Source organism: Cucumis melo, chromosome 11 (assembly GCF_025177605.1).
Source record: "Cucumis melo cultivar AY chromosome 11, USDA_Cmelo_AY_1.0, whole genome shotgun sequence".
Classification (NCBI taxonomy): Eukaryota; Viridiplantae; Streptophyta; class Magnoliopsida; order Cucurbitales; family Cucurbitaceae; genus Cucumis; species Cucumis melo.
Genome location: NC_066867.1, coordinates 9,904,093 through 9,976,181, shown reverse-complemented (window position 1 = coordinate 9,976,181; position 72,089 = coordinate 9,904,093). Strand labels below are relative to the sequence as shown.

Sequence of the window (72,089 nt, the reverse complement as noted above, 5' to 3'; positions counted from 1 at the left end):
ACAAACTTTCCACTCTACAATTTAATTAAATAACATCCATAATTATTTAATTAAATCAACTTCAACAACACTAAAAAATCTACAACTTTACTTAATCCTCTTAACCTACCATTTAATTAAAATCTCAACAAACACCACATGTCAAAACTAATTAATTAAATATTTATCCAACAAATATTTAATTAATTTCAATTCCCACAAAAATCAAATAATTCTCATTAAATGAATTCAAGATAACGTCAAGTAAATTAAATCTAATTAAACAAAACTAAGATAATTGACTCCAAAATTATCTTAATTTTGGGATGTTACATAGGTATTCATAATAAACTTTACAAGTTCAAATCAAAGTATCACAATGCGTTATGCGATTCACACCTTTCAGATCTCATTGATAAATAATTATAAATTGCATGGAATGATGGAAGTTATTTTCTTGTAAACATTCATAATAAACCATATCGCATACGAAAGTTCTTTGCAAAACACACCTTTTAGATCATAATGCAGAGTCATCTTGCGTGATTAATTACATCTTTGTAGCATCAACTCAAGCATTTACCACACTCTTTTGCTAAGTTGCACTATGTGGAGAAGTCTTAACGCAAGAGCAAATTCTCCATTAATTCCAGTACACATAATGCGTCTTCCAATACCAGAACATACACTAAGTAAAGGACATCTTATACCAGATCACATAACAAATATAAGACATCTTATTCCAAATCACACTACAAGAATATGACATCCTATCTGTCACACCTGCATAAAAGTCACTTCATGCAACTAGATAGAGGTGTAACGCCTTAGCACTCCACGGGTATCATAATCATATGCATGTGTTGTGTGATGTGTAAAATTATTTCCAAAAGATTTTCTTTACCTTTTCGCTTGAACGGACCATAAATAGTTGAAAGTCACGAGGTTGATCAATATAAGCAAAATATGCTATTTCTTATGTGAATTTCACATGATATTTAATTATTCTGTACTATCAAGCGAATTGAGCAAATGAAAAAAGTTATAATTAGATTTATGATGAAACACAAGTATTTAATCAAGATTTTTCAGAATCTATATAGCAAAAGAGAAGAAATCAAACAGATCAAATTCAAGAGTGTAACGTCTCAATGTTCAAAATAACGCCAAGTTGCTTGTAGAAGAAAAATAGCTTAACTATTGAAAATTGAATTGAATTATTTTTTAATATATATTTTGGAACTTGATTTTAAAGTAACATGTTTGATTAAGGAAATTAATGACAATAAGACATAATTTGGGGGCCTAGTTCCACATGGTATGATTAGGAATTTGGCAAACATTTTTTCAAAGGATGAACAATGGGGGTCCACCATTCTCCATTTGTGGCAAATAATGTTGAGCTTTGGTATATAATTATATGTTTTTGTATCTGAATTAGTCCAAGTAATGTGTTTGGATAGATACTTAGTGGGACACTGTTTCATTTACTATTATAGTTTTGGGATTAGCGATTTGTGGGTGCCTATCATTAATTAAGGTTGTCCCTTAATTGTTATTTGTTGCAGTTATTTGTGTTACATTATTCATAGTCACACTTTAATTATTAATTGAATATTTATTTCTATAATCTCTTTTTAGTTGTTTTGGAGAAACTTTACCATGGTTGAGGTCTCCTTTTCTAACCTATTTGGCTTTTGGTGTTCGATTTTTTTAAATTGAATTTATTTTTTCTCGATATTTCACTATTATTTACATATTTTTTATTCATTGAATCATTTTGGACAAATTTTCATAATGAAAACAAATTTTTAATTAAAAGTTTCTTTTAGTTTTAAAATTTTAAATTGAATTTTTCAATATAGTAAAATGTAGGTAACAACTACAGAAATTTGAGGTGGAAGTAATCCATACATAGGCCTAACTTAAAAAAAAAGGACAAAAACAAAAAATAAAATAATTATAGAAACATGTATCATTTAATTATCAATATCTCCATGTCTTTGGCTTACCCACATTTTTTAGACATTAACGATATAACTCAGCGCAGAGGAAATATTACTTAAAAAAATGGAAATTAATGATAATTGTGGGCATAAATGATGAGTTAACATAATTTCTAATAGAAAGTGCGAATATATAATGAAAAATATTATTGAAGAAATAAGCAGTACATAACAAATAAAATCTAAACTCTTTTCCAAAAAAATTATACTATAAACTATATAACATTACAAAAATAATTATCATGCAACTCTTTCTCACGTATAAAACACATGTTAAAAAAATTAGTAACACTTTCCTCTCCAATAAAATTTAGTGGATAACTACGAGGTTAATTTACATAAATATAACAAAATATCAAAATATTTACGATCCACGTAACAAAATCAAAAAGTTGATGAAATTTTCATAAATTTTCACTTATTTTTCTTTTTCTTCCTTGCTATTTATTAATCTCATCTTCTTCTTACTAATTTTTTTATATTATTACTTCTTCTTCGGCCTATGATATTATGATTATTTATGTAAATATTTACCAATTTCTTCCTTTTTCTTCATTGCTCATCTTTTTTTATCTTCTTGGTACAATATTTAAATAATATTGGTACACAATCTAAACAATCATGTACCAATATCTAAACGAACAGTTGTCTATTCTAGATAAACAGAGATAGATCACTACTACCAAATAGATCGTTTAGATTTGGTACAATGGTACAAGATCATTTAGACTTGGTACAAGATTGTTTAGACTTGCTATGAGATTAATTAGACTTGCTACGAGATCGTTTAGACTAGGTACAAGATCGCTTAAACTTGGTACAAGGGTACAAGATCGTTTAGACTTGCTATGAAAACGTTTAAACCTTTTAAGAGACCGTTTAAACTGGGTACGAGATCGTTTAAATCGGGTACAAAATCATTTTTTCACGCATGTGTAACCGATTAATTGCAAGGATATTTTTATTATTTCACATTGTAGGCCTGTCGGCCTGTGAGCTTTTTCCGTTTATAAAATTATTGTATGCGATGTAAATATTTTCGCACTTTGTTTAATTTTTTAAAATATCCCTGACTACAACTAGCTTGTAATTTATAAAGATAATATCAAGCATATTTTAAATAATAAAATTTAAATTAGAACCTTCAATCAAAACACATATCTAAAAACACATGAAATCAAAACACATATCTAAAAACACATGAAATATAACTGTCTCATTCACTTATTTATTTTCAAACTTTTTCAACATTTTTATTAGTCTTTTACATTTTTGTAAGGTGATTTTCATTAATCTTTTAAAATTCTTAATTCATTTTATGTTATGTTAACAATTGGGTAATTTTCATAAATGCAACAAAGCACCAAACTATTTACGGCCCGTGTAACAAAGTTCGTAAAGTTAGCCATTTTTTAAACATTTCAGATTTGCCCTTTCGTCATCCTCCTCGCTGTGATTTCTTTCATCGTCTTCCTCCTTTTGTTTTCGCTACGAGTTCTTTCCATGTCTTTCTTTTTTTCCTCTTCTTTTTATACATTGTTTAAATTTGGGTAACCAAATCTAAATGACCGTGTACAAAAAATAGCAAAATCTAAAAGATCGTGCATAAAGAATCTTCTTTTTTTACGTCGTTTAAATTTGAGTAACCAAATTCAAACGATCGTGTACAAAAAATAGCAAAATTGAAAAGATCGTGTATAAAGAATTTTGAAAACAATCATTTAGATTAGAGTAGCCAAATGTAAACGATCGTGTAAAAAAAAATCATCGTGTACACAAATTTAAACGATCACGTACCAAAAGAATTAGAAAAAAATCATTTAACCAAATTTAAACGACCGTTTACCAAATTTTGAGTCAAATCTAAATAATAGTGTACCAAATTTTGAAAAAAAAACTCGTTTAGATTTGGGTTCAAATCTAAACAATTGTGTAACCAAATTTAAACGTAACCAAATCATACGATCGTGTAACAAAATTAAGCGATAGAATTGAAAAAATAAATTGTAGTCAAATCTAAATAACCAAATTTAAACGATCGGGTATTAAACAATAGTCAAATCTAAACGATCGTGTACGAAATATATTACGCACGCATTGTTGACGGCGTGATTAACGGGACATTTTTGGTATTTTTCACAGTGAACTTGTGGGCTTTTTCTATTTTCAAAATTATTTTATATAGTGTAAATATTTTGTGGCTTTGTTATATTTTGAAAAGACTACTTACAAATTCTCAATCTAGGTTACGAAACAGAATATGTTAATATCGTGCATTAAATTATTGTGCTATTTATATATTTAGATATGAAAATATCACTTCTTATTTTTTAGATTAAAAATTTGAAACAAACTGATTTTGTTTATAAAAGATAAAATTTTATTGATGAATGGATCGAGTTTCATAAATCAAAAGCAACAATTATGTAATATTTGTAAGAGTCCAAATATGTTAATAATTTGACGATGTTAGAATTGTCGTAAAAACAATCTTGAATGGAAATACAGGTATAGAGAAAATATTATAATAAAAAAAATAAAACAAAATATATAAATAAAATAAAATAAATAAAATTCAAGAAATCAAGAATCCTCAGTAGCTCAGTGGTCGTTAATCAGTTGGTCGTAGGTTCGAATCCTACTTGGGGAGATGATTCATTTTGAATTCTTTAATTTAGAATGAAAGGGTTTGCTTGGATAATCCTTTGTTCCATAGTTTGAATCTATTTACAACTAGACAATTAAGAATTCTCAAATATATTAGTACTAGCAAGTGCATCTTTGATGCTCTCATTGATTTACCCTAGAGGTCACAATTACCGGGAGATGACGAAGAACACATTTTTGTATTTCTACTAATACTTGTACTTGCTATGCTATTCTGCCCGAGCCTGAAGAAGAATTACGGGGCGTAAAACAAAAAAATATGTTGATTCCGGTTGGGTATACTATATTTAATTTATAACGGAACCCTAACCCACTATCGAAAAAGAACAAATCAAAAGATAAGGTCATTACATTTCGATAACAGACCCACACCCAAGTTCCATAGCTTTGGGTCCACTATCCCGATCATATGATTTTCCTAACCCCAGAGGGAAAAGCCCTTCCTTTTTTGGCCGGTTGTGGGAAAGGAGGGATTCAAACCCCCGACACCGTGGTTCGTAGCCACATGCTCCAATCCTTTGAGCTACAGGCCCTACCTCGTCTCCATTGGATCTGTTCCCAGGGGTACCCTAAAAAAAGGAACATTTCCTCTCCCCAACCATTTGCCATTTGCCATTTCAGGATAAGAAGATGCGAAAGCGCCTCTCTCTCTATAAGAACGGTGCGTTATAAGGTGTGAAGTGAGATAGAAAAGTGGGAGAGAAGGGGTTTTGAATAAGACAACCTTTTCATTTTTTTTCCATATTGATATTGAAAAGTAATAAGAATTAGAGGTGTTAAACTTTTTATCATTCTAGCGTCGAGCTATTTTTCCGCAGAACCTCCCCTACAGTATCGTCACTGTAGTAGAGTTTAACCACCAAGTTCAGGATGGATTGGTGTGGTTCCTCTACACCTAGGACACCAGAATATCGAACCATGAATGAAGAAAGGCATGAGAGAAAAGCATATTGGCTAGTGATTGTGAGGACCCAATTCTTGACTGGAGGGGACACCAAAGGCCTCTGCCCTTCCATCCCTTGGATAGATAGAGAGGGAGGGCAGAGCTTTTTTTGGTTTTTCATGTTGACAAAGAGTTGAACAATGAAAAAGTTGGAAATTTCTATCTTATACAACCCATCAAAGACTACTATTTATAGACAATTTGACAAGCATGAGGTGGATTACATGACCACTAAGGGTTGGTATCTTCAAGATATATAACAATGTAGATGGTGGAGAAATGGAGTACACATGGCAATATTGGACACTAAATATAATGAGGCATCTATTTTAATAATATTTATAATACTTCCCTTAGATATTGATTATGTATATGAAATATGCCTCATTAGATTCTTTCTAGAAAAAAACTAATGAGAAAAAAAATCTTAGTGAAGTAAAAAAGAGTACATATTTCACATAATTTATACACTTAATACAATTTACTCCCCTCATAAAATCTTCACATGAGATCACTGAATTATCACATTCCAATTTTGTGCACCAATTTTTCAAAGGTTGCAGTAGACAGTGATTTTGTAAATAAGTCTGCAAAGTTATTGTTTTAACAAATTTGTTGTATTTGATGTCGTCGTTTTCTTCAAGATCATAAGTGTAGAAAAGCTTTAGTGAAATATGCTTTGGTCTATTTCCTTTAATACAACCACTTTTGATTTGAGCTATACATGTCGTGTTTCCTTTGCTTAGTATCGTTTGAAGAATTTTACTAGAAGACAAGTCACGTGTTCCACAAATGTGCTAAATCATTGATCTTAGTCATACACATTCTTGACTTGCCTCATGCATTGAAAGAGTTTCATCATGATTTGAGGAGGTGGCTGTTATGGTCTATTTCACTGATCGCCATGATATAGGAGTTCCTCACAAGTGAATAGATAATCTGTTTGTGATCTAGCTTTCAGTGGATGAAATAAATATCCATAATCTACAAAACCAACTAAGTCAAACTTTGATTTATTTAAATAGAACAAATCGATATCAATTGTTCCTAGAAGATAATGGAGCATATGTTTAATTTCATCCAAATGTGTTTTTATTGGAGAAGAACTATATATATCTAAATAAATTTACTGAAAATACAATATCAAGTCATGTATTATTAGCAAGATGGATAAGTGCACCAATTGCACTAAGTTCTTCATTATCATCTCGATGTTGAAATATATCTTTCTTCAGATCTAGTAAACGAACTTGCATTGAAATGTTCAGTAGATGTGTTTTATCCATATAAAATATTTTCAAATTTTTTCTTGAATAAGTTATCTAATTAAAAAACATGATATCTACTAAATGGTCGATTTGCAAGTCAAAGATATTTTTTTTTTTTGAAATCTTTCATCTCGAATTATTTCTAAGATATTCTATTGCATTTGAAAGTTCTTTAAGACTTCCACTTATATTTAAATCATTAACATATGTAATTATAATAATAAATCAGATTGTGATTTCTTTATAAAGAGCATTGATATTTTGGATTTTTTTTGGTATCTTTCTGTCAACAAATATCCACTTATGTGATTCTACCACATTCGGACTAATTGTTTTAATCCATATAGTGATCGTTATAACTTTATTGAATATAGTTCCTCGTGAAAGTGCTATTTTGGTAGGTCATTAAAAAGAATGAATTAATGATGCAAAGATTTGAGTAATTGCACAAAAGAATTATGATTGTACACGAAGGGAAGAAATTATGATATGCAAAATAATTGGGTAAGAAATACTAGCTTAAGAGTTCAAAAGAATTTATAAAACTCAACTTACCGGTCAAGGAGAATGAAGCACTACATGAAACTAGAGATATCCCAATGCACAAAAAGTTGTCGGAAAAATCGAAGTTGGGAAACAACACTTACCCCGATGCTGTGAAGTAGGTGTCAGGATTGGTCCTCTATCCTGATGTGTTTTTGAAGATGTCGGCACAACTTAACATTTTCTGATGCCATGCACGTGAACGTCGAGAAAACCTTTAATTAAAATAATAATTTCAATTTTTTTCGACGTCGTGAAAGTGCACGTCGTCAATTGTTGGGGCATCCTCGACGTGTACTTTCATGGCATCGGGAAAATTGAAATTATTATTTTAATTAAAAGTTTCCCCGAGTTCACGTGCATGGTGTCAGAATAGTGTCTGCCTATGTGAACGTCAGGGTAGAGCACATGGGGAAAACTGGAAATTTTGATAATTATTTCAACTTTTTCCCGATGCTGTCAGAGAGATGTCGGGATTGGTTCATCTTTGACTAACGTAAAATTGACCACATGTGGAGAACTATAACCTTTGAATTTTTTTGAAATTTTCTTCAACGCCATAAGTGAAACGTTGAGATTGATCCTAAGTAATCTCGATGTTTTCACTTATGGTGTCAAGATGAGGGAGTTCTTGCAATGTTTTTGAGCTACATTGCAAAACCCCATTATTAAGAGTTTTGTGTTCAACGTATAAATTGAAGAGAAAAAGAAAAGAGAAAGAGAGAACGATAGAGAGTCCTTATCATGCCCGCTGTCATCCACCGTCAACGTCGTCGTCCACCTCCTTACCCACCGTTGTCGTGCTCCATCGTCTACCATCCTCCTTTTGTTGTCATCCTATACCGTCGTCTCTGCATTTTGGTAAACATACGTCTTTGTTTTTATTTTTTATTTCTAAATAAATGTATGATTATTGTATGTATAGATTATTGTATATTGTATATCAATTATTGAATGTAGATTGTATATTGATTATTGTATGTATAGATTGATATTGAATTTGTATGATTGATATTAAATTATATGTATAGATTGTTGGATGTTTATGAATTAAAATGTATATGAACCGTTAATGAATTAAATTGTATGTGTAAATGAAATATTGAAATTTGTAATAGGTAAGAGTTTGAATTATTGAAATTGTGATTGTTATAGAGGGGACCTAGTTAAAATTATATTTAAAAATGTATTGAAATTGTTGAATTGATGAAATTGAAGATTTTTAATTTGTTGCAATAGGTTAAATACTTGAAAATTTTTATTGATTTGTCGTTGCTATCTTGCAATTATGGTAGTCTATAGTTTTGTATTTGTGACTATGCTTTGTTTGTTGGAACTAAGTGTTAGTTAGAATTATGGTAGCCTTTAGTGGTTTATATTTTGTTTTCAAGTGTTATGTAGTTTCTAAAGCTCGCTAGTTGGAAGCGTTAGGTAGCTTTGAAAGATTGAAGGTAATTATATGTGATTAGATTGTTCTAACTATCCTGCAATTACAGTAGCTTTTTTAATTTAAACTTAGATGAACTAAAAGTTGGGATATTGGATACTTGTGAGGTGTAGTTTATTCATGGATTAAGTTTGAGTATTTGAGAGAAGGAATATAAGACTAATGAAAACTATTCATATTCTAGATCTTTAACGATAGACAAAAGTTAGATGAAACTTAGGAATAAGTTCTCAATTGAGTATAGAGAGGGAGTGTCCCAATTTTTAGAGGTTGTAAAGTATCACGTCGATCAGTACAGAGGATTAGGTGTCCATGCAAGAGAAGTATGAACTAAAATTGGGACTCATTAGAGGGTGTGGAGTGACACCTATTAACGATTGAAATATCCTCCTCTTACACGAATTGGGTATATCATAGATAGCCAGTGAACTTATATAAAGGTATAGAAAGATTTGATGAAGGAATGAGCAGTGACCCTTTCCATAAAGGAACTTATAGTGACCCCTTCCATGAAAGAACTAGCAGTAACCCATTTTCTGAAGACAATGAAATGTTGGATATCCTTCATGATTTACAAGCTCCGATTGATCACGAAGAAGAAACGGAAGAAGGTTTAGAGAATGATATACCATTTAATAGTGGTGTAGAACAAGAGATAGCGAACATATTTTAGGAGTTATTAAACTAAGCACGTAGTAAGCTATACCTCAATTGTTCAGAATTTTCATCCCTGAATTTTTTGGTTACGTTGATGCATGTGAAGGTTCTCAATGTTTGGAGTAACAAGTCCTTCGACATGTTATTAGAACTGTTAAAACATGTGTTTTCAATGTCTAGTATCACTATCCCTAGTTCATTCTACAAAGCGAAACGAAAATTGCGCAACTTGTGTTTCGAAAATTGCACATAAAATGTCTAGCAAGCAAAATAAACACAATCAACAAGCTTAATGCGAAATGAGAACTCAATTGAAAACACAAATACTTCATTGATAATAGATAAAATAGTACATTTAACACAAGTACAAAGTTCCTTCAACTGAAAACATATATAATTTCAAAACACTAGTAAAACTCTCCTCGCCTAGATTCTACATGTTATGCAAGTTAATAGTGACCACTACTAAGATGATGTGATTTGAGTATGGCACAATAGGCGATCAAGACGACAAGTCAAATGTTGGTTGTCCTTCACTCTGGAAAGGGGAAGGAATAAATCAAAACATTTGAAGGGTTAAAGAAAAAAAAAGTCTAGTGAGTGGAGTCTTCTACCAACATATTTAATAAGTCAAATTCTGCCATAATGCATTGTAACTCGTTTCGTCAAATTATGTGATATAAATAGTTATGTATTTCAATAATAAAATATTCAGTCCAAATCAAATCATCTCAATGCATTAGGTAATCAACACAATCCAAATTTCATTAACAAATATTTATAAATCATATGGAAAGCATTTTTTTCAAATCATTCATAGTAACTAATATCCCATAAGCATGCATCTTGCATGATGCATCATTTAAATGATATCACAAAATTTCTCTGCATGTTCAATTACATCTTTGTACCATTTCCTCAGCTCAAGCGTTTACCACACTCTTTTGCTTGGTTGCTGTTATGCGAAGTAAACTCAACACATCAGAAATTCACCATCAATTCCATCACCCATAATGCTTCTTCCAATGTTAGATCATACAACATGCAAAGGGCATCTCATACCAGATCACATGCAAGTATGAGACATCCTATTCCAGATAACACAACAAGAAAATGACATCTTATCCCAGATCACACGGCAAGGATAAGACATCCGACATTAGAACACACATCAATTGTGAGGTATCTCATCGCATAGGGTACCAAAGATCATCTCATGACATCATTCCAGTTCATTTCAAGTTCTATTAATTTATAAATCAATTTTAAGAATTAGAGAATATAAGAGAAATCATATAACTCAGAGTTTCAATAGAAATACATTTAAGGATTTAAATACACTACAAATCCTTTTAATTTTTGAAAACATTTTTAGGAAGAAACCACTCACAATCAATTAGCTTCTTCGCCTAACTCCTTAGCCAAGAATTTTCTTGAATGTCCTTGCAATTCTTTGTTAGATTCAAGCTCATGATGGACCTCTAAAAATCTTGAAATTCTCTAAACCCTAAGAATTGGAGAACATAAGAGAAATCATATAACTCTGAGTTTCAATAGAAATAAATTTAAAAATTTAAATACACTAGAAACCCTTCTTTTTAATAACATTTTTAGGAAGAAACAACTCAAAATCAATTAGCTTCTTCGCCTAACTCCTTAGCCAAGAATTTCTTCAAACTTCCTTGCAATTCCTTCTTGGATTCAAGCTCATGATGGAGCTCCAAAAATGGTCGGTATTCATCTATTTATAAGCCTCTCCGATGAGACTTTCCATGCTGGAATGATTACCTCTATTCGACAATGAGACTCAGTCAATGTCAAAACGCTATGTGTTACTTTCATCTCCTTATCCTGAGTTAAATTGGGCAACAAGGTCAAATCAGCTCACCAACCTTCTTACACAAGAATGACGTCAACTACTTTCAAGTGAAGGAAGCTCATCTCGCCTAACATTTCATCGCATAGCTTAGAACGTAAAATGGAAGTTACCTTCTAATCTCTTCAATCATCAACTTCTATTGCATAGCAGTCTCATCGCATAGTCAATTCTTGTCACGTATAATCTCATCGCGTAGTGCAGAACACGATCAGGACCTCGTATAGGTACCTTCAAGACACATGACAATATAGATGGTAAAGAAATGGATTGACAAACCACAATATAAGATAATAAGAAAGCATTTATTTTAATAATAATTGAAAATCACTTAAAAGATTAGAAATTGGTTGGTAGATATAGCCAATAAATTTGATGAATTACACGTGTTAGTTATATTAAGACTGCGTACATATTAATAATAATTAATCAGTCTAAAGATTCTTAATAATTGAATTATAACGACCTCAATTTCCTTTTTGTTGCTCAAGTTAAATATATTGTAATTTAAAATCTTTTTAGGATGATAAAATTTTAAACTTCTAACTTAAAAAGTTGTTAAATTAATTTTCCACCTACCAAATTAAACCTTTTGATTTGGTTCAAATTCTTGTTTGTCTCGGTACTCACTATTAATGATAATGTCATCAACATCATTTTCAACATATCTTAATTGACATAAAGTTTGTATTGTAAATTTCAAAATCAGTAGTTAGATTCTTTCACCTCACCTGTGGTCAAAAAACAAAAAAAAAAAGAAAAAAAGAGAGAGAGAAAAACAGTAATGTTGTTGGTGCAGCAAACTGGTATAAGATATGCAACATTCTTCAAGCCGCCCCTGAACTAGACATGTCGGTGGAGTAAAGCTGCAAAAGTATGAGCAATGATAATGTGGTTTGGAGCCAAATGCAATTCCATACAGAATTTAATACGTAAAGTGTTTTTCTCGATTAAGTATAGGAAGAATTGCTTACTCTTTGATGCAGTTGGGTACGTGTAATATTTATTAAGTGAGAATAAGCGTGATCTTATAAGGCCAATGGTGAACTTGGCTCGGTCATTTACTCTTTGGCTATACTCTACAATCGGGACTAGCTTACTCAGAACACGTTTTATAATACCTTTGAACATGGACCTGCTTATGAGCTTCGACATTGCTTTGGTCGATCCTCGATAAATGTTTTCTATTTTTACAATATATAGAATAGAAAATCCAACCTTTGTTTTGAAAATTCAACGCATAATTATTAGTTTAATTTGATAACCCTCAACAAATACTGTATCTCAAACTAGTGTGAAAAACTAATGATGTAATCAAGTTTGTATCAATAAAATAGATGTCGGTTGGTTCCAAATTAAAACTTGGGCGATTGATCTTGAGGACTGCATTGGCCAAGACATTTGCACACCTGCCCATTTGGATATTTATTTATTTGTGGCATTTTGGTCGGTATGTTTAAATTGACTTTGAAAAATAGAAATTAAAATAAAAAAGTACCTACTATACTTTGTTTAAAAGAAACCCGTGACCAAAGGGGAAAAATTAATTAAGAGGCTGATCATCATGTAACTGCATGGATTATATTAAGCATATAATTTAATTAATGAATAAGCTTCTTAACCAAAAACAACACTCTTCCAAGTCCTTCCACATGTTATCAATTTAAAACCAAACATTATCCCATCAATTGTGCCTTCTTTTCGTCCTACATTTTTTTTTTAAATATAATGTTTAGTAATTTTAGTAAACCACGTGCTCCTAATTTGCATTATGATGTTGGTACATGTAGATACTATTTGAAGTTTTTTTATTTATAAAATAGTCCTTCTATTCTTTTCTTTTGTTAAACCTTCGTCTTTCAAGAATGTAAAAGTCAAATGTTTAATCTACCATCCCATGTTGTGGTATACTTTATATATGACATAAAGGAATACATAAATTAACCAAATTAAAATTTAGGGTATATTTTGAACTCTACTTTTAATACATGGGTTTTTAAAAAATACTCTCGTTCATAATAAGTTATTTCTGTTTTGTTTTGTTAATTTGAAAGATCTAAATGTTATTATCATTCTAATTTATTTTTATTTTGAATTTAGCATGTTAGAGAAGCAACATATCACTAAGATTTTTCCTTAAATTCAAATTTTTTAATATTCAAACACATTATCCTTGATAGCACGAGCCACATGTCGAGTAATTAATAATATAATTAAAATGGTTAAGGAACGAAGGGTTGTCTTCAAAAAATTGGATTGATTAGTCTTTTAGCTACTCACGAATTATTTTAATTTTATAAACTAATCTAAGAAAGCATTAAAAGTGATTAAATATATGGATTTTATCAACACTGAGTGTAAACCTCAGACTTGTGTCTTTAAAGAGCTTGGAAAGTTAGATCTTGAATGGAGTTAAGCTTGAAAAAGTAAACTTAAGAGGTGTTATTTTAAGTGTGTCATGGTAGGTGGGAAGAAGGATAACTAAGTTAGGATGGTTAAGAAGTTGTGCATGTTAAATTGAAAAAGAGGAAATTTGGTTGAGTCCATATATAGCCGTTTTGGGCAAGCTAGGCGAATGAGGCTTGGTGGATGGCCAAAAGAGGAGTAAATAACCTCTAAAGAGGTTATTAGGTGAGATGGCAAGGGATAGGCGGCCAAAGTCAACTGAAAATGTGTGGCCAAAAAGGATTGGGAGACCAAATAATCCCCAAGTGTGTTAGGCGAGATGATCATGACTAGGCGTTGAAGGCATGTCATAAGAGCTTATGTGGGCAGGGAAGAAGCAGTAGCCATTTTGCCTAGGCAACCATGAGGCTAGTGTTAAGGCTTGCAAGCGAGATGAGGCTTGTGGCCAAGTCTAAAGAGGTTAGCAAGGCGATTGATGTCTCTAGGCATTTTGGTTGAAGTTGGGTGAGATGGTGAAGAGGTGGTTGGCCAAGGTAAGTCAGTTAAGTGGATTCCACGAGTCTTGCATGCAAGAGTTAACTTTCAGGTAGCTGAAGGTGTCAAGAGATTCTCATGCAAGATTCACTATAAATAGGTCACTTCAGAGGAGAATTTCTCTCATTTTACTCATGCATTTTGGCCCAAATTACTTTCAAAAGTTTTTAAATTGAGTTTAGTTTATAACTTAAAGCTGTCAGTCGATTTTGAGGCGAAGAAGATAAGGTTTGAGCTAAAGAAAGGAGGAAAGGTCATTCTAAAAAAGAATATGAGCAGTCCTGACTACCAGAAAGCTATAGAACGTATCCTTTGGAATTTTAAGCTACACATTTTAGTAAGAAAGTTAAGACAATTAAAAACAACTTTGTAGAAGAAAGTTTTCTTATTTGAGTTATGGATTATGAGATATTACCTTCCACAGTGGGACTTAGGTTCTAACCAAAAAAAAAAAGAAATTTTGGGCAATGTTGAGGTTGGGTCAAAGGTTAGAAAGTGCATGGAGAGCTAGGCATGCGTTTTAAGATTTAAGAGATTAGTTGAGTCTTTAAATGCACCAGTACATGACCAGGCAACACGAAGCATGCGCTTGTGCCATGCGACTTGCCCTACGTGCAAGAAACATGCATTGTGCGAGACTCTAGGCTATGGGAGCGCAACGTGTTCCTTGTGAGGTTAGCATGCGGCGTAACCTACCCAGGCTCTGCAATGTCTTCCTTGTGAGGTTAGCATGGACATTTTTGGGCCATTTTGAGTGTTTTTGTTATTTTTTAGAAGATGTTGGATTTTTCTAAGGATAAAGGATTAATTTAAGTTTAAATGGCTTTGTTTGAGGTCAAGAGAAGATTGGAAAAATTTACAAGCCAAGGGTTTAAACTACCATTTGTGAGTAACAAAATGATTTCTAAAAAAGTTTCTAAGCATGTTTTATTAATTGCTATTAAAAGTATGATTTGAGTTGAATGTTTAAGCTTAGCTAATGTTGATAAGATTACATGTGTTCAATTGGATTGTTTTGAATATGTTTAAGCTAGCAATCTAAGATCTACGAGCATGTTTTAAGTTTTCTAAAATAAGAGTTGTTCACTGTTTAGAAACATATTTGCAAAAGCATGAGTTTGTTAAGTAAGGTTTTAAAGCAAGAAAACCATGTGCATTCTATACATTGAGTTACATGTGGTCAATATGCACAGATTTTCAGGGGTATAGGGCTATACTGGCTACTTAACCACTATTACCAAGTTCAGGTAAGATAGTACCGATTATACTCTACTATCTTAACCAACTTCAGGCATGATAATATCATGACTACGTTATCAGGCATGGAAGTTTTGAATCATCATGCCAACGTGACCGAGTTCAAGGTATAGAATAAACAAAGATAAATGAACAAAAATTTATTATAAAAAGCAGAAAGAGTTATTTAAAAGGAAAAATAATTTATCAAGTAAAAGGTTTTAAAAGTTCTATGTTATATACAATGCTTCATAAATTATTTATGCAAAAAAGGTAAGCTTTAAGTTAAATTATTTTAAAAGCATGTTATAACAACTGTCACTCACTGGGCTATTTAGTTCACCATTTCCAAATGTTTTCCACTCTCTAAGAAAAAATCCTGATCGGCGAGCCTAACCTACTGTCACCAGTTTGTTGTTCCAGTTGTTGTTAGATTTTGTTATTAGTGGTTAGTACTTTAATATAAAGCTACATCATGTACATATGTCTTAAGTTAAGTTAGACAAGTTATTCTGTTTTCGTTTTGTTTTTTAGGCATTGGTTTGTAGTTAGTGGCATATAATTTTAACTTGTTTTCAAGATTGTAAAATAAAATTTGTTTAAGTTGTTTAGTATTTTGAAGTGTTCGGTAGTCAAGGTCAACTAGTGTCATTTAGAAAGGGAGGGATATCGGTTGACTTTACGCAGCCTCACGGGTCAAGAGTAGGTGACCCAGAAGAGGGTGTGTGAGATGTTTAGGGGAATAACTTTCATTAAAGACATTATTAAACACAATTTATTTAACTCTTTAAGTAATGAACAAAAGTCTTGTAGTTGCACTCCACTCACTATAAATATATTTGTGTCCATCTTATATAACAATGATTAGTAAGTTAGTTTTTCACAGGTTGTTCGTAATCTCAGCTAAATCAAAATACTGTTTTATCCCTAAGATTACATCTTGTTCCTTAAATCACACTGGTTCACTAATGAACAATTATAGTTTAAGGTCCAACCTATAAACTGAATTTCTCTTAGGTCAATGAGAGGATGGGGCCTTGAGATTTATCTTGAATCAATCATCTTGACGAAAAAAAAATCATTATTTGCTTAAAACTTGTTTATAAATCCATGAGCAAATGCACAAAACAATTTATAGAGAAGATTAAGTTGGATATTTCAATAGTTTTTTTCATCGAATTTGAAAAGATTGATAAATATATATAAAAATAATATAAAAAATTATTTTTTATTTTTCGAAAAAAGACCTTCCAGATTCAATGAGCTACTAAAATTTAAAACCATATTTTTATTATTATGAAATTAGGAATATTGTGAGACCCTAATACGGAAAAAGGGAGTCTTGTTGAAAGGAAGCCTTGCTAGAAAGTTATTTCGGATAAGTAAGCATGGGACATCTTGTAACGAACGATGCGAGAGGAGAGAAGGCGAAGCGAAGAGAAATGTTTGGGTATAAGTTTTACTGCGTAAGGTAAGCGACAAGATAAGAATAGCTGGCGAGGAAAAAGCATGTGTTGGATGCTAAGGGCTAGGTGTTTAGCGAAGTAATGCAAGAAGAAGTACCTACGGCTAAAAGAGTGTGATGAAGAAGTATGTGTCCTATTGAAATGAGTAGACACCTCGTTGTGGAAACTAAATGTTTGTTGCTTCGCAAGTGATAAAGAGAGTTAGGCGATTAAAAAGTTTGGCTTTCCAAGGAGATAAGGTTGACATCTCAGGGAAATGCTAATCATCACCGATATTTGACCTACGTGTCGAGTTTGGGTTAGCTACATGGCGCGGTGTATTGGTAAAATAACACGTGTAAAGCATGGAAGTGACCCTTGGATGTGAAAGGACACTATAAATAAGGCTCAAGACCGAAGGAAAAAGGAGTTTTTCAAAAATGTTAAACACTCTGATAGATTACAAGAGAAAGCTCTCAGTGTTGAACAAGTTGATCAAGGAAACTGCTAGGCGAGAAGAGAAAGCCAAAAGCAGAGAAGGAAGAAGTTGAGGCTAAGTATTTTTGTGAGTGATTATTCTTAAATAAAACAAACGTCTTTGTAAAAGGTTTGTGTAACAAATGATTGTTTTGAGTAACTTTCATAAGCAAAATATTTGTGAATCTTTCATCAATGGTAAAAATGTTTTATGAATGATTTCCATGAATAGTTAATGTTGTGTTTGAAATCTTGGTACGTGAAAGATGTATTCTATCTTGAAAGTATTCCTTCGTTGATGTTTATTACATGATATTGTTACTACTATGATTTTATAAAAGGAAGCTAGGTAGCTAACATTTCTATTTGCTAATTCTAATGAATGTATGATGTAAGAAAGATGAGACATATCGTAAGACGCTGGTGGAAATCTCAGGTAACTCAGACGACGCTTGTTGAATGTGAATCCCAGATCCAGACGAAGGAAGAACTCTAGATCAGGCTGAGTTGTGATATGTTATTAACGTTGGATAGTAGTTGAATTTGAATCCTACAAATAGACAAGGAATGTTGTATGAGATGCTAATTGAATGTGAATCCCAAGTCTGAGAAAAGATTGTGGTGAGACGCTAGTGGCAATCCTAGGTAACTTGCATGACTCTGGTTGAATGTGAAACCCAAGTCTAGGTGAGGAGAGAATCTTAGGTCCCAGTGATGAGTTTTTATCACATGATGACTTAAGCGTGTGGAACATAATTATCGTGCTTGTTGCAATTGTGGTTTGATTGATTGTGGTTCTATGCGATGAGATCCTTATGTTTTGTAAACTGACCTTATTGTTGTTATATCTGAAAGTTGTTGTATTCCCCAAAAGGTATTTCGCAAACTTATAGCTCACTAAGTCCATTTAACTTACGCTTTATGTTTCCCTTCCCAGATTGTCAGGCGTGAAGCCAAAGAAAGGATGGATCTCAAGCGTAAAAGCCAAGTAGAGGAGGGAAGGCAGGGTTGTTATTTAAACTTGTGCGGCATGAGAGTCGTGTCGTTCTACCTCACATTTAAGGAGCCATTTGGTAATGGCATCACTCCTTAACGCCTAAAACTCAGTCCAATGGGGAGGCAAGTGCATGCCAATGAATTACATTTACTATTTATAAGTTTTAGGAGATAAAACCCAACAATATACTTGAGCTTGATCCATGTTTATGTATATACATAAAGTCCAAGTCTATACAAGATATCTTTGGGACCTTAGTTTATTGGATTCCAAATTATATAGTATTCATGTTTACCAATAAATATTCATTAACAACTTTATTGAATAGAATATGATTTTAAATTACAAACTATAAGTTTTAGGACATAAATTTCAACACATTTAGTGGTTACTATTTTGTGTCCAGTCTTATGCTTAGAAATGTCTCTAGGGACAAGGATGATAGAGATGGGGTCCATGATAACATGTAGAAATACAAGTTATTATGACCTTTTAGGTAGAACAATAAAGCCAAAACGCATGATAAATGTATCAAAATGCATAGTTTCTATCGCAAATTCATAATTATTAGAGAATACAACTTGCATAAGTCTTCATGCCTGTTGAACCCTGTTTTTCAGTTTTTATCACAGGTTTAGAAAACAAAGAAGAAGGTAGTGATGCAGAGGAGCGCGTGCTACACGATAAGAAGCTTTTCTGGTGACCAAATATCTCTAGCGAGAATCCACATCAACACAAGAGGAAGTGATCACTAGAAGACAATAATGGTAGTTGGAGTTGATGTGACTTAACAAAGGTTGTAATTGGCATTGACATGATCAGAAGAATAGAAGTTTCCCGTTGAAAGTATCATATAAAAGGAGTCCATCTCTACCAAGTGAACAATTTGCCATGAATTGGCCAAACCCTAGAGAGCTCTACTAGAGCCAGCGGAAAGGTTCCTTTCCGCTCTCTGTAAAAGTTTTTCTTCTTTGATCTGTCTTGTAAGTGAGAGCTTCAAGAGATTAGAGAGATTTCATCATTTCCTTTCCCCAAACTTGTAATATTCTTCATTCTCTTTACTTTCCATTTTTATATTTCATTGTAATGTATATTGTTCATATTTTACAGTGGCCTAAGGCCTATATTCTTTAATACATTACATGTTTATACCTTTTTAATCCAATATTCCTTTATTTTTCATCTGTCAATGTGTTATAAGTAGATTAGGTTTGTGATAAGTTCTTGATAAGAAGTCTAACTTATAAAATTTATCAAGTTAGTTGAGCTATAATCACAGCTTGGCCAGCGTCTGTCACCAACTACTCGAGATAGTAAGTAGCAAGGATATGGCTAACGCACGCAAAAGGGAGTTTGGAGACAAACTCCACCTTGGCGATTAAATCTCCATCGTTTGTGTCCCGAAAGAAGAACAAGTGTGGTAATTTAGCACCAAGAGGTTGCCACTCTTAAAAGAGAGGTAATATAGGTCTTATAAGTAAACACTTTAAGATAGATATCGCTTAACCAAGTTTTATCATTTGCATCTTAAGTGACAAGCAAGTGTGACGTTTAAGGCACTAAGAGGTGCTTGCCTTAATCAGACGCCAGTTGACTGATTTCTTTAGCATCAAGGTTATCGCATAGCTTAATCGCCTAGCAACGTAGAGATGTTACTTCACTCTTTCTTAATACAAGTTAGTCCACATTTCCATCTCTCCCCCATTCTCTTCACCTTTTACTAATTCTCTAGTGTAGATATTAGGTTTAGCACTTAGATTTACTTTACTTTATACTATATAGATAGTTACTTTATACGGCCTAATAGATGAATAAGTAAGCCTTATACTAAGCTTTGGTATCAATTCCTTGTGTTTGACACGAGACTTCCCAGAAAACCTATCGTTTCGCTTACACTTGGACAAGCAATAGGAAAACTTGTACTTAACGAGGATTTAGTAACTATGCGATGATTAATAACAAGCAAGCATCTCGCATGCAATGACCATGACTTGGCATGGAAAGAGGTTTGCGATGTGAATTTAACTTACATATCCTAATCGCGCAATCTTATACATTAAGATTATAAATAGCATAAACAATAAACCTAAATCTATCAAGCAGCCCCTCCCCGTCCCCAATAACTTGTAGAAACTACAAGTTATTATGGCCTTTTAGGTAAAGCAGTGGAGCCAAAATGCGGAATAAAGTCTCAAAACACTTAGCTTTCATCGCAAATTATAAAGATAAGGGAATATAACTTACATAATTCTCCATGCCTGTTTTACCATGCTTTTCAGTATTTTATCGCAGGATTATGAAGAAAAGAAGAAACATAGTGAATTGCAAGAGGAGTGCGTGCAAAAGCTTTGCGATAGGAAGATTGCCTGACAATTAACTTCCCTAGGCGAGACACCACATCATCACACGATGAAGATTCATTAGAAGACAAGAATGTAGTTTGAGTTGATGTGACTTGACAAGACTGCAATCGATGCTAACATGTATAGAAGAATAAAGGCTTCCCGTCTAAAGTAGTTTATATAAAGTCTCCACCCCTACCATCTAACATTTTCTAGTCTGAATGGACCAAACCCTAAAAAACTCAATAAGATCTGACAAAAAGAGATTAACTTTTCCCATTTTATAGAAGTTCTTCTTCTTGTCCTCTTCTTCGGTCAACCTGTAAGTGAGAGCTTAGAGAGAGAAATCACCATCCTCTTCCCCCTAACTTGTAAAAGAGCTAACGAATGTATTTCTATTCATTCTACGACTTGACTCCCTTCTTACTTTCCATTTTTTGTGCTTTCATTGTAATGTTTGACTTTTATATTGTACATGGTTGAAAGGCCTACATTTATCAATACATTGCATCTTTATTCCATGTCAATCTATCATTTCTTTACTGTTCATCTATTGAAGTGTTATAAGTAGTTAGGTTTGTGATAAGTTCTTGATAAGAAGTCTTTACTTATAAGGTTCAATGCATTTATTTAAGTTTGACTCATCATTTGGCCCGCGTTTATCGCCAATTGCTGGAGAGAGTAACTAGCCAAGGATATGGCTAAACGTGAACAGGAAGGAGTTCAGAAACAAACTCCATTCTTGCAATTAAACCTCCATCATTTATGTTCCGAAAAGAGAACAAGTGTGGTAATTTGGTGCCAAGAGGTCACCACCCTTAAAATAGAGGTAATGTGACCCTTACAAGTAATGAAATCTAGATAGTTATCACTTAATTTATATACATCATTTGTATCCCGAGAGGCGAGCAAGTGTGACATTTAGGCACTGAGAAGTGTCTGCCTTAATTAGAAGATGATTAATGATCTTGATCGCATCAAGGACTATCGAATGACTTAATCGCCTACAACATGGAAATATTCCTTTGCACTTCTTTAGTACAAGTTAGTTCATTCACCATATTCACGCAATTCAATGTCACCTTCTATAGAATCTCTAGTGTAAATAGTAGATTTAATATACGTACATACATTTACTTTATACTGTATAGATTTGTATATACCACCTGAATGAGAAGTAAACATTATAGCTAAAGCTTGATAGAAATTCCTTTTGTTTGACCCTGGCTTACCAAGGAAACCTCTCGCTTCGCTTACACTTGGACAAGCAAGAGGAAAACTTGTACTACATGCATACCATTAAGAAAATTAACAACGCATAGACAGTACAGGTACCTTTTACTGCGTGATTCGATTCTAGCAGCCTACTATGTCACTCACTAGAGCTTAACGTGATACATCCATGAATGAACCATGCATAAACTTTACAACCAGTCCCATTCCCCATCCCTACAAATTTTCCAGCAAGGAACGAGGTGGCAATTTCCCATGGAGATTCCGCGGGGATTAGGTTTCCTGCAAGAAAATATTTCCCACTTTTGTTTTCTTATTAATAAATATAAATAAATATAAGTAGATATATATAATATAATCTACACATACGTACATACGTGCATGTATATTCCCTGCTTTTGTTTTTGTTTTTTTTTATAAATAAATATAAATACATACATACACACATATATACTTTGTCGTTTTCTTTCATAGTGGAGTGGGGGATCGGGGCGGGTGAGACCATGGGTATAGATCAATCTATTTTTGTGCCCATGAATATAAATCGATAACAGTAAGTTACTCCCTCACAAGTATTTGTAACGCAAGTTGGGTCCAATTATCGTTTTACTCTGGGTTACTTTTAGTTTTTAAATACTAATGCTCCTCCACTGTGAACAATCTTTTTATGGTCCAACCAATAAATAAAAATACCTCTCGTGCCATAGTGAGGGTAGAGCCCTTTGTTCACGTCCCGGGAACACCATTTAAAGAAACACTCATTTACTTATCCTATAGTTGGGAAGGAGTGAATTCCATCTCACGTGCTTTTTAAACTTCTATTGAATGACTTAGACTCGAAACTCTATGTCTACCATTGGTAGGTTAGTAATACTTGAGGAATAGCACAACGGTCTTAGAGATCAAAGTAACCTAACTCAACTATAATAAAAATGTATTAATGATCTAGAAGTTTGTGGTTGAAATCTTTTATTAAAAATAATTTAAAACTATTATCTTTTTACAAATGTAACTTGTCAATATTCATTTGAGATACTTCTAAGAATGTATCCAACTTAAAACATGTCTAATAATTTATTTATTTATCCAGAAAAAGAAAATATATGATATATATTATTACTTTTCATAAAAGAGATTTTAATGATTTTAAAACTATTATTTCTAAAAATGGCTGGGAATATAGCTTTAGCAAGTATCCCTATTAAAGCACAAGGGGTCACATTTTTCGTGTTTTTCTTATTTTCCTCGTATTTGAGAAATCTTTGCAATTTGTAAATTGCTACATCATTATGATTTAATTTTGATCCAATGCTTCTTTCCTTTAGATAATAGTAATAACAACCATAATAACAAAAAAAAGGCTTCTTGTGTCATGTTCTCCCAAATGATAATAATAATAACAATCACTTGATGCAATATATGATCACCTAAATTGAAATTATCTGATCTTTAAAATAAAATCTACATAATTCGTTTAGTTTAAGGGATTTTCTAAAAAATATAACAAAGCAGCAAAATATCTACATTTTATAAAACAATTTCAAAAACGGAATAAGCCTACAGGCCCATCGTGAAAAATATAAAAAATATCTCATCAACATCGTGAAAAATATAAAAATCTCATCAACAACGCGCGCGTAATATATTTGATACACGATTGTTTAGATTTGACTATTGTTTGGTACACGATCGTTTAGATTTGACTACAATTTATTTTTTCAATTCTATCGTTTAATTTTGTTACACAATCATTTAATTTGATTACATTTGAATTTGGTCACATGATTTTTTTTTCAAAATTTGGTACAAGATCATTTAGATTTGGCTCAAAATTTGGTACAAGATCGTTTAGATTTGGCTAAACAATTTTTTTAAACTTTTTTTGGTACATGATCGTTTAGATTTGACTACACGATGATTTATTTTTTTTACACGATCGTTTACTTTTTTTACACAATCGTTTATATTTGGTTACTCTAATCTAAATGATTTTTTTCAAGAGTTTTTATACACGATCTTTTAAATTTTGCTATTTTTTGTATATGTTTGTTTAGATTTGGTTACTCAAATTTAAACGACGTAAGAAAAGAAGAGGAAATGATTCTTTATACACAATCTTTTAGATTTTGCTATTTTTTGTACATAGTCATTTAGATTTGATTACCCAAAATTAAACAACGTAAGAAAAGAAGAGGAAAAGAAGAAAGATATGGAAAGAAATCACAAGGTAAAAAAATAATGATGAAAGAAATCGCAACGATGAAGAGAAGAAAAATGGAAGAGCAAATCTGAAATATTTAAAAAATAGCTAATTTCATGGGTTTTGTCACACGAGCTGTAAATAGTTTGATATTTTATTACATTTATGAAAATTACCCTTATTTTAACTAGTATTTCTTTGCATTGAGAACTAATAGATTTGTAGGTCAAATTCTTCCATCCATCTTGTACTAAAAAATTCAATCCACGAATAGTTGGTAATCGCAAATTTAGTTTGTAAATTTATCTAATGAAGGCACATTTTGATATATTCAAATAAATATAGAAGAAAAGTTATTATAAATAGCAAAACAAATAAAAAATTTACATAATATAATAAAATTTCAAATTTTATGATAATAATAGTCACGGCCGGACATTAACGGACTTTTATCTCCTTCTATAATAACATTGAATTATAAATATTTTGATACATTTTATTATATTTAAAAATTTCCTTAATTAAAATTAATTAATCAATATCTATGGATATAAAAGTGAAAATATCCAATTATCTAATGTTAAAAATATTTAAATTTTCGTCCATTTATGGAACTCAACTTCCGTACATAATTTTTTTCCCAAAAAACTGTATGTAAGATTTAAAGACACAATAAACATGAAATTAAAATTTTAATTTAATGGTCATTTAAACACAAAAGTTTAAGTTTAAGAATACGTTTAGTTTCTTAAAAGATTAATTTTATGTAACAAAACATCAAATTATAAAAGACCGAACTATAAAACATCAAACTATTTAAGGTCTGTATAACAAAACTCATAAAGTTAACCTTTTTTTTATATATTTGAGGTTTGTCATTTCATCTTTCTTGATCTCCTCTTGGTTACAATTTCTTTTATCGTCTTTCTTCTTTTTTTCTTTTTTTTTACTGTAATTTCTTTCTATCGTCTTTCTTTTTTTTCCTATTATTTTTTACGTCGTTTAATCTTTTCATCTACTTTCTTCTTTTCCTTTTCTTCTTTTTTTTTGATGCAATTTTTTTCAATCATCTTTCTTTTTTCCTTTTCTTTTTTCTCTGTTGCAATTTGTTTCCATCCTCTTTCTTCTTTTCCTCTTCTTTTTTACGTCATTTATATTTGAGTAACCAAATCTAAACGACCGTGTATAAAAAATAGTAAAATCTAAACGATCGTGTATAAAGAATCTTGAAAACAATCATTTAAATTGAAGTAGTCAAATGTAAACGATCGTGTAAAAAAAATTAAATCATCGTGTTGACAAATCTAAACGATCATGTACCAAAAGAATTAAAAAAAATCATTTAGCCAAATTTAAACAATCGTGTACTAAAGAATCTTGAAAAAATAAACGATCGTGTAAAAAAAATAAGTGATCATGTACAAAAAAAAATGCAAAAAATTCATTTAGTCAATTCTAAACGTACCAAATTTTAAAAAAAAAATCATTTAGATTTGAGTCCTAATCTAAACAATCAAATCTAAATGATCAAATATAAACGTAACCAAATTTAAACATAACCAAATTAAACGATCATGTAACAAAATTAAACGATATAATTGGAAAAATAAATTGTAGCTAAATATAAATAACCAAATCTAAACGATCGTGTATCAAACAATAGTTAAATCTAAACGATTGTGCACCAAATATATTATACGCGCGTTGTTGACGACATGGTTGACAGAGAATTTTTTGTATTTTCTACGGTAGGCGTGTGAACTTTTTTCGTTTTCAAAATTATTTTATAGAGTGTAAATATTTTGTCGCTTTGTTATATTGTTGAAAAGTACCCTTTTTAAAATTTAAAAACAAAATAGACACAAACCAACAAGTTAGAAAACCCAACATATGATTCAACTTTAGTGTCATTATATTTTACTACTAAAATTTTAATCCACATCATTTATTTGTTTTACTTCAGTATAAAAGTATCAAATTCAAACATATATTTTTTAACTAGTTGAATCTTAGTCTCCATGAACCTATTATTTTTAGAGTTCCTTTCACTTTGGAATTATTGCTAACATGTAATATCACGTAAAAGTTATATAACATCTCATAATACTCGAGTATTTCTTAGTTCAACCACTATCAAAATATACCTACAATAAATAAATAAATAAATAAATAAATGAACATGTTTCGTGAAAAATTCACACTACTACAAAATCTACTTTACTTGACACTAGGCACTTTTACATACTTGACGCTTTTGTTAAAAAAAACGTCAAGTATTGACAATTTTATAGGAAAAACGTCAAGTATAGTCTCAAAAAAACGGAGTTTTCACGGAGTTTTTTGGATAATTGTACGCTAACCTTTACTTGACGTTTTTTTCGCGTCAAGTATAAAGAATATTTTACTTGACGTTGTATTCATGTCAAGTATTGTGAAACTTTACTTGATGCGAAAACAACATCAAGTATAGTTTAAAGAACACAAAAGTTTTACCAAAATTTTCGAATTATTTTTACTTGACGTTTTGTGTCGCGTCAAGTATAGTGGAGATTGTACTTGACGGTTTTTTAGCGTCAAGTATAGTGCGAATTTTACCTGACGTTTATTGCACGTCAAATATAGTTGACATTTACTTGACATGAAAACAACGTCAAATATAGTTAAAATTTTTATTTGATACTTTGAAAATTAATATTTTAAAAATGTCAAATATAAAAATATAAAAATATAAAATATAAAAATATTTTTTATTTCTTTCATTCCATTAAATAAACTTATTAAAATAAAGTTACTAAAATAAAGTTACTAAAATGTTATTAAAATAAACTTATTAAAACAAACTTATTAAAATAAATTTACCAAAAGAAACTTATTAAAAATTAATTTAGTAAAAAAAATTGTATTAAAGTAAATTTAGTAAAAATTTTTTTATTAAAATAATTAAATAATTTTATTGAAAACAAATTTATTAAAAAATTCCCTCTAAAAAAACTTAATGTTGTTCAAACTGACATTGTTATTGTTTTATCTAAATAGCAAACTTAACTAAATTATTCAAACATTTTAGGGTCCGTTTGGATTGTCCATGAAAAAAATATTTTTTCAAGAATACATTTTTAAAAAGATCTTTTTTTAAAATGAATTTAAAATCTAAACATTAAAATATTTGGTTTGACCTCTTTATAAATATTTACATGCAAAATTATGTTTGGTTTGTACTATATTAATAATGTTTATACTTACATCAAATTAACAGAAAAAAACTATTTAACATTAATTATGAACTAATTTCATAAACGAATACACATGTTTTGAATCCTTTTTCGAAAAATATATTTTAAAATCAATCGAATGTTATCTTGAAATTATTAATTTTTTAGTTTCTTCCAACTAAACATTAATTTCATTTTTTTGTATTAATGTTTTTTTGACAATTCAATTTTAGAAGCACAAATATCTTGAAATGTAAATACATAACCATAAAAAAAAAATTGATTTCCAACAACAAAATATAAATAAGATAACAATTTTTTTCGAGACAATGTAATATCAACTAGGTAAAAAGATGTGCAATTCAATCATGTTCTTCATTCATCTTTATTTCAGGAACCAAATGATCATGTTTTTCATTGACATCGTCATGATTTCTTTCCTTAATGACCAAGTAGATTTGGTTTAAGGAGGAATATTTGTAAATCCAATGTATATGAACACACTTAAAAAATATTCAAAATATTTTTTTTAAAAAAAAAGACGGAGTAATAAATAGATAGTAAAAAGGAATAGAAAAATAGTAGAAAAAAATAAAAATTTGGAAGTTAAACACCAAATAAACATTTATTTTAAAATTTGGTTGAAGGTATTTTATTTAAAATGATTTATTTCATAATTTTATTTTTAAAAAAAAATTATTTGAGACTATTGTGAAACACCTCAATTTAATTTAAAATAAATTATTTTAAAAATAAAAAACGTTAGTTCTACGATCTACGTTGATAAATTTCAAAATAAAAGTTTAATTGAAATATAGTATGGGTTAGTTTTAAGAAGGTTTGTGGTTTAAAATAAATTTTTGTATGATCAAAATTTAATTGAAGAAGAAAAAGGAAGTTTTTGAAATGAGAAAGCTGGAAGATCCGGTGTGTGTTTGCCATTGTTAAACGGCAACTTGAAGGCTTCAAATGGGTCGGGAGAAGCCAAAAGGAGAATTTGAAATTGCAGAAGAATAAAGAAGAGAGTTCATCAGATACTCCAAAAGGTATAAATGGATGGATTGTCTTCGTAATTGTAATTGTTATGTAACCGTTTTGCTTTCTGCTGTGTCCGTTTCTTGTCTTCTTTGGTTCTGCCTCTCTTTGCTACGGCCGGCCGGCCTGGTTTCCCCAATATAGTAGAAACGTAAATCGCTATAAATTCTATAACCCAATACTCATTCTTCCTCGATTTGACTGCCCTTTTCTTTTGTTTCTTCTTTCCACTTTGTTATTGTAATTTTTTTTAATAATACTTCTCCTTCTTTGTTTACTCTCATTCTTTTGTGAGTCTGTGATTTTGATCGAGATGAACGATTTGCTTACGGTAATTTGTGCTTTGGTTTGTGGGTTTTCTGTACTTTGCTTTTGGGATTGCTAAAAGTGGATTTTTCATACTGGCCTCTGTGTTCCTGTTTGATAAAAACTTTTGGGTGGTTTAGTTGTGTGTTTTGAATTTTGTTAGTTATTATGGTTTTAAGATTCTGCTAGTGTGCTTACCTTAATTTTATCTCTTTGAGATGGTTTACACTTTAATTAGATGCAATATAATTGGTTTGTGACATCCAATGTAGCTGTTAGTGTTACGGTTCGTAGTTCATATCTTTCAATCCAAACATGGCTGTATTGCATTCTTTTATTTCATGAAAGTGATTGGTTTTGAGTTTGTTGGTGCCCTTTGGCAGTCATAAGTTTCATGGTGATCTTTTAATGAAGATTAACGTTCATTTGGTTTTTCTATCCTTGTGGTTGATTTGAAAAGAAAGCAATTTATATTTCAAAAGTAGGTAGGATGAATGTTTCTAGAATTCGATCTCAATGTGAAATTATTGATTTGTTACTCATTCTATATTCATGTTCTTTATCTCCCTCTCGTAGGACTCATTTGTTAGCAATGCCAAAGGTGGGTCTTCTAGAGAAATCGACCTCGAGAAGGGAACTCGAGTTCTGCGAAGCAATTCTGATATGGGAATGGAGGCCTTCAATAAGCAGGTGTAACTATGGAGTAATTTCATTTTATTTTCTCCCTTCCCCTTCGATTTTGTACCCTTGTGGGACTTCGTTTGTTCTTTTATAGCCATGCTTTTAGTTTTCACTTCTTTTGCCTAATTTTTCTTCTCTTCTTTGAGGTCAGATACAAGACGTTGAGGTTCAAGTAGATAAGCTCTCTGGGCTTCTTATTAAACTGAAGGTATGTATGATTCATTAAATTCATTATTCTTTGAATCTTGATGAACTGAATTCTGAGGATTGACCACATACTCTTTTATAGGAAGCTAATGAAGAATCGAAGTCTGTTACAAAAGCATCAGAGATGAAAGGTATATGTTTATCCTTGTCTGTCAAGTGGCACAAACATTAACAAAAGGGAATGTAAATTTATGTCCTTTGAATTACTTATCTGCAAGTTATGTTAAGGTTTAACCAAACCACTAAGCCTATATATAAATGTTTCAATCCATAAAGGGTCCATAATAAGTCAATTTACATCAATTGTGAATACTCCTTTTCTTCTTAAGCATTTGTTTCAGTCTTGGTACCATACATGTCTGTTTTCGCTAAGGGCACTTGTCACTTCAGCTATCAAAAAGCGTATGGAAAAGGATATTGATGAAGTGGGAAAAATAGCACGCAATGTCAAGGGGAAGCTGGAGGCTGTAAATAAAGATGTAATACAGGACTTTCTCCAAGATTTTCAAAACTTGTTTGGCTTCTTTGTTGTTGAAGTTTTTTCAATTATTTGAAGAACAGTTGCAGTGTAATTCAATTTTCTTCTTTCTAGAACTTGACCAATAGGCAGAGGCCTGGGTTCGAGAAGGGAACGGCCATTGACCGAGCAAGAATGAACGTGACAAAGTTTGTTGGCAATAAACATTTTATTTTTGAACTCTTCTTTTGGATCGATAATGTTTCTTATTGTAGAATTATATTCTGAATGGCAGTGCGTTAACAAAAAAGTTCAAGGATCTGATGATAGAATTTCAGGTATTTTGAAATCTCCTTGTTATTATTTGATGAGTGTTTGCCTAATACCCTTGCCTCTTATCCTTGTATCATCTTCAAGACTCTTCGTCAAAGAATTCAAGATGAGTACCGTGAAGTCGTGGAAAGACGAGTGATTACAGGTTCAAATGATTCTATTACTAGAATGTCAAAATTATGGTTATGATTAATTATGTGCAGAAGTGTCATAATTATCCTTTTCTTTTCCTCTTTTTGATGGCTGAGGCTGAATAATTTTCTGATATAAACTTTATCATTGTGGGATTTTATTGAGCAGTTACGGGTACCAGACCAGATGAGACGGTAAGCTTATCTTTCAAGTCTAAACTTGAAATTTGAGAACAAATCAAAGTTTTTGTCTCTGACTGGAAATTTAATGAAATATTAGACTATTGATCACCTCATAGAAACTGGAAACAGTGAGCAAATATTCCAGAATGCATTTGAACAAATGGGACGAGGACAGGTACATTGAACGTAAATAGGGTTTCAATTAAATTTATTGTACTCCAGAAAGTATAGCTTCAAACTGTATTGGTTCTGTTTTTTTGACAATCCAATATTTGAGTGATGGACTATGACCACTCCTAATTTTCCACTCTTTACACTGATGCAGGTTATCAGTACCGTGGAAGAAATTCAAGAGCGGCACGATGCAGTTAAAGAGATTGAGAAAAAACTCTCGGAATTGCATCAGGTATATATATTATCTCTTGGAGCTACAATGCAAGAGGATCCTCAGTAGTCTTATGTGTTTCTTTTTTCTTGGTCAGATTTACCTTGACATGGCAGTTTTAGTGGAAGCCCAGAGTGAAATTTTGGATAACATAGAAAATCAGGTTTGTCCTGCCTCTAACTCTAGGTATGTATAGATAGTTTTCGTCCATCGGTCCTAGGTGTTGACGAGATCTCTGGTTAATCATGTCTGAGGAAGACTTCGCTTCAAAATGGATGTGAATTGCCATTATTGTTCTTTTCATAGTTGCTGTTGTAATTTATTTGTGTGATCCAACCATAGAAGAATGAACAAGAGATCTTTTCTGGCCATTTTTTATACTTCCATTTACTCAATATGGAATATGGTCAGTTGATGAACGGAGTCAGTCGTGAAGAATAGTTCTTTTGTGCATTATACTGCGAAGTTCAAATTGATTAAGTTGAATATCCTTCATTTATTTTTTTTGGATTTGCAACATTTTCGACATAGGTAACGAATGCCGTCGATCACGTTCGAACAGGAACGGATGCACTCCAAACCGCAAAGAGCTTACAGAAGAGATCAAGAAAATGCATGATGATTGGCATCATATTGCTGCTGGTTATTGCAATCATAGTCATCCTCTCTGTGCTGAAGCCATGGAAGAAGTAAGCAATGGAAATGATACCAAAATGTGGACTCAGTTTCACATTTTCCATTGCTTACTAGAATGTCCATTCGTTGTAGAAATCGTCAGCTCCTTAAATTACAAATTTTATTTTGTTTTATTACTGAATGCATAGAAGGCTTTTGTTTTATCTTTTTAAAAAAATTAGCATCTGCTTGTTAGAGAATTTAATAACATAAATTTGAAAATAACAAATTTAATAAAAGCTAATTCTATTTTATATTTTTAGATATGTGTTTTGCACCGGATTAAAAAGCTAAATTCTAATTTAAACAAATACTTAAAATGTGTTTGATACCTCCGATAATCTTTAAATTTTTAATCGTAAAAATTAAACTCTTAAACTTTATTAAAATCAACCCGAAATTATAGTAATTGTATTGATCGAGAGTTTAACTTTTAGTGCTTCTTATAGATTTGTTAATATAGGTTTTAAAAAAATTAGGCTCAAAGGCTAGACTTGTTATTTTTGTAATAATGATAAACAAGTCAAACTTATGAAATATGGATACATTCGAGATACTTGATACACATTTAATAGATACTTGATACTACGTTTGATATATTATTGATATATATTTGATACACTTGATATTTCTATACACTTCATACACTAAAAAACATCATTTTTGCAAAATAAGAAAAGTACGTGACATACTTTCAATATCAATATTCTTAAATTGCCTCCGAGTGCAATTTTTTTAATTTTTATTGCTTAGGCGATCCAACTTCTACGACTATTATAAGAATGAGGGTTCAATTTCAACATTTATAGAAGTTTAAAGGTTTAATTTTTAGAATTGAAAATTTGAGGGTGTAACTACAATTATCAACCTATTTTTTAAAATAGATTCAACAATTTTACTGATTTTGATACATCAGTCAATAAAATATATCATGTATACTTGGCAATAAAAATTGAATAAAGTTAGAACAATAAAAAAAGAAGTGAGAGTAAAAGATTTACTACACTTTTATACATACATATATATGCCACCGATAGGATTTTCACGTTGGTTTTAACATTCTAGCATTGTTTAAGAAAAAGTTTAGTCAATCGGGATGTTAATTCCCACATAAACAATAAGATAAATCGTAAGCCTATAATTTACTTTCCCTCTAAAAGGAAAAGAAACTCTTAACCAGATATGCATCTCGTCTTTTATATTTTAAATGGATTATTTTATTCTAGAGATTTTTACAAAAATAACAAAAAAATTTAAGAAAATATAGTTCATGTCATTACATTTAACAAATTTAAAAACGGATAACCCTCTGACAGCCCTCCAATAACAGTGTAATAGTCATCATATTTGTCATATTCGCAATATGCAAAAAAGAGGTGTTATAGGCTGTTTTTTTCTAAATTTTTTTGTCATTTTATGCAATTTTCCTTTAGACATATTAAGAATATGTTTAAACTTGTTACTTAAAATAATTAAATTTATGTTTATATTTTCATTGTTGGTAAGTGATCTTAACTAACATATATTCTTCGCATACGGTAAATGCAATAATAATAATAATAAACAAAAAGAAAAAAAAGTTTTTTAGAAAATACTTATAGAACAATTTTGAAAAAAAAAAAAAACTCACAAGCCCATAATATTGTGGAATAACAAAAATACTTGCGATTAATCGACAACACACTCTAAAAACGATCTTGTACCCAATCTAAATATGTTGCTACATGATCTTGAACTAAATGTAAACGATTTTGGTATACGATCTTGCACCAAATACAAACGATTGTTTGAATCTATCACTTATCGATCTTTATGTGGAATAAACGATTGATCATTTAGATATTGATACATGATCGTGTAATGAAAAAAAGAAATAAAAAAAAGATAATATCTAATAATAAAAAATTAAAGAAAAAGTTTTTCGTATGAAAAAGCTACGTTGAAAATGAGAGATGATGAATAAGAAATAAATTATGAAAAGAAATTTAAGAAAAGCTGGGAGAGCCACTATCAAATTTATGAAAACCTTAATCCAACGTGTATGGGCTTCATTGGCTTTTTTCTTTTTTCTTTTTAATTTTGTGATACGATCATAAATATTTTGAGTTTGTTATATATAAATTAAACAATAATAACACTAAACAATTAATTTAATTTTGTCCCACTTTTTATGACGTCGATTCAAAATATATCAACATCATCGGTAGTAGTTAATATTAACAAATCCCATAATCCAACTAATGTTTTGCATCATTTTCTTGAAAATTAAACATTCAAACCTAACCTGTTCAACTACAGGAACTAACTTAGGACAATAATATATTTAATTAAAAGATATGTCAATTCAAAAGAAAAATGTAATTGTCAGCAAGGAAGGAACACACGTAGAGAGTTCACAAAGAAACTCACAAAGGTATGAATCTGGATTGTTTTGTGACCGCTTTGCTTCTGCTGTGTTGTATGTTCTATGTGTTTGCAAGGCTTTCCTTTGCTTCTCATCCTATGACCTGGTCTAGTCAAAATAGTTGAAATGTAAAACATGCAAATTCATTATAAAATTTTGTTAACCCAACACCCATTCTTCCTCAATTTGCTGCCCTTTCTTTCTTTACCTCACTCAAGTTTAACCATCATCTGTTTCCACTTTGTTATTCTTTCCCTCTTTTTTCTTTGTGGGGGCTATCGTTATGATTCTCAGCAACTCCATCACGGTATTTGCTTCTTTCATTAGTGTGTTTCCTATAATTTTTATTGTCCTTGAGTGGATTTTGAATCTTTGGGCTTCTTGTTCCATGAGAGTTTTAGTTGAATTTGTTGTCTGCTTTTCAGTTTATGATTTTGGTTGTCTAATCTCATAGTTTATTTGGTAAAATTTCAACTTTTCAGAGGATTCCCAGCCCACTTCTTCTTTTAACTTGACAGACCCCAATCATTGGTTTTAGGCATCCATTGTGGCTGTAATTGAGCCTGATTCCTGCTCTATCTCAGCTTACTGTTGAGTGTTGAGAAATGAATTGGGTGTTTAGAAAAGGAAGTTCAAATATTTTGAAAATTTTACATAAATTTGCAACCAGATCATGGTTGCATTTCCTTTATTTCATAAAATTGATTGGTTTTTATATTTTTATTGTCCTTGGCACTTAACAAGTTCCATTCACATATTTTAGCCAAGACTTCCATTTTCATCCTCAATTTATACCATCATACCCAACATTTTTGTACTAAAAAAACATAGCCAAGCACCCATTACCTTCCTTTAAGTTTGAATGTTCAATTCTCACCTCACGCCAATTCAACTTGGAAAAGGAAATTTCAATCCACGTATTGTTAATTAGTGCTTCTAAATTTGTGTTCTATTTCTATGCAGTAGAATTTTCTTGATTATTCAGCTGATCAAAGACTTTTTTCTGACATGTTATGATGTTCTTTATCTAAGGAACCATTCATCGTCCGTGATGCTGAAGGTCAGGCTTCCGAAGAAACAGATCTTGAAAAGGGAACTCAAGTTCTTCAGAGCAATTCTGACTTCGGAATGGATGTGTTCAATAAGCAGGTGTACTTATGGAGTAATTTCATTTGATTTTCTTTACGTCTCTCCCTCTTTTTACACTAATGAAATTTTGTTTTGTTCTTTTACGGTTATCCTTCAAGTTTCAACTTCTTTTACCTACTTTTTCTTCTCTTCTTTGAATACAGATTCAAGAGGCTGAGATACAAGTGGATAAGCTCTCTCGACTTCTTATTGACTTGAAGGTATATACAATCACTTCATTTCACAAGTTTCTGAATTCGAATGAACTTGATTGTTGTCAAACTTCAGCAGACTTTATTGAAAGATGCTAATGAGGAATCAAAATCTGCTACAAACACATCGGAGATAAAGGGTAAATGTTTTTCCTAATCTCACGATGACTGGCAAAATAAAATAGAATGTAGTTTATTTTTTGAAGTTCTTAGCTAAGTGTGTGGTTGAGCTTTGGCCAACCAACTAAGCTTGTAGCCTATGCAAACCACTTATGTAGAGGTTCCACATCCCAAAATACTCATCAATGAGATAATCTCATCAATTGTGATTACTTTTTCTTAATTCCGGGCATATATTTCAATCTTAGCACCGAATTACATGATCTACTGGGTCTCTGAGGTTTCTTGTCATTCCAGCTTTCAAGAATCGGATCGAAAAGTATATTGATGATGTGGGAAAGAATGCGTGTGAAGTTAGAGGGAAGCTGCAAGTTATAGCCATAGATGTATGTAATGCTGGACCTGCTCCAAGATTTTCCAAATTTATTTTCCTTTTTTTCCCTTTTTGTTGGAGTTTTCACTTGAAGAGCAGTAGGATATTGATGAAATTTTCCTCTATCCAGAACGTATTCCATAGGCAGATGCCTGGGTGTGAGAAGGGAACTGCCTGTGACAGAGAAAGAATGAACGTGACAAAGTTGGCACTTAAAACTTCAATCTTGAATGATTATTTTGGAATGATATTATTCCTTATAGTAAAGCTTTTTTTTCTTTTTTTTTTTTTTTTTTCTGAATGGCAGTGTCTTGACTAAAAAGCTCAAGGAACTGTTGACTGAATTTGAGGTATTTTGAATTCCCCTTTCATTATCTTAAACTTTTGGGTTGATAAATGGTTTACATTGTATCAGAGCAAGATGCCTATGTTGGGCCCTCCCACAAATTTTTGAAGTCCACAAATTTTAGGGATTGTTGAGTATCGATATAGTTTTTGGGTTGATTAGTGACGTAACACTTTTTATTATTATCGATATGATTGTTTACCTTCTCTGCTTTTCCTCATATCATGTTTCAGGCCCTTCATCGAACAATTCAGAATGAGTATTGTGAAGTTGTGGAAAGACAAGTGAATACAGGTTCAAAATGCCTCAATAACTACATTGTCAAAAGTGCTGGTTCTAATTGGTTGTGTGCTGAAATGTCATGATTATTCTCTTACTTCTCCCTATTCTTGGCTGAGGCTAACTAATTTTCTATTTTGAACTTTTCCATAATGTAACTTTATATAGTTACAGGTACAAGACCAGATGAGATGGTAAGTTGAACTTAAATCTAAACTTGAAAAATAACAAAGTGAAATATTGTTGTTGCTGACCAAAATCTAAATCACCATACTAGATCATCGATCACCTTTTAGAAACTGGAAGCAGCAAGCAAATATTCCCCATGACATTGGAACAAACTGAAGGTGGAAAGGTACATTTGATAGAACATTAATACATTTGCACTTTGATCTCTTTTACATTAGAAAGCAACTTTACAAATCAGTGTCTGGATTATTCTTGTTGATAAATGGATAGAATACACTTTTGGACCCTGAGTTAATTTGAAGATAGATTTCTAGTTCCTAAATCTTTAGGAAAATGGTTTTGAAAGGTCTAACATTAGTTAGGAAACTGATAGACAAATGAAAAGATGATTTGATAGTTAAACTTGATGACTATATTTGTTGACATTGGAAAATTAGTCTTTTTTTTTTTTTTTTTTAACCTTCATGACATAGAACTCTTTCTTCCCCTACCCTAGGCCATATTCTGTTGAATAAATTGACAAAAAAAAAAAAAAAAAAGAGACTCACTTGGAAGAAAGAAACTTTAATTACAAAAATTTACAAATGATGGATACTTTTGGAGGGAGCACTCTTTAACTCTCAAAACACTCTACACTTTCATTCAAAGTTTCTTACTAACTCTCCTTCTTCCTCTCTTTGCTTACTTTGCTTAGTTTACAAATGAAGATCACACCTCCTATTTATAGACAAGAAATCTTTGGAGCTTAAATCAAGAAATTTTTCTAGAATTCTAACTATTCTAGATATTTTTAATGTCATCCTTATCTAAAGGACCTCTCTAGAATTTCTTAACCTAAATAAAAACTAGGATATTTCTAGACTTTTTCTTTTGTGATATTTATTTACATCCTTCTCCATAATTCTTGAAATTTAATCTACACACTTAATATTTCAAGAACATTCTAGTTAGTATTGTTATATACTTTAATACTCCCTGAAGACTAACTATCTTGGATTTTTCAATCATCCCAAGTTGGTAACTGTGTATGCTTTGTTGCAAGTAGACATTTCATGAATATACCTGCAATTTGATCTTCTGTCTTTATTGGCTTCATCTCAGTTTCCTCTTGAAATACCTTTTCTCTAATGAAGTGATAATGTACCTCCACATGCTTGGTTCTTGCATGGAAGACTAGATTCTAAGCTAAACGAACTACATATAGTTTGTTGAAGTATAAAGTTACTGCACGATTAATCTCTTGGTGCAAATCCTTCATTAGTTGCTTTATCCATATATTATCTTGTTGCCATGGCAACTACTCTATACTCTGCTTTTGTGGTAGATAAAGTAACCATTGGTTGTCTCTTGCTACACCCAAGAAATTGCTGCACAACCAAGTTTAAACAAGCAACTAGTAGTTGATCGTCATGTATCTTGATTTCATGCATAATCAATATCACATAAGTCTTCTAACTTGTGTTGCCATGACTACTGCTCTATATATACTCTGCTTCTGTGGTAGATAATACAACTGTTGGTTGTCTCTTGCTACACCAAGAAGCTGCTACACAACCAAGTTTATGATGGAATACGAGACATGGGTAGCGGAATTACAGAATCAATTTACCTCTAAATTAAATTAAACTATTAAGTAATTAACATGCATATTACTCTAATTAAACTAAATTATGGTTAAAGAAAAACATACATTTCATAGATTCTTGATTCCTCGGTATCTCCTCACGAACATGAACTCGGGGATCACCACTAGAGTTTACCTGCTATTCCCCCGACATAGAATCGGGTTATGGGATCCGATTAGGTGAAGGAATTAAGAGAGATATATGAAAATTGGAAGGTGGGACTTAGGGTTGAGATTTTGGAAGAGAGAAAAAATTAAAATATTTTGTAATTCAAAATTACTAAAATTTGGTAGAAGTCTTTTTAAGTTTGAAAAAGAGCTTATTTATAACCAAATTACATGAAAAAATGCATGTAACTTTTTTATAAAATCTCAACACCTAACATTTCATTAACCATTAGTGGAACTTAGTCACTTATTCCACTAAGTGTTAGTGGGATTATCCAACAAAATGTTGGATTTTTCCACTAACTTTAGTCAAAGGGGAATATGGTCATTTGACCATTCAAGTCAAAGTTAAACTTTTACTTTTTCTAGTCAAAATTCAACATTTTGATATTTTACCATTTTGTCCGTCTTGACTAATTCCAACCTCATAAGCATGAATCTGCTTTCATTTTTTCAAAATTTAAATCAAATTTGAATATGAAGCCAGTCAAAGTGTGATTTTTCAAAGTCAAAAGTCAACATTTTGACTTTTTTACAACTTTGACCATTTCCATCAATTTCGAGCTTTCAAATATGAATCGTATTCGTATTTTTAATATTTAAATCATATTTAAACATAAAAATCTATCTTAAACTTACGACTATATCACATATATTCATCGGTTTCTCTCTTTTTACCTAATTTGAACAATTTGGATTATTCCAACATATTGTTCTAAATTAATTAATTCCATATGAGCTAGTAAGGAAACCTAATGAACTTATGCCCTTTTAGTCCAAGTTAATCAACATTCGTTAACTGATAGGTCATTCCACTAAAGTCTCGTAGTTGTACTCCTTTCAATATAGATATATTTGTGTCCATTTGATATAACCATGATAAATAAGTAAATTTTTCATAGGTTGTTCGTAATCTTGGCTAGGTCATAATACCATTTTACCCTCGAGATTACATCGTGCTCCTTAAGTCCCACTAATCCACTATTGAATAATTGGTTTAAGGTTTAATCTACAAATCGAATCCCTCTCGAGCCAATGAGAGGGTAAGACCCCTTGTTCAAAACTTGGATTCAGTCCTTAAGATAACAACCTATCTATTAACCCTAAAGCGGGTAGGAGCACTAGAAGAAATCTAGTCTTTAATGTCGGGTAAAAAAAATGAAAAATGGGCTTTAATGTCGTTTTTCAAAAGGCGGATGTTTAATGTCGGTTTTAAATCGACATTAAAGATAGAGCTTTAATGTGGGTTTAAAACCGACATTAAACACCCTGCTTTTTTAGAACTGACATTAAAGCCCATTTTTATTTTATTTTTATTTTTATTTTTTAATTTTGTAAAAATTCAACTTTCTCTCTCTTACTTTACTCTTTTCTCAAACCCTCCCCCACACTATTTTTCATCTTTCTCAAATTTCTTTCACCCTTCTCAATCTCGATCACTTTCTTCCCTCTCTTCTTCGACAGCTGCTCAATCTCATCACTTTCTGACTGGCTCTACCACTTACTTGAACTACTTGACCACCGCAACCACCGGCACACCCCATGTCGAACTTCTATCTTCACTATCACTTCTTTTCAGTTACTCTTTATCTTCTTCTCCTTTCATTTTCTCTCTCTTTCAGCCATTCGCAGTACGTTGATGATGAATCCGATCAAGATTCTCTGGTCTCTCGCTTTCAACGCTACCTCAGAATCTAAACCGCACATCCAGATCCCGATTACGCCTCCACTGTCGCCTTCCTCAGATCTCAAGCACAAGAAATCGGTCTCCATACGCAGGTACTCGAGTTCGGTCCAGGTAAGCCTCTTCTTCTTGTGACTTGGTATGGATCATTTTTCCATTCGGAATCTCAGAAACCGGGATTTCATCCCTGTCCGTACGATTCATATATCGTATGTACCAGATGAGGAGATTGGGGGTTTCGATGGAGCTGCGAAGTTCTCATAGAGAATGTGGTTAGAAATCCACTATAGGTTTTACTGCAACATCTGAGTTTATAGCATTCAAGTGCAAGGATACTAAATTAATCAGTAAAATAAGTCTATTTTTTTATAAAAACTATTTAATGTGTTTGAATTTCAAACAACTATTGTGCTTCTTTAAAGAACTATCATTATTTTATGTTGTTCCATTGTTAGATAGTGAAGTTAACTAGAACTAACTTTTCAGGAAAAGAGGAGTATCCGACCTACCTTTTCAGCCGAGCACATCTATGGAGGAACTCTGTTAGCCATGTGTTCCAATGATTTTATATGTTTCTATGATTGGGTAGAGTGCAGACTGATCCGCCGTATTGATGTAAATGTGAAGGTTGGTACATTTTCCATTTCTTTTACAATATGGTTCTAATTCCTTTTATGATTAATTGACTATTTCCAGAACCTTTATTGGGCTGATAGTAGTGATTTGGTGGCAATAGCAGATTTGGTGTTAAAGTTGCTGGCAGTGGTAGAAACAAATTGTGTTTTGTAATTGAACTTTCATGCCTACTTGCAATGAATTTGTGATGTTTGTTTTACTTTATCGCTTGTAATCATGTTTATTTGTGTCATGTATGCACAAATTCTGGGAATTGAACATTTTGGTTTTGTAATTGTTTTTATTTGTTTTAATTTACTGGAATCACTGAAAGGAAATTTCCCACCGAGTTTCGTTAATGCAACAATAAAAGTTAACATATCCCTTGAAATGCAACTGATCCTTTTACCTCTGGAGTGAATCTACGTGGGATTCTATCTTCTACCTACCAATTTACTTTTGAGTCTTTGTCTAATTCCATCCAGCCGAAACTACTTGACGGAAAAAAATGTAGTTTTGCTTCATTCATTTTGCCATTTTATTCCGGCCATTTGGCTCATCTGTATCTTTCTCTAGTAAGGATTCCAGACGTGTTCCACCCACCTTTGCTTTTTTAAAATCAAATGTTAATTTTACTGAGGAAGCAGTCCTGTGCTCCTTTGCTATGACGGTTTGTGGGAAATTTCTCCAGATCTTTTTTAATGTATGATTCAGTTTGAGTAGAAATTTTGAGGATATGGTGGAGGAGCTTATTATCTATCCTCCTTTGTAATAAAGGTTGGCTTCTCTGGCAAGTGGGGTTCCTATTTGTTTTTATTTGGAAAATTTGGTCAGAAAGTAAGGTGGGAACTTTAAGGGCACGAGCATTAGGAAGAGCTTGGTGTGTGGCTCACTCCAAAGTTTCCTTTTGGGGATGTTATCTACAAAGGCTTTTCATATCTTTTGGGGGTATTTCTTTTTTTGTGTGCCCTCTCTTTTGTACTATGTCTAGTTTCTATATTTCTATCAAGAGAGGAAAAAAGGAAATCATCATGTTGGAACCCACTACTTTCCTTCAAAGAGAAATTTTCCTGATTTCATTGGCTAATCTAGCACAGCCAATGAAATCAGGCAACTTTTACTCTTTGAAGGAAGGTTGTTGCCAAAGTGTATAAATTTTTCCTTTGAAAGATGGCTCGAACTAGGTATGATTGATTCAAGCCAACTTGTGTAGCTTCTTTTAAAATCCTCTGGCAGTGAAGTTGGTGCTTCTACTTCCCTCTCTTTGTTGGGTTAAATATAATATTCCGATGTAAAGAATTATCATACTTTCATGCATCAAAGGAAAGTAAGACTTCAATAGTTTGGTTAGTGTGAAGTGAGGGATAAAAACAACTGATATGATGTATTTCTTCTTAATGTAGGATGTTTTGAACTTTTGTTGGAATGTGGCATCTGCTTGATATAGAATCATGGGTGGCAGTGAGATGAATAAATCCGCAAAGGAAGAATCCAAAACAGCACCTGCCATTACGCAAGTCTGCTTGTTTTTCTTTTTGAGACAGACGACTTGGTCTGTTATGGGCTGTCAGTTGCTTTTCGTTAATATATTTTGTTACTTTTTGTATCTATATTTTGTGGAATTCTGTCTGCTTCATTGGCATTTCCACTAGTTGTAATTATTTCTGATTTACAGGCTTGAAAATACATTAAATTATGGCCTTGAACGAGTTTGGGCAATTGGATACATGAAGAGCTCACGCCGGTAAGTTGATCAATTTTCGACTTCCTTGCTTACGTTAAAATCTCTGTTACATTTCTTTCATGTCCTGGTGTAGGATTTTTGAATACTATACCTTTATTTCTATTTTTTTAAAGCATTAACTTGAGATCCCTACCCATACCCATCCTCCTATGATATTGGTTAAATTAGCATGATGTTATGATCAAGAAGAATTCCAGTGGGGTTTCAACCAAAAATTTCTATAATTCTTAAAATTTACAATGACCTGAACCTGCCTGAAATTCTACTACTCCCTACAGGATTGTGATTGGTTATGATGAAGGAACTATTATGGTAAAACTTGGCCGGAAAGTACCTATTGCAAGTATGGACAATGGTGGAAAGATAATATGGGCTAAGCATAATGAAATTCAAACAGTAAACATCAAAAGTGTGGGAGCAGACTTTGAGGTCTGGAATGGTTTTATTTGTAACCTTTTATTGATCATTAAATTGTTTCTGGTGTGGCCTTAGTTGTGTGCTTTTTTTGCTTCATAGGTTACTGATGGAGAGAGATTGCCTTTAGCTGTTAAGGAGATGGGAACTTGTGATCTTTATCCTCAAGTAAGTTATTTTACATCTGTGTTTGAATTCTCTGTATATTTTGTCATGAATTGGCTGGAGCTATTCCTTTATCTTATAAAAAACCTTTGATTGTAGCCTCCAGTGATATTTTAATATTTTCAATATATATAATGTTTATAGATGTGTATGTCAATATTTTTAATATACACGAGCACTTTCCATGAACACCGCTTTTGCTCGTGTTTGCTGAATTTTAGTTCAGAACCTCTCAAGAACTTTTCTTAGGTTCTTGGCCCCTTTTTCTGCTACTGTTATGTTTTATTCTAAGTCAATGAAGTTGTTGAGTCTGAGTTCAATTCCCAATTATAGTTTCTTGTAGAGTTGTAGTTACTTGATAGTTACATTAATTCATATACCATGGGTAGAATATGTTTGGCTACCAATTCAAGTTACATATCAAAGAAGGGGCAAAAAGGTCAATGGAGGTGAAATCGATGCTGCTGGGGAGGGAAGTGTTGAGTGAGATGAGAGAGTATTTGTGGGGACCATTTGGGAGAGGAAGTTGGGGGCTGTTTTCCAGTTAGTGTGTACATAAATAATTGTTTGTTAGAGTGAGAGGCTAACTTGTTTTTGAAGTAAATTCTCCGTGGAGGAGAGGATTGTGTATTTGCCTTTGGGCACTTTTGGTTATCTAAGTATCAATATCATCGAGAGGAGACATTTTAGAGAATATTTATTTTAAGTTTGCATGGTCGTGGTGGGACCTTTTGATTGCAGTCTTTGCAGAAATTTATAACTTATAACTATTGTTGCACCTTGCATGGCTGACCAACCTTTTTCATTTAAATAGTATAGCTAGAGTCTCATTTCTTTTGTTTGGCAATGAAAAGAATATTATGGTGGTGACTATTTCTCAAAATTTGACTTGGTTTTTGAAAAACATGAATAGAAAGTTGATAACAATTTGTTCATGGGAAGTTAACAAAATCTTGCCTTTGTTTGGAACTATCATATCATCCTCATTTTGATATTTTGATATTTCTACTAGCAACTAGGTCTTAACATTGTTACTTATCAATTCAACCATCTTGATGTCTTTTACAGGGAGTTATCACTAAACAAATGACTGCAATAGAAGAAATGGTTGCAAGTGAGTACAATTAGCCATACCCTCATCTTTGTGACAAGATCTTGAAGTTAGTCATTTGTGAAGCGTTCTAGTTTGCTATTAGTTGCAGTTTTAGTTATTGCTCTCTCAATATATTCTTTTTCTTTCTTTTTTTTTTCAAAGGATGATCAGTGTAATAATTAAGCTTCATAATTTCTGTGTTTGGATCCAAGTTGTATATAAATGTACACATTATTAATATTTCATTTTGTATATGTACAAGTAAAAGATTTCATTTTTAACTATTTGGTGTCATACAAAATGGACAATAATGCAAGGATTTAATAAAAATAAATTTGAAAAAACAACATTAAAGACATCATTAATGTCGGTTTCAAAACGACATTAAAGACAGCTTTAATGTCGGTTAAAAAAAATTAAAGACATCTTTAATGTCGGTGGAAAAACGACATTAAAGATGTATCATAAGCGACATTAAAGACACATTTAATGTCGGTTATCCACCGACATTAAAGATGAACCGACATTAAAGGCCTTCAATAACACCTTCAAAGATGTCGGTTTATAACCGACATTGAAGGTCTTTAATGTCGGTTATAAACCGACATTAAAGCTCAACCGACATTAAAGCCCAACCGACATTAAAGCCCTTTAATAACGCTCGCAAAGATGTCGGTCACCAAGTGACATTAAAGACCTTTAATGTCGGTTTTAAACCGACATTAAAGGCCAGATTTCTTGTAGTGGAGTGAGTTCCATCTTGCACTCTATTTGCCTAGTCATCCATCTGATCTTACCCCTGAAATATTGATATGGGATAAGAAATTCTATTCTTACTGTGAGTTCTGGAATAGAATGCCCTATTCATACTATATGATCTTGAATAAGATGCCTTATACTTGATGTACGATCTGGTATGAGATGTGTTGGAATTAATGTCCTAAAACTTGTAGTTTGTAATCATATTTTTTTCAATAAAGTCGTTATTGAGAATTTGAAAACTATATTCTTAAAACCAATAAACATAAATCCCAAGACTATTTTTTAGTAAACTTGAACTTTATGTAAAGACGTAAACATGGATTAAGTTCGAGTAAATAGTCTAAATAGTCTATAGTATATGATTAAAGGTTGACCGCTTTATTCTGAAATACTATCGATGCGGCCCACTTTGTAAATAATACAAACGATGTAATCCTGAATCGTTCATGTAGAGACATGAAAGAGGGATAAGTGTTTATCCTAAGATGGGTTGCTAGGCGATCAAGGAGGAAGAGTAGGAATGAGTAATTATAATATTAAACACCTTGAGCGCAAAGGGCAACATCTCGGTTTGGTAAGAGTTAGGCGAGGTGTTTAGAACCTAAGATTTACCTTTGTACTACGCGAGAAAGGAAAATGTAATTGTAAAGCATTGGATCAAGTGATAAAAGTGAAATTGTATTTTTCTATTTCGATGTGTTGTGTTGTGCTTATCGCTTAGAAGCTTAAAAGCTTAAAAGTTATTTTTCCATTGTGTTGTGGTGAAAAGAGTTGAGTTTCAAGAAGGAAACTCTGCGATGAGACTAGTTAAAGAAGTTGTTCAGTTCACTAGGCGTTTAGCGTTTGTCATGTAGTGTGATACGCGTTGGATGTCTAGGCGACACGCCTTCACTTGGTCGCAGGGAGTGACTAATATCATGTGATTAATTTCAAAATATATGTATTTCTTTATGAAATTAGTTCACAGTGTTCAGTAGTCCTTTATAATAATTTGACTAAGTATAAACATTTTTGGTATATGACAAACCAAACAAAATTATGCATATAAACAAAATTTATTCTTAAGAAAATGATTTTTTTCATAAATAATTCAAACGCACCCTTAGAAGACCATTCTTCATGAAACTTCTGATTGTTTGAAGATTAATATGACCTAATCTTTGATGCCAAAAATAGGTATTTTTACTTGGAAAAATTCTTTTGCTTTTCATTTTGATTATTAGCAGGTTTAAAATACTCATTTTTCAAAAATTGTGTTCGCTTCTCTAGGTCTTAATACATATAAGTTTTTTTTTTTAACTTAGTAGAACAAATGTTACACCCCATACCAAACTCCCTTCTCTAAGCCTAGGAGATGGTGTGAAGCCAACAAATATTGTTCTTCTCTCAACGACACTTAATTGACCTTAACTAGAATTTTAACTCTAACTTATAAATTGGAAGCTTCTCAACAACATAAGCAATAAAGACTTAATAGACTTACTATTAAATAGGCTTACTCCAACCCATAACATAACAAACTAGGGTTTTTACTCAATGTAACATATATAACATGGTCTTAAGTAGGCAAACTTAAGTTTCAAGTCAAGGTATCATATTAGAAACCAAAATAAACAAAATATAAAGACATACTTTTCTAGTCCAACCCCAAACCTTTAAGAAAATGTATACAAACCAAAATGCATTTTCAAAGTACAAGACATACGCTCTATAGCAAACAAGTAACAGTAAGTCAGGCTCAAACTCACGTCCAACCATTTTGGCTTCATTCAATGACATCAAATTAGCTAGTTATTCTAAAATAGTTTACTATTTCATCACTCATATTTCAAGACTCATACTTTAAGCTTGTACCCATATACACGACTTATTATGATTAAGTTTCTTGTAGTTTCACTAATCTCATTCTCCATGGTAAAGCACCAAAATAATTTCTCGAAGTCTCATCAGGACAATTTTGCACTAAATAAAGTTTTTTTTTTCTTCCCCAATATCTAGTATCTATACACAATTCAACTTATTCGATATATTTGAACTTCATCATGTCCTTAGTTCCTTCAGTACCACAAAAATATCTTATTCCTTAGATTCTCATTTAAACAACTCATTCAATAGCTTAAACATGTACAAAAAATTTGTTTTCTTTATTGCCATAATACTACGTAACCTCATCAAACTCGATTAACCTCATCAAATTCAATATCTTTGAGTTGAAATATATGTTCCATTCTAATGACCCCTTCATGAAATAGACCAACATTATATGACCTCGTAATAATTTTTCTCCTTTCCATGATAATAAAACAAAAATAATCACCTCGCACTACTGTTTTCAAGCATTAAACCAACAATAACAATTAACCAGTACATGAAACTTAAACATGAATGCTCTGAAGCACATTTTTCACAGAACATTTCATTGATAGAGCATACCAGGCAACGACGAAGGACTCGTAATTGACTATTGGGGACTAATATCATGGACTTACATCATAAATCAGGTATAAAGTTTGGATGATTTTATTAAAAAATAAAACTAAAGACAAACTTAGGTGAAAAATGAGTGTTAAAATAATTATATAAAAGAATTAAAAACAACTTAATTAAGGTCCTCTAATAAAATCATTAAAAATATCAAGCGTTTAAATAAAATTGTTAGAGTTATTGGACTCGGCCAATAGGGTATTTATGGAAAGATTTAAACCTAAATCTATCTTGTCGTGTATTCTATTTATTCTTCCTCATTATACCAATCGTAAAGTCATCAGAAAATAATAGGAACAAAAATATCGTGGTTTTTCTCATGGATCTCAGGTTTCCAAGTAAAAGTTGGTGTTTCGTGTTTTATTGCTTTCAATATGGTATTAGAGAAAACCAATAAACCCTAGAAAATAGTTTAGGAGAAACCTAGACCGAACCAAACTTCGTGGACGCCACCATGAAAAAATTACCTACTAGCTTCAGTAATTGTTAGCGGTCACAATGAGCCCACCCTCGTTGTTATCCACACAACCAAACGATCAAAATCACCCTCACGCACAGTCTATGTCAGGCGCGTAGGCCCACATGTCGCCATCTGTTCATCTACCGCTCTGCCCAGCCTCTTCTACGGGATGTCCCTATCCAACCGTCACACCCAAGGTCAACCGCAGCCCCATGCACCGCCTATGCCCTTTAATTACGAACAACCACCTTTAAATCTTTCTAATTTGTCAATTCACGCGTTGCCATTTGTTGACCCTTTACAACAACCTTACTTTTTTGGTAATGGAACTAACCAACTCCGTAACATATCGGGGGTTGAAGTTGGCAAGTCTTTGACCCATTCCAAACCAACCGAGTTGTTGATGTATTCCTAGAACCCGATAACCTCATTCCCTAATTTGCCTTTGGATTATATAACTGCCTCTTTGGGATCAAATCTACGGAGAATTTTCCGAGAGATAAATTATATGGACAAAATTACTTCTCGTAGTCCCAATCAATAAAGATGTTCCTTAAAGGTCGCAAACATCTCAAGTTTTTTTATAGGAGAGACTGTCTGTCCTCCACTGGGTGACACCTTGGAACGACTTTAGAAAGGGGGGACTCCCTCATTTGCTTCATGCTAATTAATAATATGGAACCATAGATCGACAAGTCTCTAATGTTCGGAGCCATTGCAAAAGATTTGTGGGATACAACTCAGACCCTTTACTTAAAGCGTCAAAATGCCTCTCGATTGTATACACTAAGAAAATAGGTCTTTGATTACAAACAAGGGACCCTGAATGTGACTTTTCATTTCAATAAGCTCTCTCTTTTCTGGCAAGAGATAGATTTGTGCAGAGAGATAGTTTGGGACACGCCAAATGATGGTATACAATATGCTAAGTTTGAGGAGGCTAACTGTATTTATGATTTCCTTGCAGGGCTTAATCCCAAATTTGATATTGTTTGTAGTCGTATACTCGGACAAAGATCTCTTCACTCCCTAATGGAAGTGTATTTTGAAGTACTAATGTCATGGGTGTACTGATTACCCTTGCCACTAACTCTATTGTCTTTAGTGTCCGATCTTCGACCCATGATAATGACAAGAATAATGAAAAATTTATCTGTGTTTGTGAGCACTGCAAATAATAGTGCGTCGGGCAATTCTTGACCCATTTATCATCTTATTCTCATATCATAGCGTATACCTACTCATTATTTTTGTATTTTTATGCACAATTAGAATCTAGACTCCATTTCGAAGCAAATGCAACAAAAATCAACAAAAATGGAGTCCGAAGGAAGAAAGACGACAATTTGAAGATACAGGGAAAATTGGTAAATAATAAAAAAGAATTCAAAATTCCACGCGCTCAATGCACCCCGAGGTCATGAGATCGAATCCAAGCTGCGCAATAAATTTCAACATTTTCCAGCCCAAGGTCATAGAATCAAATCACGAAGGACCGAAATATTTTCTTAACAATTTCCTGAATGGCATTTTCGTAAATACGTCGAACTTTATCTTGCCATGCGTCCTTCCCCACTCACGCATGCCACCTCCAAATCACAAGTTTGAAACTCAACGGACCCTTTTCAATTTGCTACTCTTTTTCCTTTCTTCTTTCATTTTGACAGTCCCTAGTTTGATGATTATACAATTAGAACGATTTTAAATTCGAATTCACCTCAAACGAAGTCTAAAATAAGTCAATCTGTAAAAGGTTCTGTTTTAGACTTATGAGGTTTCTTAGTATTATTCAACGAAATACTAAAATCAACATCCATATGTAACTTTGTCAATAGTATCACTTATATGGTTTGTTTTTACAATCATAGACAGAAGAACAAATAGGCATGTTCAAAAGAATTGCTAAAATCATTAAACAATTCAAATGGGTAATAAAAGAAAACAATAGAGTTTGTCTATATTAAATGTAGAAAGATACACGACACTATTAAGATTTAGATTACAGTTTGTTAGTTGGTTACATTACTGTTATACTTCTGTTAATAAGTGCTTTATCCATTATCTCTCATAAAAGATTTGAGCAAGCTTTATTTACTCTTGAAAAAGAAACTAAGAGTTAAATACACATAAATTAAAAAAAAAAAATTGAAAAGAAAACATTTTTAGTGTTGGAAACAATAATCAAACAAATAGAAAAATAAAAGGGTTTTGAAAATTTGAAGAGAATAAAGATGGTTCAAATTTCACTGTTTTGTAGAGAGAGGCAAGTTGTCCAAGAGTAGAAATAAGAAGAGCTTCCAATTCATTCATTTCATATATGACAGTAACACAGTGGAAAATAAAAGTGGAGGAGTTGGGACACAATACAATACAATACAACAAAATGACATTTCATAATGCTGATACTTCAAATTAAAAAAAAGAAAGAAAAAATAACCAAACTAATAAAAAAAAAAACAGATTGTCCCAAATAACCAATAAAAATATTGAAATCACCAACGCCATACTATTATTATTCTTAGAACTTCCTTTGCTTTTGCTCTTCATGTCATTACATTCTCGACTTGGCAACCACCACATTCCCTTCTTCTCCCAAGTTCACTGCCCCTTCCCTCGTCCATGACTCCTTGAACTGCTCTTCCGTTACCCCTGCATTTCAAAATTCATCAACATAAACAAATTTTAACAGTTTTTTAACATTAATATCAATCAATGATAAATAATTTGCTTGCCTTTTCCCATGGCCGCGGTGGACGAAATCCCCCCCTGAACCGTCTTCAGATACCGATCGTAGTAGTTAGCACCAGACCATTTCTGATGTGCCAATGTATCCACCCCATTGTTTCTTTCTTCTCTTTGAATTCTCTCCACATATGCCAACATTCCCCTTCTCGCGTAATCTCTTGCAAATGTGTCCACCACCAACGCATCCGCGTGGAATCCCGCCAGCGTTATGAACTGCCAGCAGAAACCCAGCCTCGCGATCCTCGGGATGAACTCTTCCATTTCCTTATCGCTCATTCCTGATGCATCCCAATTGAAAGATGGGGATAGATTATAAGCTAACATTGTTTCTGGGTGTATGGATTTCACCCCTTTTGCGAATGTTGTGCATTCAACCAAATCTGGGCTTGAAGTTTCCATCCAGATTAAGTCTGCATGTGGTGCGAAAGCCCAACCACGAACAATCGCCGCCATGACCGAACCTTTGAATCTGTAAAACCCTTCTCTAGTTCTTGGTAAATCCCAATCCCAGAAGAGATTCTTCAGCCCTAATTTCTCTGCGATTTCACGTCCTTGTTCGTTCGATATACATTTCTCGTAACTGGAATGGTTCATCCATTCGTCTAATTTCCTCCTCTTTTCACTCTCTGTTGCGATTGTATTCATGATTGCATCCGTTACACATTCCGAAAATGTCTTCAATTGCGCCATGGAAATCCATTGATCTTCCAGGGCTTGAAGCTCCGCTCCTGTTTTTCCAGCCGCCATGGCTTCTGCTAAAACCCCGGCTAAACTCTTCCCTCTCAAATTAGGGTTCGTCGCCCCCAAAATAAATTGATGGTCTCGTTTATCAACATTCGTTTGAATCAAAGTAGCTGCAACCGCATCGGTTCGAGCCACGAGAATCGTCTCAACCCCCATCACATCAAACTGCAATCGAGCCGCTACGAGCCGATTGATGTGTTCGCTAACCGCTACCAACACTTTTCCCGCCATATGACCGCATTTCTTCGTAACAGAGGATTGATCCTCAATATGAACACCGGCTGCCCCGCGTTCCACAAATAGCTTACAGAGCTTCACTGTAGCGGTGGTACCGCCGAAGCCGGTGTCACCGTCGGCAATAATCGGTTTGAGATAGTCGATATAAGGGGTTTTGGCTCGTTCCTCTCGACTCATACTCATCCTGGCTTCCCTCTGTTTCCTGTCATGGTACTGTTGAGCAAAGAAAAGATGCTCGACCTTGTTCGGAACAGTGTCGTATGGGTAATCCGCGAGGTCCGGGCCTGGTTCGTTGGTGGAGGTGTGAGTTGAAGAACATTGCCAACCGGAGACATAAATGGTGTCTAAATGCTTAGCCATCATCGTCACTTGAACAGGGTCAAGAGCTCCGAATGTCCTCGAGGCTGTGCCGTTAGCTTGGTGGGTTTTGAGGGTTCGCCACAGCTTCTTAGCTAAATCGTTTGAAGCGTAGCTTTGTCTCAGGCTCCCACGTAGCGACACCACGTCTTTCGCCGTGTACGGCCGTCGTGTTAGCTTGAACCTCTCTGAATTCCACCATGCCTGAACCTCTGCAACTTCCGCTTCAAATCTTCCTTCTTCTTCCATTATCTATACCAACAAGAAGTCTCAAAAATATTAGTATTAGTATTATTAGTACCTGCATTAACAGCAAAATTCAAATGGGTTTGCGTTCACCATTGAAGGAACAGAGAAGGAGGCAGCCATGGCTAGAGCTGAGTTTATACTGCTTCTTTTATGTTCTTTAGTTCTAGATTTCTCGAAATAACGAAAAGAAGCTGATCAACTCGATGCAAGAAGTTTGTTGATGGGGTTGTATTTATAAGGGGAGAGATGATCAGAATCCCTTCCTTTGGTGGTTGGGGGAAGCAAAGGGATAATGGGGAAAGGAATATGGAAAATGGTGATTAGGAAAAGAAAATGATTATTATAATTATTATTTGGTGAAGGATTACATGGGAAAGAATATGAAGGATTATGATAATTCTTGTTCAAAGAAGTAATAAGTACGAAGGATTATATAAAAATGAATTTAGGCAGATTTAAGAGAATGTTAATTATGGGTTTAGATAAGAAAAAAGAGCTACAGAAACCAAGAAAGTAAGTTATAAAGAAAATTTAATTTGATTTTGTTTCATTGTTATCTTCAGAGTTTGATGGAAACTTGTCTGTTATGAGGTGCAACTGCGGGGCACGTAAGGGAAACCCATCCCTCTCTCCGCTGCCATACTTGTCTTTCTCTCATCTTCTCAATAACCATAATCTTCGGTAATAGTCGTTACGGTTCTTTTGTTAAATATCATTTCTTATTTATGTATAAGCTAGAGTTTATGTGCATGTTTTTTTGTGGGTCAAAATAGGCGTCTGATGAGGAAATTCAGAAGATTTCATCGGAATCTCCTTCAAATGTAAGGGACCGACGTGTCGTAGCTACTTGTCGACACGGTTGAAGCAGTTTTAAGATGGATGTGTGATGTGTCGTAATGAGAACGCAAAAAGGTTACCATTTACAAGTTTCTGCGTATTATCATACTACCACATTGTCATTATTGTTATTTCAAAACCTAGACGTTGGGGTAATCCTAAGGTTTTTTCTTTTCTCTTTTTATCCTTAAAAACTTTCATTTGAAACAGTTCTAAAAAATATATTCTTTTACTAAAATAAATGTTAAAAAAAACAATTGAGTAAAAATTGATAGCCATGTACATGATATTATCTACCGGTACATTAGGATTCTTGCTTATCATTTCCATTAATCATATTTTACGTATAAGTAGATGATGTTACATAAAGCTAATAATTTTTTCAAAATCTAGGATCATTATCAAAATTTAAAATTTAGAATTATATTAATTGATATTATAGTCAATAATTGACAAAATACTTGTTGGTCAATGGTCACTTGAATCATAAAGGTTCTAATATCGATAATCAAGTTCAATGAATATTTGAGACATTATATATAATTACCCATAAAAACATAAATAAAAATTCAATTAGTCATGCATATAAAAATACATAATAAAAATAACAGTAATTACGCTCATTTAGAGAAAAAAGATGAAGTGATTTGTATTAATTTATTTGACTTACAAAAATATTAGTTCATATGGGCATTTTTTTTCATACGTTCGTAGAACTAAAACATAGATTTGGAATTTGACATCTTAATATATGGTTATAGGCTATATATAGCTAATGAAATTAAATATATCATCTCTTCATTTACTCAACCATGTTTATACTGTATATATATAAAAGAAAAAAGATATTTACTTCTCCGTTTTATCCTTAAATCATCTAATAGTTCTTATTTTCTCTCTTCTTACAAATATTTGAGTGGAAATGAGGTATATAAAACGACGTAATGATGGAGATATATTTAAACAGAATGAAAATCACAGTACTCTTATTTTATGGCATAACTATTAAATAAAAATTGAGAGGAAGAGAAAGAGAGGGGAGAAAATATATATATATATATAAAAAAAATACATAGTTGGGTTAGCGGCGACTTGATGGGTTAAAGAGGTCGGAAAGGATAAGGTTGGGTTGGGGTTGTGTTTCAAAATTTCATTCTATCGTGAAAATGAAAATATTGGCGTATTTATTAGAAAAAGCACACACAGGGATTATTTCAAAATTTCGATAAGAGTATGGAAATGAAATTGAAATAAAATGATCCGTAGGGGTTGAAGGGATCGAAACAAGAGGCTGCGTCAATCACGAGTACTCCATTTATAATATATCCCTACCAACTTAGCCGATAACAACTTGATCAACAACACTTCTTCCCCCACCGCTTCACCACATACTTTGTATTATCAATTAACTTTTCATTCCATCCTAATTCCTTTCTTTTCTTTCTTTCTTTCTTTCTTTCTTTCTTTCTTTCTTTCTTTCTTTTTCTATTGTATTTATCTTCTCACATTTATCCTTCCATCACAAATAAAACAATAATATTGGTAAATTAAGGGCACTCATTATTACTTTATAAAGGTTCATAAACACTTCCATTTTCTCGTATATGATTATGAACTGCTTCCACATATAATATGATTCATCTAATGTATGATAGAACTACTAGTAAACTAGTTAAATTTTTAAATGTTTTTTCTTATTTAATATAAATTTGAAAACATTTTTTTATTCAATTTAGATATAACACATTTTTTATATTCAATTTGGATCAAAATTGTTTTTATATTTAATATTTGAAAACGTTCGTTGAATTCTTATTAAAAATAGTTGTCTTGAGGTGAGATTTTGATTTTAACATTGTATTTTCTCTATTAATAAAAGTGTGTGTTCGAGAAGGGTGTTGTGTTAACCTTAGAAAACAATCGGTTTCTAACAATTTACCATTGAGATCGTGTCAATTTTGCTTTCAAAGCAGTGAATATTCTACGACACAATTATAATAATGTAGTACTAGCAACATATAGGTTATAATTTACGGGAATCTTCGACTGTTTATCGAATAAATTGGTAAATCTGTCATTTTCAGTTCATCGATTTAATTTGCTCAAGTCATATAACTTTTGCATACAAGAGTAAACTGATTTTTTGTTGTTATCTATTTATTTAAGTAAAAGGATAGGAAGTTAAAAAAATTAAATCATCAAATGTCTAATTAAGAATGATAATACTGTCTAATTTAAATAACCAATGTCTAATAATAATAATAATAATAATAATAAATGTCTTCTTTTATGTGTATATATCTAGAGTGTTTGGATTAGTTGAATCCATAACCTTCAGATTAGTTATTGATATAATGGTTTTCTTTTTACCAGTAGATCAATTCGAGATAATTAATAATAAATATGTTGTTGTTTAAGTTATATGTTTAGATGGGAAATTGGTGTAATTTAGAAAAAGAAAGAAAATATGGAAATGGATTAGGACTAAAAATTGGTTTGATGTAGTTAGTCCTCGGGAAGTGTGAGAGAATAAAATTGGGTTATCTTCAAAGGAGGGTGGAAAATGGGGCCAAGAGTGGCCATTGAATTGCGACCTTGGCCATCCCCTTAGATTGGGTTACCCTTTTTTTTTTAGCACTTCGAGGAATAATATCTCAAAACCTACCTTTTCTCTTCTTTATTTACTTAATTATTTGTTCTTAGACCTCATCCACATCATTTTAATGTTGTACATATCTCTTTTGTTTTGGTACGTTCCCTTTCTAACACATTCCAAGTCTTGTTTTTTCAACATCTTTGTATATAGGATGTAAATCTATCTCACCTGAGGATAACTATAACCGTATGTGTGTGCAAGGAGTAAAGTTAAAGTAAAGTTAAAATGTTAAGAAAAAAAAAAGAAAAAAATTTATCTTCTCCTGCTGCAAGATGTCATGCATGAAGTCTACATAGTTTTTAAATTTTCATAAAAAAAAAAAATTATTGATCTAAAAACTAATGTTAAATTATATCAAGCCATTAAAGTTTGTTACATTTTAAAATTTCCACAAAAAAGTGTAAAAGTTTTCAACATGTCCAACCAATTAAAATCTAGATAAGGGAAAATTTTGTTGTCTTCCAATTGACGAAATTTCAAGAATATTTAGAGAATTTTTTTTTTTATTTTATTTTGATTTTGAAAAATTTTGAAAAACAAAAGTGGTTATGATTTGTTCTGAATTAGTTAAGTTAGTTTAGTTCAAAATTTTCAATTTTATCGTTCATATTACATACAATTCTATAGGAAGTTTTTACGACCTCCAACTTTTTAAATTTTAATTTTTAAAATTTTAGTTTTAATTTCAACCAAATACATTCATTTTTAAAGAAATTGAATTTAAAAAAAGTCACAAAAAATAACCTATATTTGTTTTTAACCACATTCAAACTTTTTCCATTAAATTTTACATCATTTCCCTACAAGATTGAATTGATATAAATTTTTTCTTTTACCATCTAAAACTTTCGTAACTTTCACGTCATTTTGCCTAAAAATATTCTTAAAATTTTATATTATGTTGTGATTATTTTCTATTTCTTTTTAAAAATTTTGCTCTCCCAACAATATATTTTCACAGTGCTTTTATAATATAGTCATTTAAATATTGTCTTACTTTATAGAAATGAAGATTAAAAATATCAATTATAGTCTAAGTAAACTACGATCAAAGTTTTATTAACTAATTATAGTAATTTCCATCAACTTCCATATATTTCTTCAAAATTTTCATCAATTTTGATATTTTCATAAAATCAAGACCTCTGTATTTCCATCAACACTAATATTTCAAACTTTGGTTACAAGTGATCAACACAACATACTCATTGATACATAACATGTGTATTTCTTTTATTGTAGTAGAGTTGTTTTGTTTTCTATCTCACATGGGAAGTCGGAAGAATCTCTTCAATAATGGCTACTCTCGACATATTTTAGAGTGATTTTGACATTCTATGCAAGTTAATATTAGCAAAGTGTGATTCAAAATTGTTAAAGTTTTATTTTTTATTTTTAAAATCACTACCATAGATATTCTTAATTCTTAAAAATTAATTTTAATTATATGAAAAGGGCAGATTTCATATTAAATTAATTGATTAAATTTTAACTAAAGATGACATAAATGATTTTAACAAATGATTTTAACGATTTTAAAACTTGATGGTGGATCGAAATTTGTCACCAAATTATGGAGTAAATAATTGAATTGATGCCCATGAAAATGGAATGGTGATAGCTAGCGAACACAGGGAACCTTTGAATTCCTCTATTAATTAAACTAACCCTAAGTAACAGAATGGGGCCTTGGAGTTTGAATTTGTATGCAAGAAAATTAAATTGCATTAAAAAGTTAAACAAAGGTTATATTCAATGATTAAATGGTCTAAACTAAGCTTGCGAGTTGTTCCCGGAATTATAACTTGATCTTAAATTATGAAATTAATTTCTACGTTGTCTAAGCTTAAACAACATAGCTAGAAAAAGCTAGGCGATCGAGGGTCCATTTAATCAAATTAGTCAACTCAATTAGATGAAAAACATCATAGTCAATTAAGATTAACCACATTACGAATAGAGATTATGCTAAGGTGAACATCAACTATGAACAAACCTCAATTAATATTCGTCACAGTTCTTTCTAGGATGATTAGAACAATACAACAAATTAATCTAACCTTTTGTCACTCAATATTGAATCATAATTATATGTCACATATTTGCAATTTGATACCTAGTTATTGATCACACAACTTCCAACAATAATATAATCATAAACATATAAGATTGAAAAAGAACCCAAAGACAAAATCGATGGAATTATGCAATTGATCTAAATTTCCCAAGTTACAATATCAGGGAAAGCGAATTCTACGCTTAAGCTAGAATGGTACCTTAACTCTTCATCAACATGCTAATTAAGGAAGTTTGAGTTTTCGGACATCCAAGATCAGACCATAGAAAATAGAGAAAATACATTGATAATCGATTAGCACCAGAGATATCAACCCCAAGGTAGAAAAATAATTATTTATAAATTTGTCAAAATGTTGGGGTGTCTGGGTGTAGCGCTGCAATAATTGATAAAATTTTCACACGAAAAATGATTGAAATTCTACAATGTTTCACATCTTGCATAAATTAAGGCTCTCCAACTTTTAACATCGGGCGTAAACCAATGCTGAACGTCACTATGCTGTCCTCAAGGATAATTTTGTAATTTCAATATTCTTTTTTTTTTTTTTTTTTTTTTATTGATATAATTAAGCTTTATTTTTTAATTCGTTTTAGTTCATTTTTTCCCTAATACTCCATTTTACTCTTTAGATATAAAACGGAAGCCTATAAAATAATCAAATAAATACATGAAATACAAGAACCATCTCGATTTAAGTGGGATATGATAAAACATGCATATTGAGCATTATCATAACCCCTAACTTCGTTATTTTATACTCCTTCAGCAAGGTAAAATAAAATTGGACACTGACAAAATATATGCCTAATCACATTGCATGGTTTGTTATTCAAGCCTTTTGAGAGTCTTAGGATTTAACATGTAAACGTTGCAATCAAATTCACGATGAAGCACAATTTAAAATTACTTCTAGTCCTAATATGCACGAATGAAGTTAGAAACCCTTCTAATTAAGTTCTAGTTGGGTTTTATGTCCTAAATTTTGTAGTATGTAATTTTGTTCTTTAGTAAACGAATCTTATATTTCTTTGCATAACTAAAATTTAATAAACTAAGATGTAAAGTTATTTTCACTGTATGTAGTTAACATACAAATGAATCATCTTGAAGTTATAACCCAAAAGATCTATAATATATGGATAAGATGGATGTCTTATACTATTAACAATATGAACACGACTCACTTTGTAAATGCCGCAAGAGTTGTATATATATGTTATACAATTGATTTTATTCAAACCATTCAAGTAAAGACATGTGAGTGGGAGTATTCTATGCAATGAGATTGTATAAGATTGAACCGCAAAATATAGTCTCATGTTATAACACTATTAATTAAAGATTCAATATTTCAATAGAAAATCCATGTAAATTAATTTAAATCTCAAGTGAGTGATGAACGGCCCATGAGAGTTACGTCGTTTTTTGATTTGTAGGGTGAGATTGATCCCCACTACAACAAAACTGAATTTTAATGTCAGTTTAAAACTGACATCATAGAGGTACGATGTTGGTTCTCAACCGACAGCAAAGAACATGTTATTAAAGGCTTTTAATATCGGTTTTTCTTTGATGTCGGTTTCAAACTGACATTATAGATGCCTAACAATGTTAGTTTATAATGGACATATAGAAGTACAATATCAGTTCTCAACCGACATCAAAAGACATGTTATTACAAGTTTTTAATGTCGATTTTAAACTTACATTAAAGATCTTCTTCTATGTCAGGTTGTCACCTATTTTTTGTCAGTAATTGCCTGATATTAAATGGCTATCATCGTTTTGTTAATGAAACAAATATATAAATATTTTTTTATGCACAACAAATAAATAAAATTAATGTATTTTTTAAAAAACTATAATATTATGTCTTTTACTTGTATATATACAAAATGAATTTTTAATATTGTGTTTATATATACAGCAACTCAACTCTAACAACAACGAAAGTAAGAAGTTGTTTAACTACAGATATACCTTGAGGTTTGTCATCCTTGGCTTTTGATACTTTTGGTTGCACTAGTACTTAACTTGGCTTCCGACTTGTCACTCTTCTTATAGCAATGACAATTTACTTCTAGTCCACAACAAATACCTTACCTTAATCATGTCATGTGATGCTCATTTACCCTTTGTTATTGGCATTTTTGCTCTACAACAATGTCAGTTTTCCTCGAGTTTTCACTGAATAAAACCTTCCTAAATTTTGGTTAAATCGAACTCAGTTCTTGAGTTGAGGTTGATACTTGTGTATCAAGTCCAATATCTATCAAGCCTAGTGGTTCTTTGTTTGTGTATGTGTGATTAGGCCCATGTTATTGTGAATATGGCGTTATAGACTTGAGTATGCAACTTAAGCCAGACGATTGAGATAGAATCATGCGATAAAAAGGGCAGACACTAACTTATGTGCCGCTTAATTCCAAATATTTATCAATGTGGTACAAGTTCTCCTCCCTCTTGCCCAAGTATAAGTGGAAATACAGGTTTCCTGGATAAGTCAAGGTCGAAACAAAAAACTTATATAACCTTTGATTAAAACGCTTAAGTTGATTTCATGCGGTATCTATATAGTATTCAATATTCACAGTATTAACTAATGTTCTATTATTTATAATAAGTGTGAGGTGGACGAGGTGGTATGGTTGTGGAGAATATGCATGTAGTTGAACCCAGTATATCTAGGTGGGATGCATGAAGGAATGTTCCACACATTGTGTTGTGGTGCAAAATTTAAGCAGTACTTTGAGGCGACATGTAATACGTGCTAATTTCATAATTAAGACAAACATCCTTTCGGTGTCTTCGTCATATTTGTTCAACTTTCAAAATTCAAATATTTTAAATCACAATTTTTTCCATTTCATACCTAATTGAGTGCATTATCTACAACCATCTTATTTTAAAGTGGGTAACCTCTCGATGTCTTAGAGTCATACACACGCATTTCTGATATGTATGTTAAAGATGGATTATTCAGTGAAGTGACAATATGTTCCGCCCTACCCCAAGATCACTTCATGCGACCATGTGGGTGCATGACCGCCTAAACATTCAACGTGAATCTCTCCACGAGATAGCACGCAGAACGCTTAGTAAGCGGAATAAACACAAACATCAAACTTAACACGAGATGAGAACTCAATTTGAAGTAACAAAAATTTCATTGATATTTGATAACAGGGTAGAACTAAAAAAAGTACATAAAGTTTCTTTAAACTAAAAATAGACAAGCCTCAAAAGAATAACTTGATCATCTCGCCTAGGACTCTTAATGTTAAGTGAATTGGCTAGGAATACTAACAAGTTGATGCAACACAATTATGGCATGACAGGCGTTCAATTTGGCAAGTCAAATACTGGATGTCCTTTGCTACCTGGAGGAGGGAGGAATAAAACAAAGCATTTAAAATATTAGACAAAAGTGTCGAGTGAGTGGGGTTTTTCACCGACACATTTAATAAGAAAAATTTCAGCCATAACGTGTTGCAATTCTTCTCGTAAAACCATGAGATATAAATAAATACATCAACCATTTAATAGATATATGAATTCAAATCAAATCATTTCAATTTACTACGCGATTTGCACATTCAAATCTCTTGGGCAAGTATTTACAAATCATTTAGAAACCATTTTCCCATAAATCATCCATCATAACCATATCACATAAGGAAGCAGTTCGCATAATGCGTTTTATAAATCATATCGCAAAATCATTCTGCATGTTTAATCACATCTTTGTACCTTACCCAGCTCAAGCGTTTACCACACTCTTCTGTTGAGTTATAACTGTGCTAAGTAATCTCAATGCAACAACAAATTCTCCATTAATTCCATCACGCATAATGCGTCTTCCAATGTCAAAACACACAATAAACAAAGGGATCTCATACCAAATCACACAGCAAGTATGGGACATCCTATTCCAATCACACAACAAAAATAATGTATCTTATTCCAAATCACACAACAATGATAAGGCATTCTACACAAGATACACAACAACTGTGAGATATCTCATCACATACGGTATCAAAGATTACTTCATCACAGTATGTCAACTCATTTTCAAATTCAATTAATTTGTAAACCAATTCCATTTTTAGAATTTGAGAACATGAGAGAAATCATGGAACTCAAGAATTTAATAGAGAAATATATGTAAGGATTTAAATATAGTGGAAATTCTTTTAGTTTGAAAACATTTTAAGAAGAAACCACTCAATCAATTAACATCATTCCTACTAGACCTCTTGGCCAACTCTTGCCGAAAATCCAAGCTCGAAGTACTTTGAAACCAATTTGCAAGTTTTTAGCTCTTTAGGTAATTATCGGGTAAAATAAGCTTTTAATCTTGTCGGATTCCTTTTATTTATAGACTTTTTCGATGAGATTATCCATGCCAGAATGATTGCTTCTGCCTGATGATGAGAATCATTCAATAACAAAACGCCACGTGTTACTGCCACCTTATCCTGAACTTAATTGGGCGACAAAGTCAAAACAGCTCACCGTCCTTTTTACACAAGAATGACGTCAGCTACTTCATAATGAAGGAAACTCACAACGCCTCCCAGTTAATTGCATAGCTCCTTCTCATCGCATAGTAAGGACGCGATACACAGATTACTTTGAAAGCTTTGCAATTTCTAGCTTTCATTGCACAACTAATTCTTGTCGCGTGCAATCTTATCACGTAGTTTCAGAACGCGATCATGGTCTCACACAATTTGACTACAATCCATTCACTGCCTGTTTAGTAAGGTCTTTAAGTTATTACTCTCTCAAGCAATAACGTCCAATGCTTCATTTCTCCTTTCAAATGGAATGGAGCGTTGAGTGCAGCTTTGACTAAACGAGTTAGATAATACAAACAACCAAATTCTTTATGAACTACTCCTACTTCGCATCATCCAAATTTCATGAAACACATGTATATGTGTAATAACCCAACTCTTTATACTAAGTTGAGGTCATTACTACTTAAATGATAATAAAACTGTCTTAAATCCAAATGGAAAAATAACTAAAGTGATACTAAACTGTCTTTCAAAATTTTAAAATCTCAAATACTCATTAAAATCATAAATAACTAAAGTGAGTAGAAATAAATCTCAAAAAATAAAATTCTAGTCGAGCCCTATCTAGTTTCAAAAAGAGAAATAACGAAAGTACAAAATACTGAAATAAACAAATAACGTAATAGCGAAAGCATAAGTGTTTTCCTATGGCACGCCACGGTCACTTCTTGTCATTCGCCAGCTTACCTCTGCCTGAAAAATTAAACATAAAAGAGTGAGTATAAAAATATACTCAGTAAGAGACCTACTACTAGCTTCGCTAGGTGTCTATTAACTTCCTATTAGAGTCCTGTAAAGAGGTACCTTAAACTGGCATGTTGCTGAACACGTGCAATCTGTAATCCCATAGGAACACTCTGGTTTTCGATGAACCCAAAGGAATACTTAGGACAAAACTGGTTTTCGGTGAACACAAGGAACACCTGGGACAAACTGGTCTTTAGTGAACCTTAAAAGAAACACTAAGACAATCGAGTTGTGAGTGACCCCGTCGAGTCACTCATAACATATCATCATCTCATATTGGACTGGTGATCATGTCGGACTACACAGTCATAAAAAGTGGTGATCCTAAGGGACACCCATGTGGGTACGACTCTAATAGATAAAGTGAATAGTACACCCTAACCATAGCATGTAGCATAACATAACATCATAAGCATGACATGAATATTAGTCGTAGCATTCTTAATCAAGATTAACATTTCATGCATAAACATCAACATCATCAAATGTCATCATCAACATATCTCATGTCATAACTATCAGTCATCTTAAACATAAACTCCCTCATGACTATCAATCATCATAAACATAAACTCATTATGCATCTTAGCTACCTCAATGCATAATGGAAAAATTACATGCAAGCTCTTATTTCAATTTGAAGGTTTAGTAGAAGAATCTCTTACCTAGAGATTAGCCTAATTCAAAAATATAATCCTGGCAGCAAAGTCAAGCTTCCCAAGAAGAATCCTAAACATTAAGGTAAAATACTAAGATAATAAGTTTAGTGGCTGCTTAAAGACCCAAAAACCATTTAATTCAACTTACCCAAAGTTGAGGTTGAATTCAATTTTATCCTTGGTTGGGAAAATTCCACCGCTCAAACTTCCAATTGATCTTACCAGTTCTTTAAGAAAATAATTCATTTAATCCAAAATTAAATTATTTATAGTCCAAAATTAATCTCTGTTGGGTAATCCAAAAACCCAATCAAAAAACCAAAAAACTTACTGAAATAGGTGGGAAAAAGGACCAAAATTAAGACTAGTGGCTTAGCTCGAAAGATGGTGGCGGCTTGTGCGGACGGCTTGGTAGAAAGGGACGACTTGGACGCGGCTCGGCTCGACTACGGCTCGGGCAGCTCAAAAGGATGGCTAACGGCTTAGGTTGTCTTGCATACAACTCACTCAGATGCGACTTGTTTGATCAGTGATGGCTGACAGAAGGGTTGACGCGGAGGAGAGAGCACGATTGAAAGATGGTCGTCGACTCAATTCACGCGGATGATCGACGAAACACGATGGGACACAGCAACTGACGACGAATGGAGGCAGACAAAGAACGACGTGTGGTGAAGGGAGGATCGGTTGTGACGTGTAGATGCTAGGTAGAACGATGCGGTGGAAGATAGAGAAGACGCGATCGGACAGCTTACGAAAGGTACAGCGACCTGTGGTGCCTATCGTACGGAGGAAGGTGACGACGACGGACTTGTTGGCGGCTAGAGTTTCCTTTGTGAGGTTAGGGTCAAAATGAAGAAGATGATGAATAGTGAGATCCCACGTTTTTCGAGGAGCCTATTTAATGAAATAATAAAATTATTATTATTTTCCTTTTTCTTTTTCCTCTTTCCCCAATCTATTCCAAATAAACAACTTCTTCTCTCTCTTCATTTAAATCCAACTAAATCTCTTTTAAAACTTAAATAATCTCTCTCTCTCCAATCACATCACCTTTATCTTTCCACAAAAAAAAAAAAAAAATACTAATCCAATCTCTAATAATTATATTATTTTCATAATACAATTATTTTAACTTTAAATTCAAATAATTATATACTCCTACATATAATTATCCAAAATTCTCTCAAATACAAATCCCCTAACACAATTCACTTAAAAACAAACAAACTCAATCATCGATTCCAAATTCAATTAATTAGATATTTTTCCAAAGTATCTAATAAATTCTCATCTCTACAAATCAAAGTTTTCCAACATTAGACAAAGTTAAACTTAAGATAATTAAGAATAAATTACTTTAATTTGGGCGTTACAATATGGTAGATAAAAAGATGGAAGAATAATAATGAAAATATTTTGCATTTATAAATAGAATTATAGGTCCTATGACCATGGAGTTTGACTTACAAATAGAACACCAAAAGAAACTAAAAATGGAAGGAAAATGATTTGAGCATTAGAACACAATCTCTTATGTTCTTTGGCTTCATTTTTACCTATTACTTTGAGGGTAAATGAGATTTGAATTGGTTTACATCTCTCACTCTAAGCTCTCACATAAAGAAGAGAATAAATTAGAGGAATAAAGTTGAGCTCATCTTCGACAAATTCTCACACACTTTGAACGAAGGACGTAATCCTTGTAGTTATAAGCATTGAATTAAGGGGACACAATATAGGTTGCCATATCCTGACTTCTTATCAATACTAGTCCTTCACACGTGTCATACATGTGAAATTTGTGTTTTGTTTTCACTTTATTGGCTAGGTTATTTTTTATGATAACAACCTTTTCTTAGTTGAGTATCTTCATTTTCAAGTGATTAATTTTTCTTCCAACTGTTGTTTAAAATTAAATCAATAAATAGTTCTTAAAAAAGGAATACTACATGATTGTTAGATAATTCTACTTTGTCACCGTTAGAAAAATGAAATAATTATATTACATTAGTTTTCTATGCTAAATTCTATAAACTTTTAGAAAAGAAAGTTGATGATGGAAAGAAAATACAAATCAAGAGAAGTGGGAAACACAAAATTTTTCTCTTATACATGTACATATAGGTATTCTTAAATGCATGACAATTGATGAGATTTCATAAATCACTACCAAATAGCTATCAATTAAGGATGTATTGTCATTTTCTATTGTCGTTTGTTTGGACCTTCGAATGTGCTTTCACTTTTACTGATACTTATAGATTTACATATTAGACTAAATCTAGAAACCTCTTGATCTAATTAGCTTAGTCTTGGGTGGATAGATTGATTAAACACTCGACAAATAATGAAGATGTTATAAAGTGCAATTTTTATATATCAATATAAACTTGAAACGTTGATGAAATGTAAACGATTTTCTAGAGATATAATTTTAAAACAAACACATCTTAAAAAGCTTAAAACAACTAAAATAAATAAATACATAAAATAAAAAGAGAGAAAGAAAAGAAAAGTCTTACCTTGAAACTCTAGGATTAGTTGAATGCTATCCAAATTGTTTGCACACTTTAGATGTAGAAAAATGGATTCTTATAGTCATCCAAACCTCAACTAATTGATGCCATTTAAGAATTTCTAGAGTTTTATTAATTATATTAGTTAACTGATTTAGTTATTAATTTTTTGCATTTAATAGTTAGGATAAATTTTTCAGTTTCCTTATGCTATAAAACTATTCATTAGTTATAAATCTATAAGAGGAAAATGAATTATTAATTATTTTCATTTTAGAAGTTGGATGGGCTTTGGGTTTCTTGAACTATAAGTTCATGAGTAATTAATCTAATAAATACATAAGGTATTTATAAAATCCTCTCATTTATTCTTTAATTACCGTACAAATAGAAAAGTGAAAAGACAAAATTGTTACCAATGCAATAATAGAAAATGATATAGTGGAAGGGCAAAAATGTCATAAAAAATTTCTCCTCATCCAAGTTTTTATATATACTATAGATAATGTTAAGCAGCGGTGTGACGTCTTTTCCTTCTTTATCTAACATTCTTACCAATCACCTTTGTCTTATAGTGATTCATATCACCTAGTGTTAATCTCTTTATCACCTGGTTGGTTGACGCATGCATAGGTCACCTAATGTTAAGGGTATAACAATAACCCGAGTAATCCAACAACCTGGACTATCTATCAGGTTTATTATTAAGCCTAGTTCTAGAATAAGGTCTTACCAAAATTTGGTTAAATTGAACCTAGTCCTAGAGCTGAGCTCGAAACCTATCTATCAGGTTCGACATTTATCAAGCATAACACTAGAGTTAAGGTTAATGTCTTTAAAGTTTTTGTTAAATTGAACCCGGTCCTGGAGCTTAGGTCAGAGCCTGTCCATCAGGCCCAATATTCATTAAACCTAGCCTTAGACCTAAGGTTGATGTCTTCAAAATTTTGGTTAAATCGAACCCAATATTAGAGTTGGGGTCAAAACCTACCATCAGATCGCATATCGAACCAAGTTCAAGGTTAGTGATACATTAAGGCAAGTGCTAGACGCATAGCCTACGCGCAAGGCAGACAACGTGTAAGGCAAGGGTGACAAGCCCTACGCATAAAGAGGCCACGCAAGACGTCAGACACGTGGCCAGGTGAGGCGTGCTTGTGCTTGTGCGTGAGGTTAGCATGCGGACAACCCAACGCACGCAACCAAGGCCCTGCCGCCCATCCCTACGTGCCAGCATGTGTCAAGATGTGTTTTTGGGCCATTTTGGTGAGTTTTGGAAGTTTTAAGTAAACTTTTGATATTTTCTTGGTCAAAGGGAATCAAATGGATTATTTTACCATTATTTCAGGTCAAAAAGAGATCAAGCAAATTTATAGACCAAGGACTTAAGCTTGTATCTGTGAGTGAAAAATGAATTTATTAAAGTGATTTCAAGCATGTTTTTAAGCTATTTGAGAAAGTGAACGCTCACTTATAATTGTAAATATTATTGTATCGTAAGTTAATAACAAAAGAAATATCAACTGAAACACAAGAGACAAGTAGAGCAACACAAACAACTTTGGTAACCCAGTTCGTTGAGACAACATCCACATCTGGGGGGGGTCTTTTACCCATGATAAGAGATTATATTACTCGTGTAGAACTTGATGATTACAATGTTATGACATAGGGTTTAACATTCATCATATATTTTACTGTGCTAACCATGAATTGACACAATAATCAGACACAACAATTATCATAACATGAGAAGGATTACTCCCCTTAATTAAATGGGTAATTCTAGCTTCAAGCCTCCCTGAACCATTAGAATAACCTCTCATTTTCAATATGTTGTTTCCTTACTCGTTAGATCTCGATGTGCATATTGAAAAGTTACCTTGAATCAGAATTCTTTCTTCTTACTTGACGAGCATGACCTTCATTCCTTAAATAAAGCTGAACATCTTGGTTGTTTTGCATAATCCAAACAATTCTTAATTAAAAGAATTTTGGAATATCCTAACCGTGCTCCTCACATACATATATCCACCAATAATTAATTAATAAATAATAAAGGAAGTGGGACCACATCATAATGAACATAATAAGCTTTCCCTTGGGCCCATCTTCCTTTATTTGCGCAGACAAGCACCCAATTATCAAACCACAAATTTAAAGAAACATGTAACTGCTACACATCATTCCATCAACACAGAATCAACACTTTCACACCTAAAGAACATACCTAACTGAATGAAGCATAAATTCATTCATTTAAACCAAATCACTTCAGATAAAACTGATTTCAGATCACAAGGCGGTCAGCTACAAAATAAAGACAAGTCTTGAATCCATTCAAAAGCAACACAAAATAATCATAAACAAAAAATAATCTCAGTTGTCTCCCTCTTGCGGTATGACAAATATAATTAGGAAGAGGGCCTAGAGGCAGAAGTTGAAGGAACTAAACGACGAATAGTGCCAGCAAGCAGACACGATTCCTTAGTCAAAACTTGAAACACTCGAGATGTAGTAGCAGTAGGAAGACGTAGGCTGTTAGTAAGAATAGAATTTTAGTGAACTGTAGAGCAGAGACGCTAGAATCAGGATAAAACTCCAAGGGTAAATTAAGAGCACGAGCACCTTGAAACAACAAAAAACTCAACGCCAATGTCTTGGGAGCAAGACCAGCAACATCAATAGGCAACAAGATATAGGAATTCTGAGACAACACTACTAGAAAAATGACCAACGATGACAGTTAAACGTTGTAATATTTAAAATTCGTGACAGTTATTTTAAGTCATTGTTCCAGCAATCATGGAAAGTCTATTATGATAGTTTGAAAAAACTATCACAATAGATGTTCTTCATGACAAAAAATATATGTCACGTATCTTTTATTAATGACCGATAATAAATATCATTATTTATATTTTATGACAGAAAATAAATGTCACATATCTAGTATTACTGATAGATAATAAATGTCATTATTTATATTTTATGACAATGACTAACTATCATCATTTCACCTAGCATGACTTTAATTGACTGTCAAGAATAAGTTTTCCATGACAATTGTTTTTAGAATACAAATGTCATATACTCTTCCCTGTTTTTCTTGCCGCCCTGCCATTACACAAGCCAATTCAAGCACAAGGTACTATACAACACACCCATATAGAAACAAACCGTCAATACTTTAATATATATACGTTAATATACACTTTGTAATATTTGTACAATTGATGGTAAAGGGTTTGTACAATGATAGAATGAACATACATGTTTTAGTACCAACAAGCTATTTAAATAAGTACATTTCAACCAAAATTTTGTTACCAAACCAACAAAAAGGCCTACAAATCAATCAATTGCTCCAATATGGCTTCACTACTCCAATAGATTCTTGCAAAACCTAGTAAGAAAACAAAATATTATGACTCTACACATCAATATAAGAATATAAGAAAAGTTTTACCCTTTGTAATGCCAACACAACGTACCAATTCAAGCCCTAGTTAAAAGGGGAGATAAATCGAATATACAACACCAATTATTAGTTCATAATATATCTCAATACATCATCCCCCCCCGCCCCGAAATATAACTTTGAAGTCATTTAAACTAATATCAAGGAGTTTATCCACTCCAAACCAATATATGAAATTGTTTTTCCATCCAACAACACAATTCCAAAATGACCTCAAACCCTATAAATCTTAACTTCTTCACACAATTTAGTTATGTCCACAAGAAATCCCAACATCACAGAATTTCAAAGAGAAATAGGTAAAGATAAATGGAAGATATGAAGTTTCAAATCTTGACAAGATAACCAAGCATACACAACAATGCATTCTTCTTCCAACAAAAGCTCCATTTATTTTTCCCTTTCTTTTAATCAAATAAAGAGACATACAACAAAAGTAGTATTATCTAGAACTATGATACAATTAATTTTCCAAGTTCCTTGTAACTAAAAGTGAAAAAAAATTCATATCTGAATGGATCACCTTCAGCCATACACGACCTTATTGCATTTACATTTCAGCCATCTAAAACGACATAGTTATTCAATTCATGTAGCAAACTAACCTGTCGAATTCATTGCCAACAGTATCGATTACTACCCCATCTTTCCAATTTTATAGATCTTTGTGTTCATTACTACACGCATTTGACGAAAGAGAAAATATGAACAATGAGACAAAAAATTATTAAATATGACATTAGAAACAAAATATGGTAATAGCTCCATAAGCTACCTAATAAGTCTCTTGAGCAACCAATGTGAATCTCCTGCACATAAACAAATACTCTATACGTACGTTAGAAAACCATGCATTGGTTCATCATCTTGTTAAACATGAAGAGATTGATCACAAAGTAAAGTTGAAAGAAAAAACTGAAGAATTTTGTTTTACCAAAATATGTCCCCATATAAATTGGTTCATCATCTTGTTAATAACATAATTATTCTAGAAAAAAGCACATATAGGAAAACCCAGGTTGAAAAAAAAATCTTACCAAAATATGACATTTTATGGCAGCTCCAACAAAAGCAGCTCCAACACAAAACTTTCTTTTTCTTCTTTCATTTAATTTAAAAGCATCTTTTGTGGTACCTATGGGGTTTGTTTGTACCTTAACTGGGAAAACATTTATATCCACTAAAATATGTGACAAAGTATTTCAAAAAAATTAATTAACGATCTTATTCTAAGCACAATATACGTGCTTCCCTACAAACTCTACCCACTCGGACCGTATATAGTCAATGTCATCTTATGTGTAAGTATGGGGTGAACCTTTCATCTGTAGACAATAAAGTAGTTCTAAATGAGTTTCATTCATAATAAGTTATAAATGCATGATAGTTTTAAAACTGTTATGTTTACTATGTCTATGATAGAAGTACTCTTTGACAATATGATGTCATGCATAAACCGCATGACATAGTAACCACATACGACTACTCCTGATTGCTTAGAACACTGTGGATACACATACAAAAGACTTAACCTATGTTAAAAATAATAATTAATTTACAACTATAGTAATAGAGGTATTCACATACCTTTACGATCCTCCAAATTGATTTTTTCTTCTTCGTTATGTTGAACGACCTACAAAAGAATATCAGGCTTTTACCTACTTAAAGTAGTGTGGCATAAAGAAAAAAGGAAGTAACACACTAAGTATCACATACATTTCAACTACTTCGGATATATCTTGGTCAATACAGTTTTCAAAGAGCCTATCTAAAAGTCCAGTGATTCCTAAATATACGTGTGAAATAATAAGACTGCATGTTAGACTACTGTATTGAAAATTTCAATCCTTTACTTTAGGTTATCCACATACCCATAAATTTAAGGAATCAGTAAGAGTTGATTATAATCTATGCCAAGTAATCAAGCTGTCAACAATTAGGCACGTTCTTCTTTAGAACTTGAATAACTAATGGACCCAATGTCAAAGAACTTGTATAGATTCAAAGTTTTTGTTGATCCCATAAGTGTGTATAGATACCTAAAGTGCATTAAAAAGAAAATGA

General features: G+C 32.2%; 3 protein-coding genes across 23 annotated transcripts; 2 read left to right on the top strand and 1 right to left on the bottom strand.

Annotated features, from left to right (window-relative positions):
- The first annotated feature begins 28,307 nt into the window (after positions 1-28,307).
- Positions 28,308-32,123, top strand: LOC103495947 (syntaxin-132-like). Of its 4 annotated transcripts, none has more exons than XM_051079591.1 (13): positions 28,308-28,514; positions 29,386-29,499; positions 29,642-29,698; positions 29,780-29,828; positions 30,088-30,176; positions 30,290-30,363; positions 30,450-30,492; positions 30,572-30,632; positions 30,788-30,813; positions 30,899-30,976; positions 31,127-31,207; positions 31,284-31,349; positions 31,749-32,123. In XM_051079591.1, exons 2-13 carry the CDS (start codon positions 29,473-29,475, stop codon positions 31,803-31,805), a joined length of 708 nt encoding a protein of 235 aa, XP_050935548.1. In that variant the 5' UTR covers positions 28,308-28,514; positions 29,386-29,472; the 3' UTR covers positions 31,806-32,123. The 4 variants fall into 4 exon arrangements, with proteins under 4 accessions (XP_050935548.1, XP_008455848.1, XP_050935547.1 ...); XM_008457626.3 differs by having other exon boundaries at positions 28,314-28,514; positions 31,718-32,123; XM_051079590.1 differs by lacking the exon at positions 28,308-28,514 and adding an exon at positions 28,530-28,654 and having other exon boundaries at positions 31,718-32,123.
- A 2,189-nt stretch (positions 32,124-34,312) lies between these two features.
- On the top strand, positions 34,313-49,858 carry LOC103495945 (syntaxin-132-like). 18 transcript variants are annotated; one of them, XR_007815652.1, is made up of 14 exons: positions 34,313-34,572; positions 35,298-35,414; positions 35,558-35,614; positions 35,682-35,745; positions 36,023-36,111; positions 36,229-36,302; positions 36,406-36,448; positions 36,678-36,738; positions 36,892-36,917; positions 37,001-37,078; positions 40,875-41,015; positions 42,407-42,520; positions 42,679-42,747; positions 43,026-43,105. XR_007815652.1 is itself a non-coding variant. In XM_051079583.1 (12 exons), the coding sequence occupies exons 1-12, from the start codon at positions 34,549-34,551 to the stop codon at positions 42,443-42,445; spliced, it is 813 nt and encodes a 270-aa protein (XP_050935540.1). In that variant the 5' UTR covers positions 34,313-34,548; the 3' UTR covers positions 42,446-42,672. The 18 variants fall into 18 exon arrangements, 12 of the variants coding, with proteins under 12 accessions (XP_050935540.1, XP_050935538.1, XP_050935539.1 ...); XR_007815650.1 differs by having other exon boundaries at positions 42,407-42,569; positions 43,026-43,098; XR_007815653.1 differs by lacking the exon at positions 42,407-42,520 and having other exon boundaries at positions 43,026-43,095.
- Positions 49,859-50,404: 546 nt separating this feature from the next.
- On the bottom strand, positions 50,405-52,744 carry LOC103495946 (isocitrate lyase). The gene is made up of 3 exons (XM_008457623.3): positions 52,548-52,744; positions 50,858-52,460; positions 50,405-50,774 (listed from the first exon to the last, which is right to left on the bottom strand). The coding sequence occupies exons 1-3, from the start codon at positions 52,575-52,577 to the stop codon at positions 50,677-50,679; spliced, it is 1,731 nt and encodes a 576-aa protein (XP_008455845.1). The 5' UTR covers positions 52,578-52,744; the 3' UTR covers positions 50,405-50,676.
- Between the last annotated feature and the right edge of the window lie 19,345 nt (positions 52,745-72,089).

Coding starts and splice junctions, on each gene's coding strand:
- LOC103495947 (XM_008457626.3), top strand. CDS start 29,473: ATGGGAATGGAGGCCTTCAATAAGCAG. Junction 29,500..29,641: donor TGGAGGCCTTCAATAAGCAG/GTGTAACTATGG, acceptor CTTTGAGGTCAG/ATACAAGACGTTGAGGTTCA. Junction 29,699..29,779: donor GGCTTCTTATTAAACTGAAG/GTATGTATGATT, acceptor ACTCTTTTATAG/GAAGCTAATGAAGAATCGAA.
- LOC103495945 (XM_051079580.1), top strand. CDS start 34,549: ATGATTCTCAGCAACTCCATCACG. Junction 36,449..36,677: donor AACTGTTGACTGAATTTGAG/GTATTTTGAATT, acceptor ATCATGTTTCAG/GCCCTTCATCGAACAATTCA. Junction 36,918..37,000: donor GTACAAGACCAGATGAGATG/GTAAGTTGAACT, acceptor TCACCATACTAG/ATCATCGATCACCTTTTAGA.
- LOC103495946 (XM_008457623.3), bottom strand. CDS start 52,577: ATGGCTGCCTCCTTCTCTGTTCCTTCAATG. Junction 52,461..52,547: donor CCTTCTCTGTTCCTTCAATG/GTGAACGCAAAC, acceptor TTGTTGGTATAG/ATAATGGAAGAAGAAGGAAG. Junction 50,775..50,857: donor CACCGCGGCCATGGGAAAAG/GCAAGCAAATTA, acceptor TTTGAAATGCAG/GGGTAACGGAAGAGCAGTTC.